We start from the raw sequence: 71,771 nt of genomic DNA, 5'->3' as shown, positions 1-71,771 counted from the left end.
TACTAAAAATACAAAAATTAGCCGGGCGTGGTGGCATGCGCTTGTAATCCCAGCTACTCGGGAGGCTGAGGCAGGAGAATTGCTTGAACCCGGGAGGTGGAGGTTGCAGTGAGCCAAGATCGCAGCATTGCACTACAGCCTGGGAAAAAAGAGCAAACTCCGTCTCAAAAAAAAAAAAAAAAATTATTGGGCATTTTCTATGTGCTAGGTATGACAATGGCCATCGTCCTAAGTCATCCCTGAAGCACATATTGATTGGGGACCTTACTATGTGCTAGGCACTGCATGTGTCACTTAATGACGGAGAGAGGTTCTGGAAAACATACGTTGTGAGGGGTTACTGTGTGATCACCGTGAAGTGTACTTACAGAGCCCTAGATGGTAAAGCCTGCTATGCGCCTGAAATAGAGGGTGTAGCCTATTGCTCCTAGGCTGCAAACCTGTACAGTATGTTACCGTATGAAGCACTGCAGGCAATTGTAATACCATGGTAAGCGTTTGTGTATTAAAACGCATCTGGCCAGGTGTGGTGGCTCCTACCTGTAATCTCTTTGAGAGGGCCGAGGCAGGAGGATTGCTTCCAGGAGTTCAAGATGAGTTTGGGCAACACAGTGAGATCTCCATTTCTACAAAAAAATCGAAAGTTAGCTGGGTGTGGTGGCACGTACCTGTAGTCCCAGCTACTCAGGAGGCTGAGGCAGGAAGTTCGCTTGAGCCTGGGAGGTTCAAGGCTGCAGTGTACTGTGATTGTGTCACTGCACTCCAGCCTGGGTCACAGAGCAAGACCTTGTCTCAAAAAATAAAAACAAATAAAAAATCTAGCCATAGAAAGGGTGCAGTGAAAATACAGTATTACAGTCTCCTGAGACCACCGTGGTAGATGTGGCCTGCATTGACCAAAACGTTCTGTGACGCATGGACAATGGCGATTCAGTCTTTCCTGGTCCCCTCAGCAAGCCTCTGCCCAGCGGTCTCTGGTCCCTGGTGCCCTGCCAGGCGCTGAGCACCCAGCCTGGAACTGAGGAGGTCCTGCTGTCAGGGAAAGCGTTAACACACCAACAAGCAAATAAACAACTCAGGCAGGGCCGAAGTTAGGAAGACAATAAAACCGGGAACTCGAGTACCGTGTGCTTGCCAGCCAAGGAGGGCCCTCGCCTCTCCCAGGAGGCGACAGTTAGGCGGAGACCTGGAGGAGAGGAAGACGGATGGCCATCGGATACCTTTGGAAAGAGCTTTCCTAGTGGAGGGAACCAGCCCAGGTGGGAACAGGCTTGGTGTGTCTGCAGTTCCCGAAAGCAGCCAGATGGCTGGAGCAGAGCTAGCAAGGAGAGGGGCAGATTGGGGCCAGGTGGCACCAGACCGTGCAGACCAGGGTTTGGGGTCTGTTCTAATGGGGTGGTAAGTCACGCTGAGCTATGAATAGGATTGTGATGCATTTCCGGCTGGACATGGTGGCTCATAATCCCAGCACCTGGGAGGCCGAATTGGCTGGATCACCTGAGGTCAGGAGTTCGTGACCAGCCTGACCAATATGGTGACACCCTTTCTCTACTAAAAATACAAAAATTAGCCGGGTGTGGTGGTATGTGCCTGTAGTTCCAGCTACTCAGGAGGCTGAGGCAAGATACTCGCTTGAACCCAGGGGGCAGAGGTTGCAGTGAGCTGAGATTGTGCCACTGCACTCCAGCCTGGGCAAATGAGCGAGACCTTGTCAACAAAAATAAATAAATAAATAAATAAGCGTTTCCCAGATTGTTCCTAGTTTGGGGGAAAGCTACTTAGCTAAAGATATGCATCTAGGCTGGAGACAGTAAGTCGTACTTGAAGCTGATGCTTTATACTTATTTATTTTTTGAGATGGAGTCTCTCTCTGTCACCCAGGCTGGAGTGCAATGGTGTGATCTCGGCTCACTGCAACCTCCGCCTCCCCGGTTCAAGTGATTCTCTTGCCTCAGCCTCCCGAGTAGCTGGGATTACAGGCATGTGTCACCATGCTGGGATAATTTTATGTTTTTAATAGAGACAGGGTTTCACTATGTTGGCCAGGCTGGTCTCGAACTCCTGACCTCAGGTGGTCTGCCCGCCTTAACCTCCCAAAGTGCTGGGATTACAGGTGTGAACCACTGCACTGAGCCTCCTTTTTTCTTTTTTTGGAGGCGGAGTCTTGCTCTGTCACTCAAGCTGGAGTGCAGTGGCAGGTTCTTGGCTCACTGCAACCTTCGTCTTCTGGGTTTAAGTGATTCTGCGGCCTCAGCCTCCTGAGTAGCTGGGACTACAGGCGTGTGCCACCACAACTGGCTAATGTTTATATTTTTAGTAGAGATGAGGTTTCACCACATTAGCCAGGCTGGTCTCAAACTCCTGACCTTGGGCAATTCACCCGCCTCGGCCTCCCAAAGTGCCAGGATAACAGGCATGAGACAACTTGCCTGGCCCCTTTTTTCTTTAAAAAATTATTTAAAAGTAAATATTTTTCCCCAAGTAATCCATTCTTAATGTAGGGAAAATAAAACTAGAAAAAATACAAATAATTAAAAAGAAAACTTAAAGTCACAAAGCATTTTTCATGTCCTTTTCATCCTCACTCATCCTGCAATTGCCAACTGCCAGCCCGTGTGGGTTTCCTATTCATTGCTCCTGCTTGGAGCAGCTTCTTCCAATGAAGATTCACTCTAATTAAAATGAAATGATTATTTGCATTGTTACTTCTCTAAAAAGCTGAATAGTTTAATGAAGGTATTCATGGAAATGCATTGTTTACTGAAATGAGATCAGTTGATAGGTCATGTTTTATAATGGATTTTCTGTATTAATATGTTGTGAATAATCTTTAAATGCCCATATTGTTCTATAGAGCTCTTTTATTTTTTTTTTGATGGAGTCTCGCTCTTTGACCGCAGCTGGAGTACAGTGATGTGATCTTGGCTCGCTTATAACCTCCACCTCCCGGGTTTAAGCAACTCTCCTGTCTCAGCCTACCAAGTGACTGGAATTACAGGTGTGCGCCACCACACCCAGCTAATTTTTGTATGGTATTTTTAGTAGAGACGAAGTTTCACCATATTGCTTGGGCTGGTCTGGAACTCCAGTGATCCACCCGTCCGAAGTACTGGGATGACAGGCGAGTCTCTTCCTGCCTATCTGATTATCTTTTAATACTGGAATTTCTGTGTCAAAGAATATGCCAAATTTTCAACTTTTGATGGACGTTGGCAAATTGTCTTCTGAAATGTTTACCATGTCTGCTGGTTTACACTTCAACCTTTTTGCTTTACTAAAACCTTTTTATTCCAAAAATATTGCACGTTAAGTATAGACAGTTTAGAGAATACAGATATGGAAACAAAGAGAATGTGGCCAGGCGCAGTGGCTCCCGCCTGTAATCCCAGCACTTTGGGAGGCTGAGGCAGGTGGATCACCTAAAGTCATGGGTTCAAGACCAGCCTGGCCAACATGGAGAAACCCCGTCTCTATAAGAAACACAAAAATTAGCCCAGTGTGGTGATGCATGCCTGTAATCCCAGCTACTCGGGAGGCTGAGGCAGGAAAACCGCTTAAACCCGGAAGGTGGAGGTCTCAGTGAGCCGAGATCACACCACTGTACTCCAGCCTGGGTGAAAGAAAGACAATAAAAGAACTGTGAGGAGGCTGCAATCCCAGCAATCTGTTTTGTAACTCTCACTTAGGTGAATTCTTCCTGTATTTTGTCTCTGCAGATACACTTGGAAGTTTGATTTGAACATGAGTCCCAGATTCACCTCTTACTAACTCTGTGGCCTTGGGCAAGTTACTTAATGTTTCTGGGTGTCTGTTTTCTCGTCTATAAACTGAAGATGATGGTAGAACCGCATCAAAGGTTGTCACAGGATGCATGGCATTTAGCCGGTGCCTGGCCTGTGACAAACTCTCAGGGCACTCTCCTGTGATGTTGTTTGGACCTAGCTTTCTTACTCCAGCAATATGTACAAACATCTTCCTTCTGTAGCAAGTGGACACTTCTAACTTCTAGCCCCAGTCTTTTTTTTGAGACAGAATTTCGCTCTTGTTGCCCAGGCTGGAGTGCAATGGCACGATCTCGGATCAGTGCAACCTCTGCCTCCTGGGTTCCAGCGATTCTCCTGCCTCCGCCTCCTGAGTAGCTGGGATTACAGGCATGCACCACCATGCCTGGCTAATTTTGAATTTTTTAATAGAGACGCGGTTTCTCCATGTTGGTCAGGCTGGTCTCGAACTCCCAACCTCAGGTGATCCACCTGCCTCGGTGTCCCAAAGTGCTGGGATTACAGGCATGAGACACTGCGCCCGGCTAACCTGTCTTTTATTTTCTATTTTATTTTATTTTTGAGATAGAGTCTTGCTCTGTTGTCCAGGCTGGAGTGCAGTGGCATGGTCTCAGCTCACTGAAATATCTACCTCCCAGGTTCAAGCCATTTTCCTACCTCGGCCTCCCAAGTAGCTGGAATTACAGGCACCTGCCACCACACTCGGCTAATTTTTTGTATTTTTAGTAGAGACGGGAGTTTCTCCATGTTGGCCAGGCTGGTCTCGAACTCCTGACCTCATGATCCACCCACCTTGGCCTTCGAAAGTGCTAGGATTACAGGCATGAGGCACCATGCCGGCCATTCTGTTCACATTTGCATCCTCTCTGCACCCCCAGCTTCCCTCTGCAAGCTTGAAATGTTTGTTCGTTCACTCTCCTGCTAATAAATAACATTTTTCTCAGATTTAGATGCAAAAAAGTTGATCCACAGGCCAAAGGGTTTACATAGATCATTCACCTTTCCTGTGACTTATTCTAAGAGGACAGGGACAAAGAATGCCAAAAACTGCTATGCCCATCACTAGATGCTTCCAACACATGTGTTAGGAAACAAACCTGTCTATAACGTCACATGCCTCTTTTTCTTGTGATTCTGAGGTGCGCATGAAACACATATATGTGGTTCTTATCTATGGAAAGGCAGGAGGGTAACCACAACTGTGCGTGCCCTCTCTCCCTCGGGGGCAGGATAATCGTGCCCCGACACACAGAGAGGGTGGGGCTCAAACGTGCACGCCTGCCTTTCTTTCCTAAAGCCATGCATCCAGCATATTTGTTTAGTCCTGTTCTGAAGGATGATGCAACATGACTCGGAAGGAAGTGGGCAGTTGCCTGGCCGCTGCGAGGTAAGGAATGTCACGTCGCTCAAATGCGCTTCGCATTCCCAGAAATATGCGGCGGCTGAAAGGGAGGAGGATGACTCAGCGTTCCCCTGACTTTCGACACATCCACCACAGAGCCCGGGCAGCGCTAAAGAGGGCAGGCTGGCCAACACAGCGCTCCCCGCCTGCCCTGGAGGCTGATTTGGCATTTGGGGTGCAGAGCCTGACAGAGTCAACCTGGTGTGACTTTTTTTTTCCAAGCTGGAATAATAGGGCCACATTCATGTGTTCTTAGGCAGCAGACGTCTGTAGAGGGGACTCAGAGGAGGAAATGAGGGTTGGGGGTGGCCTGCCCAAACTGTGCGAGCTTTCTGGTTCTACTGATTTGCTTTGCACAAGTGGGGGCCTTTGTCCTTAGAATAGGCTCTTTTTTTTTTGAGACAGAATCTCACTCTGTTGCCAGGCTAGAGTACAGTGGCACAATCTCGTCTCACTGCAAGCTCCGACTCCCGGGTTCAAGTGATTCTCCTGCCTCAGACTCCCGAGTAGCTGGGATTACAGGCATGTGCCACCACGCCCAGCTAATTTTTGTATTTTCAGTAGAGACAGGGTTTCACCATGTTGGCCAGGATGGTCTCGATCTCCTGACCTCCTGATCCACCCACCTCAGCCTCCCAAAGTGCTGGGATTACAGGCGTGAGCCACCGTGCCTGGCTTTTTTTTTTGAGACGGAGTCTTGCTTTGCAGTCCAGGCTGGAGTACAGTGGCATGATCATGACTCACTGCAGCCTCCCTCTCCCAGGTTCAAGCCATCCTCCTGCCTCAGCCTCCTGAGTAACTAGGATTACAGGCACCCACAACTATGCCTGGCTAATTTTAGGTATTTTTAGGAGTGATGAGGTTTCACCCTGTTGGCCAGGCTGGTCTCAAATTCCTGACCTCAGGTGATCTGCCTGCCTTGGCCTCCCAAAGTTCTGAGATCACAGGTGTGAGCCACTGGACACGGCACTCCCTTCTTTTTAAAGACTTTGGAGCGTTCATCTAACCCAGCTGTTCCTTTCAGGTCTTCACATTGCCTCCTTCATTCCCAAATTAAACCTTTTCCTAGTAGAAAGACCTGGAAAATTCTTTCAAGGGCAAGAATTTGGCAACTGTCCTTGAAGATGAAGCACCAGCTTTGCAGGGGCTTTAGGATGTTCCAGAGAGTAGCCACCTGTTCCTCCCCACCCACCTCCAGGCACTCAGTCATGGGGCTAACGAGCCTGAGATGGATCTAGCCACCAGCCAGCCCTGCAGAGGCACCAGCTTCTCAGAGGCCTCCTCCCAGCCACAGCCTCCATGCAGCCCAGCTGAGGAACCCCACCTGGCAATCACCTGAAGCAGTGCTGGGCTAGGGACACCCTAGGCGTTATTCCAAACTCATGTTTCCAAACATATCCGAACTTACCAGGATGAAAGAAAACTCCTAATTGCCCGGCTTGCTAATAAGAACCTCACAACCACCAAAGGCCAGGGAGTGCGACACTAGCTCTAAAGAACCCCTGAGATGCTCACCAAATGCAAATTCGTCTATGCAGAGGAGCCTGGTAGCTCCACATCCTGCCGAGAGTCAGTCTCAGCATCTCCCAAACTCACTATCGCTGAAACGTCTCTGCTCCAGGACTCAGTGCTTTTTGGGGACGTGGCAACCAAACTGATGAAGAGACCTGCTCCCTGCACCGCCGGCCTGGGTGCTGGGTGCATAAAGCCCCTGCAGGTGGTCACGAGGCAGTGGAGTGGAGCACCTGAGGCAGCGCACTCGGATGCTGCGCAGCCCTGGGCTGGCTCCAGCTCCTGGCTTCCTGGAGTGAGAGTCGGAGCATGGTATGCAGTCTCTTTCTCTGGGCTTCACGCTGCATCTGGAGAGTGGGAATGGTAACAGCACCTGACCATTTTGGTCAGGACAGAATATTATTATTATTTTTTTTTTTGAGACTGAGGCTCCTTCTGTCACCCAGGCTGGAGTGCAATGGTGTGATCTCAGCTCACTGCAACCTCCACCTCCTAGGTTCAAGCGATTCTCCTGCCTCAGCCTCCTGAGTAGCTGGGATTACAGGCATGCACCACCATGTCAGGCTATTTTTTGTGTTTTTAGTAGAGACAGAGTTTCACCACGTTGGCCAGGCTGATCTGGAACTTCTGACCTCACGATCTGCCTGCTTCAGCCTCCCACAGTGCTGGGATTACAGGTATGAGCCACCACACCTGGCCTCATGATTCTTGATAAATTATTTAACACCAAGGTCCCCTCCCCAGAATGTTCACTGCCAGGTGGTACTTTCACATGTGGGGTTCACCACCTGGTGGCTTCATGGCCTTGAGTCTTGCCCCACTGTGTCTCCAAGTGTTAAATCCGTCACTTCCACCAGACTGGGAGTGAGACACTCACTGAGTCTAGCAAAGAGCAGAGACCAGAGTCAAATTAAGAAAAAGAGACTCAGAAGTCACGGGAAGGAACATCTATGTTATCAGAAAAGCCAAATTCCACATAAATTCTCCTATTTACCAATGGAAGATTCAGAGGATGGCGGGGAGGCACTTGCAGACCCTTTCCCACATTGCTCAGCAGACTGCTCATCCTAAAGGGAAATCAACTCCAAGAAATGACACTGAGGCCGGGCGCTGTGGCTCATGCCTGTAATCCTAGCACTTTGGGAGGCCAAGGCAGGTGGATCACAAGGTCAAGAGTTCAAGACCAGCCTGGCCAAGATGGTGAACCCCATCTCTACTAAAAATACAAAAATTAGCCGCATGCGGTGGAGGGCACCTGTAATCAAAGCTACTTAGGAGGCTGAGACATAGAATTGCTTGAACCTGGGAGGTAGAGGTTGCAGTGAGCCGAGATCACACCATTGCACTCCAGCTTGGGCAACAGAGCGAGACTTCGTTAGAAAAAAAGAAAGAAAGAAATGACACTGGCCAGGCATGGTGGCTCACACTTGTAATCCCAGCACTTTGGGAGGCAGAAGCTGACTAATTGCTTGAGTCCAGGGGTTTCGAGACCAATCTGGGCAATAAAGTGAAATCCCATCTCTAGAAAAAATATAAAAATTAGCTGGGTGTGGTGGTGTGCACCTGTAGTCCCAGCTACCGAAGAAGCTGAGGTGGGGGACCACCTGGGCCCAGGAGGTCAAGGCTGCATTGAGCTGTGATAGCATCACTGCACTCCAGCCTGGGTGACAGACCCAGGTGAAGACCTTGTCTCAAAAAAAAGAAAAAAGAGAAAGAAAAAAATGATATTTTTCACCCTCTAACCTGAGAATTTCTTTCAGATACAAGTGAGTTAGAACACCCCCAAATTCCTCCGCCACCCAGGGCACGGGTGGTCAGGACTGGAGCGGCTTCCCCAGTGGAGGCTGTAGCCAAACATGAAGCTTGCATTCTTTTTTTCTTTCTTTTCTTTTCTTTCTTTTTTTCCTGATAGAGACAGGTTTTCACCATGTTGCTCAGGCTGGTTGCCAACTCCCGGGCTCAAGGGAACTGCCCACCTTGGCCTCCAGCGTGTTAGGATTACAGGCGTGGGCCACGGGCTCTGCCTGGAAGCTTGCGTTCTCCCTGTCTTTGAGTCTGTCACCTCTGGAGCCATCACAGGCATCCAAGAGACTGCTCACCTCTGGCCAGGCTTCTGGGGCCTATGGCCACTGTGGATGCACAGACCCTTGCCCTCAGAGGGGCCCACCCAGGGGGTTTAATCCTTTGCAGTTGCCCTCCTGGACTTCTTTTTTTTGAGACGGAATCTCACTCTGTCATCCAGGCTGGAGTGCAATGGTGTGATCTTGGCTCACTGCAACCTCCGCCTCTTGGGTTCAAGTGATTCTCCTGCCTCAGCCTCCTGAGTAGCTGGGACCACAGGCGTGTGCCACCACACCAGGCTAATTTCTGTATTTTAGTAGAGATGGGATTTCACCATGTTGGTCAGGCTGGTCTTGAACTCTTGACCTCAGGTGATCCACCCACCTTGGCCTCCCACAGTGCTGGGATTACAGGCGTGAGCCATGCACCTGGCCCCTCTTGGATTTCTTTTTTTTGAGACGGAGTTTCGCTCTTGTTACCCAGGCTGGAGTGCAATGGCGCGATCTTGGCTCACCGCAACCTCCGCCTCCTGGGTTCAGGCAATTCTCCTGCCTCAGCCTCCTGAGTAGCTGGGATTACAGTCACGCGCCACCGCGCCCAGCTAATTTTTTGTGTTTTTAGTAGAGACGGGGTTTCACCATGTTGACCAGGATGGTCTCGATCTCATGACCTCGTGATCTACCCGCCTCGGCCTCCCAAAGTGCTGGGATTACAGGCGTGAGTCACCGCGCCCAGCCCCCTCTTGGATTTCTTAACACTTTTCTTTCTGACATGGTGGTTTGTAAATGAAGTTCAGTAGGACAAGGGATCTGGTGGCAGTGGAGCAGTGGCTGGGCAGGGTGAGGGAGGTCAAGGACAGTTAGGATTTCAGGGTTGGGACTCAAGCACCTTGTCCCCAGGCACCTGAGTCTGCGAGACTCCCAGAGAGGTCTTTGAGAACCCCCTTGTCCCAGGGAGCACACCACTCAATTGCAAATAAAAACCACAGTTGACAGGTGAAGCGAGAGACCGTGGAGGAAAGGAAAAAGCGTTTCCAGCATTGTCGTGTTGCACGGGGCCTGGCAGTGACGTCGCTGGCTCTGCCTCTGGCCCCGATACGTCCTCCAGTATGTGGCCCTCACCTGGACTCACTTACCAGGCCAATGCGTTGGGATCCCGACTTTTAGAGTTTTGTGTGGGACAAAGCAGAGGACAAGCTTCCCTGTCACCCAGAGGCCACTTGGTGGAGTGAGCCGGAGGACTGGCTGGCTTGGGCTTTTGTAGTCACGGGTTGGCCACCAAAGTCCAAGGCCAACTGTCACCTGCTCCAAGTCTTGACATCCTCACATGCAAAAAGCGATGAGGCAACATGATTTTCAAGATGTTTTCTGGCTCTACAAATATCTTATGATTCCAAGTACACGATAAGGCTCATCTTCTGCTTGGGAAAAGCCAGTGCTGGAGAGAACACAGGGTCCTCCAGCTTCCTAATACCAGCCTGGAGAAAGGACATTCATTTGACAACGAAAATCTCTACAGCCAGGGGTGGTGGCTCACACCTAGAATCCCAACACTTTGGGAGGCCAAGGTGGGAGGATTGCTTGAGGCAGAGGTCAAGACCAGCCTGGGCAACATAGTGGGACTCCATCTCTACAAAAAATAGGCTGTTGGCTGGGTGAGGTGGCTTACGCCTGTGATCCCAGCACTTTGGGAGGCCAAGGCAGGCGGATCACAAGGTCAGGAGTGTGAGACCAGCCTGACCAACATGGTGATAGCCCGATTTCACTAAAAATACAAAAAAAATTAACAGGCCTGGTGGCACATGCCTGTAATCCCAGCTACTCGGGAGGCTGAGGCAGGAGAATTGCTTGAACCTGGGAGGCAGAGGTTGCGGTGAGCTGAGATTGCGCCACCGCCCTCTAGCCTGGGCGACAAGAACAAAAACTCCATCTCAAAAAAAATAAAAAAAGTTAGGCAGGCATGGTGGTGTGTGCTTGTAGTCCCTGATACGCAGGAGACTGAATGGGGGCATTGCTTAAGGCCGGGAGATAGAGGCCGCAGTGAGTAGTGATCGAACCGCTCCACTGCAGCCTGGGCGACAAAATAAGATCCCATCCCAAAGAAAGAGAAAATCTTAGAATGAATGGCAGTGGAAAACAACGCAAAGGTTCCTGTGTTTTGAGGTGCATTCTATGATCCAGATTGATCGCAGGAGAAATTTCACAGCGTCTCAGAGCCTAGGCTTGGTGGACAATGAGAGGGAGGTTAATAAATATTCCTTCTGTCATGGGGAGGGTAGAATAAAGAAGTCGATATATAAATCAGGAATATTTATAACTAATAAATCCTGCCAAAGCCCTTGCTGAGACAATGGGCCATAATTTTTGCTCTCTTTTAAAACTGCTATTATTGGGGGATAAATGAAAAACATGAGATGTAATTCAGGGTCGCCTCCTGCATTAGCTAGCGTCGTGTTGATGCAGAGCCCAACCTGGGATGCTGATAGCTGCACGAGGTTCACGCACACTGACCTTTTCGTCTTTTTTTTTTTTTAAAGACAGAGTGTCGCTCGTTTTGCCCAGACTGGAGTGTAGTGGTTCGATCTCTGCTCACTGCAAACCCCACCTCCCGGGTTCAAGTGATTCTCCTGCCTCAGCCTCCTGAGTAGCTGAAATTACAGGCACGAACCACCACACCCAGATAATTTTTGTGTTTTTAGTAGAGACGGGGTTTCACCATGTTGGTCAGGCTTGTCTCGAACACCTGACCTCATGATCTGCCCGCCTCGGCCTCCCAAAGTGCTGGGATTACAGGTGTGAGCCACCGCGCCCGGCCCTGGAAAAGGATTTTGATGCAATTGAGGATGTCAACATTTCCTCTGGTGCCCTCCAGTTGGATGAACGATCCTTCATGGCGAGGGTGTGGCAGAGGCTGCTTTGTCTTGTTTCATACCAGGGCCTGATGCTCTGAGATGACTCACTGGGCCCCACTGGGCAGAACTGTCTTTTAGGGTAGAGAAGAGTTGGGATTTGAGAAATTCTGTTGTTTCAGAATGTCAGGCTGGCCCAGGATAAGAGTAGAACAAAATAAAGGGGTATAATTGTGAAGGAAATTGACAAAAGGCTTTAAAGACTGTGTCATAACAACAGATGCAGGCGATGGTGAAAAGCACACAGAGTGGCTGGTGGGAAGGTAGTGAGTCATCTCAATTGATGTCAGCTACAGATGGACCGCCTGGTCCTACCCCGTACCCTTCTCACTGCAGCACCTGACTGGCCTTAAAAACAAACAAACAACAACAACAAAAGAAAAACCAGCCTGGGAACATGGTGAAACCCTGTCTCTACAAAAAAATACAAAAATTAGGCCAGGCATGGTGGGTGGTTCACGCCTGTAATCCCAGCACTTGGGGAGGCCGAGGTGGGTGGATCACCTAAGGTCGAGATTTTAAGACCAGCCTGGTCAACATGGCAAAACCCCGTCTCTACTAAAAATACAAAAATTAACCAGCACAGTGGCATGCGCCTGTAATTCCAGCTACTCGGGAGGCTGAGGTGGGAGAATTGCTTGAAACTGGGAGACAGAGGTTGCAGTGAGCCAAGACGAGGCTCATTTTCTGCTTGGGAAAACCCAGTGCTGGAGAGAACACAGGATCCCCCAGCTTCCTAACACCAGCCTGGGGAAAGGATGTTCATTTGACAACAAAAATCTCCAGGGCCAGGGGTGGTGGCTCATACCTAGAATCCCAACACTTTGGGAGGCCAAAGTGAGAGGATCACTTGAGGCCAGGAGTTCAAGACCAGCCTGGGCAAATAGTGGGACTCCATCTCTACAAAAATAGGCTTTTGCTCTAGCCTGGGCAACTAAGTGAGAATCTGTCTCAAATAAATAAATAAATACATAAATTTAAAAATTACCCAGGTGTGGTGATATATACCTGTAGTCCCAGCTACTCAGGAAGCTAAGAGGGCAGGATTGTTTGAACTCAGAGGCAGAGGTTGCAGTGAGTTGTGATCCAACAATTATACTCCAGCCTGGGTGACCCTGTCTCTCTCTCTCTTTCTCTCTCTCTCTCTCTCTCTCTCACACACACACACACACACACACACACACACACAGCCCTTAAAAAAAAAAATAAGAAAAAGAAAAGCCAGTGCGGTGGCTCATGCCTATAATCCCAGCACTTTGGGAGGCCAAAGTGGGTGGATCACCTGAGGAGTTTGAGACCAGCCTAACATAGTGAAACTCTACTAAAGATACAAAATTAGCGGGGCGTGGTGGTGGTGCATTCCTGTAGTCCCAGCTACTTGGCAGGCTGAGGCAGGAGAATTGCTTGAACCCAGGAGGTGGAGGTTGCAGCAGTGAGCCAAGATTGTGCCATTGCACTCCAGCCTGGGCAACAAGAGTGAAACTCCATCTCAAAAAAAGAAAGAAAGAAAGAAAGAAAAAACAGAAAAAGAAAAAGAAAAAAAGCACACCTCCATTACTGGTTCCTTTTTTTTTTTTTTTTTTTTTTGAGATAGAGTCTTGCCCTGTTGCCCAGGCTGGAGTGCAGTGGTACAATCTCAGCTCACTGCAACCTTCTCCTCCCAAGTTCAAGCTATCTCCTGCCTCAGCCTCCTCAGTAGCTGGGATTACAGGTGTGTGTCACCAGACTTGGCTAATTTTTGTATTTTTTAATAGAGATGGGGTTTCACCCTGTTGGCCAGGCTGGTCTTGAACTCCTGACTTCAAGTGATCCACCCACCTCGGCCTCCCAAAGTGCTGGGATTACAGGCGTGAGCCACTGTGCCCGGCACTGCTAATCCATTTCTTCAGACAGTGAAATAAGCCATGAAGATACTTCCTCCTTTAATCTGAGTGTTTGCCCACAGATCAGGAAGACAGAAGACAGAAGCTTCAACTTCAGTCTTCAGGAGTTTTCTCTAATTGTTACGCAGGTGCAGGAATCTGGGGGCAAATATTTGGTGTAGAGCAGGACGCTACTTTCTTCTCATCAAAGATGTGATTGGAAAAGGTCCCAGGGTTTGCTCGGCTGAGAAGGAGCTGCCAATTCCAGGATGAAACTTTTCCCACTTTTTTTATATTCATATATTGTGGGAAAGTGACTAAACCTTCCTGTCTATCAGTTTTCCCAAGTGCAAGATCATAAAAATTATTTTAACTCATTCTATAGAACTGTTGCGAGGAAAACACCACCTTGAGACCCACATGAGAAGCTGTTTACTCTGAGCTAAATGTCTCACAAATGCTTCAGATTGCCAGGACCCGGGGGAAGTCTGTTGTGTAAAGTTTCAGCCCCTAGGCCAGTCACCTGATTAGGATCTACTATCAGGGCATTCGCAAATGTCGTATTTGGGGCCCTTGTGAAATAAGAGCTTGAGGAAACCAGACCAGTGTGTCTTCATGCCAGAGCCAGAACTTTCTATAGGGTGGGGCTGAATAGGAGCCAAGCACTTCTGTCCCCTTCCTTGGCTCATGTCAGAAAGTGTTTTTATTTGGCTACATACACATTTTCTTTCTTCCCTTGGTCATGAATCAGGACATTTTATAGCTAAGAGGAGTTTTAGGGATATTATAGCTCTTTCTCATTTTACAGACAGAGCAAGTGGTTCTGTCTGGAGCCAAGTTGTTCCCAAGTTTCCTGACTCAGATGTTGGTTCAAAGAGTCGCTGAGGCTGGGCACATTGGCTCATGGCTGTAATCCAGCACTTTGGGAGGTTGAGGCGGGCAGATCACCTGAGGTTGGGAGTTCGAGACCAGCCTAGTCAACACGGTGAAACCCTGTCTCTACTAAAAATATAAAAAGTTGTGGTGCGCACCTGTAATCCCAGCTACCCGGGAGGCTGAGGCAGGAGAATGGCTTGAACCCGGCAGGCAGAGGTTGCAGTGAGCCAAGATCGCGCCACTGCACTGTAGTCTGGGCAACAGAGTGAGACACTGTCTCAAAAACAAAACAAAATAAGGGAGAAAGAGTCACTGAGCTCAACCCAGGAGCAGTCCTGAAGCTCTCTGATAGTCCCTGCTCACGGTACCCGACACAGGGCATGCTAGTACGAAGAGCTTTCCTCCTTGCACTGCGTGGAACTGTGTCTTTTTGCAGAAGGCACCTGGCTCGCCCAGGGTCAGCCCTAGAAGCTGAATGCCAACAGGCTGAGCTTGGGAAGGGATCCTCAGTCTGTGGCAAAGGTGGGAAGACAGCCGTGGTTGACAGAGTCCAGCCGCATGCACAGCGGTTTCTCATGTTGGTGCATCTCAGTCTTCAGCACAGTCTTCAGGAGGAGGCGTCTTCTTCCCATCCTCAACCAAGGCAAATGCGGCTGAGAAGTGTGAGCGGCTCCCCGGATGGATCCAGGCTTCCAGCCCAGATTCCGAGTCTCTAGGTCCTGCCCCTCCCCCGAGGTGGTATCAGAGAAACTGCTGTCCTGGGCAGGTGACCAAGGCAGGAACTCAGCCTCAGGGAGAAGTCCGGGACTGATTCCTGAAACTGGAGAAGTCGGAGACTCACTTGAACGAACTGAGCAAAAAGCCAGCTCGCAGACCTGGGGTGGAAGGGGGCTCAGAGCTAACTGCATGCTGACCCCAGGAGCTTTGAGCCCCAAATTCCCTGGTTCCACCTGCGCCCGCGGCAGGACATGTACCAGGCACCCCAGGCTTCCTTTCCAAGAGTTCAAGCCCAGCCTCTGTTACTTGCTGACTGATGTTCCCTGAACTAGAGTCTAAAAGCCCTCCTGACTTCAACTCCACAGTTAGGGCTGAGTCAGCTTCCTTCTAAACTCCTTTTAGCACAGAACAGCTGGTCACTGTGCCTGGTCACGTGGCCCCCAGCGCCCGATGAGCGGATTGACCTCATGGGTGGTCTAGGTAGGAGCAGGGCCACCAGACCACCTGGGGCTGAGTCCTACCTCCCTCGAATACTAGCCCTGTGACCTGGGCAGGTTACTAAACTTCTTTGCGCCTCAGTTTCCTCATCTGTAAGATGAGGGTAATAACAGGCGATAATAGTTCCCGTCTCAGAGTGTGGTTTGCAGGTTAAATGCGTTAGTTCACATAGAAGTTCACGGTGGCTCATGTCTGTAATCCCAGCACTTTGGGAGGCCGGGGCGGGCAGATCACCTATGTCAGGAGTTTGAGACCAGCCTGGCCAATATAGTGAAAGCCCGTCTCTACTAAAAATACAAAAAGTAATACAAATACTAAGACAGTGGCTGGCACAGAGGACGTGCTCGAGACTGGCCACTTATCTTTCATCTCTGCATACATCTGTCAAGGCACGGGGCAGAGCACCCTGGACAGGACCTCCCCAGGACCTTATGCCGGCAGGAGACATGCTATCTTCTGAGTCAGGTCTTTCCATTTTTGGACGGCTCTGACTAAGAGAATTCCTCCTGTGTTCCGCCAAAATCTACCTCCCACTCATTGGTCCCAGCTCTGCCAGAAGGCAAATGTCAAAAAAATAATCTTGAAAGAGAAGGAATAGAATGTAAATAATAGTGATAGAATCGGGTTGAGGAATGACAGCCTCCTCTGCAGCAGAAACTCCGGCAGCTCTCAGCCCAGAGCCGAGTCCAGGCTGCAGAGACCTCTCAGTTCCATTAGAAAATGCCAAGCTCTTACTTCTTCTTGGCTGCTTTTAGAAATGCATAAAACAGCTTCTCTCATCATTCTTTTCATACGTGCGGCCAGACTGGTATGAGATTGAGGGAAAAGTCACTCTGCTTGTGCAAAGGTGACGGTCGCAAGGGCTGTGGAGTGGTGACCTCGCCTGGCTCACTACGTGCCTTCCAGCCTGTAGTCACTGTGCATGGGGTGGGGAGCCGGCCAGGCGCACGTCCCACCTCCTGCTTACGGAACCTTTCTGACGTCACATGTAAAATCACAACCTGTGAGTCCCTTTCCTGCCGTCCCTGGCCTGGTTATTTGACACCAGGGCATGTTCTGTCTCATGAGAAGAATGCAGAGAACAAGATGGATTTGATGAAAACTTAGGGCTCCTGTGTTAGCTGCTTGGGGCTAGGAAGGAGTGGATGGGTCACACGGCACTCAGGTGCAAGAATTGTCACATTGTGCTTCTAAATCAAAGGCCATCTGGCTTTGGTGTCCTGCAGGACAAGGTGGGTGGCAGTGCCAGCCACTATTAGGTAGCTTTGCCCCTCCAACTCTTCATCCAAGAGACTGGAACGGAGGAAGGGGCCTTGTCTCTAGGGCATGTCTCCATTTCCCCAGTTTCTCGGCTGAGCATCTGGTCATCATGGGCCCTGAGGATTCCAGAGCCTTTCCAGAGCTCTCCAAGGACGTGGCCCCAGAAGGCCTAGATGTCCCCCTCAAGGTCAAGTGCTTACAAGTATCTGCAGCACCCCCTTCCCAGCAAGGGTGCTGTGTGCAGTGGGGCCCTCGTTCCATTCCCAGTGCCCCCTCCCCAAACCCGGCATACAAGCTCTTAGCCAGACCTGCCTTCTGCCACTTTGCCAGGGGATGGTGCAATTCATCTTCCACCAGGGGCCTAAAATAAAGAAGCTTCTTACCTCCCTGACCCCAAGGGGTGTGGGTAAGAAGCTCAGACCTTTCAAAGTCTGAGGGAGAGGGAGGGATGGGGAAAGGAGATGCTCAGTCTTCTCTGGGGCCTGGCCAGGGCAGAGCCACAGCAAAGAAACAAACACCCAAGATTCTCAGAGCTTCCCCGGAACCCTCACCCAGTGATGGCGTTTCATTCAAATTGTCGAGGACTGTCAAGATGCTTGGAAGTCAGTGTTACTATTCACCTTTGGGTCCCAGTGACAATCAAGATTATCCTGAGCCAGGCATGGCGGCTCAGGCCTATAGTCTCAGCACTTTAGGAGGCTGAGGCAAGAGGATTGCTTGAGCTCAGAAGTTTGAGACCAGCCTGGGCAACATGGTGAAACTCCCATCTCTACTAAAGGTACAAAAAATTAGCTAGGTCAGGTGGTGCACACCTGTGGTCCAAGCTACTCGGGAGACTCAGATTGGGAGGACGGCTTGAGCCCAGGAGGTGGAGTTTGCAGTGAGCGGAGATGGTGCCACTGCACTCCAGCCTGGGCAACACAGTGAGACCCCGATTCAGCAAAAAAAAATATTCCCCTGAGCATCACTTCCAGGCAGGCCAGTTCCACAGGGTCAAGGGACATCCCATGAAGTCAGCACTCCTGACCCTGGGGGACAGCCAGGCCTGTCGCCCCCACACTCCGTCTTCTGTAATATTGGGCAGAAGCAGGTCGGCCTTGGTTCCTTACAGCTCAGAAAGAAAAAATTGGTTTGATGGAGACACATTCTGTTTCCTGCGTTGGACTATCAGCTAGTGCCTATGCAAAGCCCTCCTCCCGTCCTTCATTCCTTGACCTCGGGCAGCTGAAAGAACTTGAGTCCCCCACAGGCTCCTGATCACCAGGGTGGCCTGGTCTGTCCCCAGGAACCCTCACTGCGTGACTCTACAAACCCCCACCTCCCGGGGCCTCTGGGCGCAGCAGGGTCGGGCTCACCTTCCTGCTCCTCTGGCCCCTTTGATCCAGGCCCTTCCTCCTCCCCACTCCCCACACACACATCCAGAGGTTCTGGCCTTGGCCCTGCTTCCCTGGGTCATCACCGCTCTGAGTTTACTGAGGGCCTGAACTCCCTCCTGAATCAACAAGGGACGCTGACTCACTGTGGGGAAGGCCGTCCTGGGCACCTGACCCTCTCCACCCCGAGTCCTTTCCCATCTGTCCTGCCTGCACACTCACAAGCTCTTCCCTGGGCCCCTCCAGACACCCTCTCCATTCCCCAGTCATAGAACTTATGGGAGACACAGGGCCCGGCTCTCCCACCATCGCAGACCCAAGCTGCTGGTGGTGGCCACTCTTTTTATTCACCTTCCATTTTCTGCCTAGCAAAACCCCCAGCTCCTGCCATGGCGGTCTCCCGCTTGGTCTCCGAGGACACTGTCCACTCTCTTCCTCAGAAAACTACACATAGCATCCAGCAACAGAGCCCTCAGCATGGGCCCTGAGCCTGCTCCGTCAGCTCTACGTGCTTTTTTTGTTTGTTTTGTTTTGTTTTTTTGAGATGGAGTCTCACTCTCTTGCCCAGGCTGGAGTGCTGTGGCATGATCTCGGCTCACTTCAACCTCCACATCTCGGGTTCAAGTGATTCTCTTAACTCAGCCTCCTGAGTAGCTGGGATTACAGGTGCCCGCCACCACGCCCAGCTAATTTTTGTGTTTTTAGTAGAGACTGGGCTTCACCATGTTGGTCGGGCTGGTCTCGAACTCCCAACCTCAGGTGATCCACCTGCCTCGGCCTCCCAAAGTGCTGAGATTACAGGTGTGAGCCGCCGCGCCCGGCCCAGCTCAACATGCTGCTGCTTCTCCACCATCTCTTCTTACTTCCAGTCTGGGGAAGGCCAAGATCACTTCCTCTCCTACATGCTCTGCCCTCCACCTTCTCAGATCCTTTTCTTTTTTTTTTTTTTAGAGATCGAGTTTTGCTCTTGTTGCCCAGGCAATGGTACAATCTTTGCTCACTGCAACCTTTGCCTGCTGGGTTCAAGCAATTCTCCTGCCTCAGCCTCCCAAGTAGTTGGGATTACAGGCATGTGCCATCACACCCAGCTAATTTTGTATTTTTAGTAGAGACATAATTTCACCATGTTGGTCAGGCTGGTCTCGAACTCCTCACCTCAGGTGATCCACCTACCTCAGCCTCCCAAAGTGCTGGGATTACAGGTGTGAGCTGCCGTGCTCAGCCTTGATTTTTGTATTTTTAGTAGAGAAGGGGGTTTCACCATATTGGCCAGGCTTGTCTCAAACTCCTGACCTCTAGTAATCTGCCTCCCTCAGCCTCCCAAAGTGCTGGGATTATAGGCGGAGCCACTGAGCCCTGCTCACAAGTCCTTTTCTTCTCTTCCAGCCTTATCAAAGTCATTGGAGGGAGGCATGAATCCTGTCCTGATCCCTCTCCATCTCCCAGGGTGCCTTGCAGATGTGTAGCAGCAGGAGTTCAATTGATACCTAATTGATTCATTGGTTTTTCCTGATTTCTGAGTAATTCAGTTATACCAAGAGAAATTCTCATGTTTACCTTGCGTTGATATTAGATAGGAATGAAAGGACAGGATTGGGACCCCAGGCTATTTAGGGTTCCTTCTTGGGCATGCCCTAAGGGCAGAGGCAACAGCCTTTCTGATCTCCCAGGAGGATCTCAGAATCCCAGGAAGTCAAGGCTCATTCTGGGTGGCTCCTATATTTTAATGTTTCCCAAAGAAAGGTTCTAAAAAGGAGGCCATTGCTTTCGGAATATACATTTATTTCTGCAAATGTTCCCAAACCCCAGCCTGGTGTAACATACACCCTCCTTGCATTCCCGGTTCCCAGCCCAAGACACGCATTTTTGATATCATAGCAAACAGCTATCGATTCTATTTCTAGTTGCTTTAAAAACAAGTCTCATGGTCGAGTCACTGTACAAACAAGGAAGGGCTGGGTGAATAAGCCTCCTTATGTCATCTTGAGTAAGGTCATCGTCGCTAAATGTCTCACAGCCCCCGATCCCATATATTTAGTTCCCTCTCTTGATATTTCATCATTTAAGCCCCTAAAGGAGAGAATGATGTAACGCCCAACACACGCCAGAGTCGCCTTTCAGAGAAGCAGCACCAAACATGGGCAGAATGCTGTGGGCAAGTTTGCTTAGGCAAATATTCAGGTATCTGTTGTCGCTCGAGTTTCCATCTGAGATGCAGGTGCCTCGATCTCTCCTTTCACAGAGATTTGGATCTATCTCTGCCGTCTGTTTGAAGTTTTGAGCTTCAAAGCACTCTTCGAGCCCACACAACACGTACGTGTTAGAGTCTCTATACCAATAGGGGATAGTCACCAAAGCATTGACGTCCTCCCAGAACTACAATAATATTATCAGGGACCACTCACTGTGAGCGGACTTAAAAAAACTATAATGTAAATTTCCTGTTATGATTTTAACCAGTTTCCTCTGGTCTGATTCTCAGGAGAGATGGTAAACAGTTCATCGTAGCTTTCTGAACAATGGTTGAGCTTCTCTGTAGGAACGTAACACGGCTGACCCTCCCTCTATAGGCCATCTGCATCGAGTTGTTTGTCCAGGTGCAATGCATTTTTCTTGTTAATTCACAAGTTCTTCTCTGGTCCCTTTCGAAATCAGGGCATCTACCGGCAACTCACGAAGCTAGGGGAGAGAAAAATGTCTTGGTCATAGAGGGGGGTTCAAACTATGATTTTAGGCTCATCAGACACTACTCTCTAAACCAGAGGTCCTCAAACTTTTTGGCACCAGGGACCAGTTTTGTGGAAGATAGTTTTTCTTTCTTTCTTTTTTTTGAGATGGAGTCTCGCTCTGTTGCCCAGGCTGGAGAGCAGTGGCACAGTCTCAGCTCACTGCAGCCTCTGTCTCCCAGGTTCAAGCAATTCTCCTGCCTCAGCCTCCTGAGTAGCTGGGATTACAGGTGCCCACTACCATGCCTGGCTAATTTTTTGTATTTTTAGTAGAGACAGCATTTCACCATGTTGGCCAGGCTGGTCTTGAACTCCTGACCTCGTGATCCACCCGCCTCCCAAAGGATTACAGGCATGAGCCATGGCACCCAGCTTTTTTTTTTTTTTTTTAGATGAAGTTTCACTCTTGTTGCCCAGGCTGGAGCGCAATGGCGCCATCTCATCTCACCACAACCTCTGCCTCCAGGTTCAAGCGATTCTCCTGTCTCAGCCTCCTGAATAGCTGCGATTATAGGCATGCGTCACCACGCAACCTCCACCTCCCGGGTTCAAGTGATTCTCCTGCCTCAGCCTCCTGAGTAGCTGGGACCACAGGCATGCATAACCACACCTGGCTAATTTTTGTATTTTTAGTAGAGATGGAGTTTCACCATGTTGGCCAGGCTGGTTTCGAACTCATGACCTCAAGTGATCAGCCTGCCTCAGCCTCCCAAAGTGCTGCGATTACAGATGTGAGCCATTGTGCCCAGCCTCCAGACTTTTTTTTTTTTTAATGAGAAGAAAAATTTTATTTCAAACACGCTCACTGTTGTTTATGCTACAGCAAAGGCTGCTTGTAACACAGTTTCACTTCAAATTGCACTGATGGACAAATTTGAAACTATTTAGCAATGTTCAATTTCTACTAAAGTGTAGATTAAATCTACCAATATGACAATTTTGACATTTATTTTGGACCTTACTTTACTAGCAGAAGTTAATTTTTTTTTTTTTTTTTTTTTTAGATAGAGTCTTGCTCTGTTGCCCAGGCTGGGGTGGTGTGATCTCGGCTCACTGCAACCTCGGCCTCCCGATTTTCTGCTGAAACGATTCTCTTGCTTCAGACTCCTGAGTGGCTGGAATTATAGGCGCATGCCAGCATGTCCAGCTAATTTTTGTATTTTTAGTAGAGACTGGGTTTCACCATGTTGGTCAGGCTGGTCTCCAACTCCTGACCTCAGGTGATCCACCCGCCTTGGCCTCACAAACTTCTGGGATTACAGGAGAGAGCCACCTACCACGCCTGGCCGAGGTTAAATTTTTATCACACAAAAAATGAGAATAATCTTAACAGTTTCTACTGAGGTAATGAGCTGTGAGATTTATTCCCCATTATTGCTTTGAAAATATACCCCTAGATTGCAAGAAAAATTCTGACGTCATCCCGATATATTAACTGACCACCAGCTTGATGGTCAGTCCTCTCTGGCTGACTCAAACCAGTGAAACGCCATGTTTCTCAACCCTTTGGCTAAAAGCAATATTTTCTTCTACTTCTGTGCACATAGAATTAGTGAGAACTGTTTCACCCACATCAGCCTTGACTGCACTAACCCTTCCTCCTGCAGCTAGAGATCCTGTGTTCCACGTGAGCACTTCCTTCTCAGACAGCTGTTGTCCATTTGCTGCCTTTTTATCTCTCCTGTGTGCACACCTAGAAGTCGTCCCAGTAGGAAATAGGTAATTTCGAGTTCTGTGAATGTACTAGTCCATTCTTGCACTGCTATAGAGAAATACCTGGCCGGGCATGGTGGCTCATGCCTGTAATCCCAGCACTTTGGGAGGCTGAGTCTGGGGGATCACCTGAGGTCACAAGTTCCAGACCAGCCTGGCCAACATGGTGAAAACCCCGTCTCTACTAAAAACACAAAAATTCGTTGGGCACACACCTGTAGTCCCAGCTACTTGGGAGGTTGAGGCATAAGAATCGCTTGAACCCAGGAGTCGGAGGTTGCTGTGAGCCAAGATCACACACTGCATTCCAGCCTGGGGGATAGAGTGATACTCTGTCTCAAAAAAAAAAAAAAAAAAAAGAAAGAAAGAAAGAAAAGAAAAGAAGAAATACCTGAGACTGGGTGATTTATAGAGAAAAGGGGTTTCATCGGCTCACCGTTCTGCAGTCAGGAAACTTAAATCATGGTGGAAGGCGAAGGGGGAACAGGCATGTCACATGGCTGGAGCAGAGGCAAGAGGGAGAGTGGGGAGGTGCTGCACACTTTTAAACAACCAGATCCTGTGAGAACTTTGTCATAAGAACAGTACAAAAGGCGGAAGTCAGCCCCCAGGATTCAATCACCTCCTCCAACATCTGAAATTGCAATTGAATCTGAGATTTCGTGGGTACAGAGATCCAAATCCTATCAGTGAAGATCTCAGGTAAAACTCCAGCTGCACTAAGTACCTGCCCCTCCATTAAGTCAGGTTAGCACAACGTTGGGTCAATTTTTGTGTCAACTACGATAAGACCCCTGGAGGTGCATACCGAAGGTCACTACGTTCTGCAAAAAGGGAAACAATTTTGGAAAAGATTGGCTCACACATGAGTTTTCCCTCACTACCTTTGGAACAATACCAGGTTTGACTTTCGTCTCCTGCCCAATTTTTTTTTTTTTTTTTTTTTTTTTTTGAGATGAAGTTTCACTCTTGTTGCCCAGGCTATAGTGCAGTGGTGCGATCTCAGCTCACTGCAAGCTCTGCCTCCTGGTTCAAGCGATTCTCCTGCCTCAGCCTCCCAAGTAGCTGGGATTATAAGCATGTGCCACCATGTCTGGCTAATTTTGCATTTTTAGTGGAGACAGGGTTTCTCCATGTACCTGAATGTCATGAAGAGAATGAATCCAAGCTGGAAAATATTCTTCAGGATATTATTCAGGAAAACTTTCCTAACCTAGTAAGGCAGGACAATACTCAACTCCAGGTAATACAGAGAACACCACAAAGATACTCCTCAAGTAGAGCAACCCCAAGACACATAATCATTAGATTGACCAGGGTTGAAATAAAAGAGAATATTCTAAGGGCAGCTAGAGAGAAAGGTCAGGTTACCCATAAAGGGAAGCCTATCAGACTCACAGCAGAGCTCTCAGCAGAAACCCTACAAACTAGAAGAGAGTGGGGGTCAATATTCAATATCCTCAAAGAAAAGAATTTTCAACCCAGAATCTCACATTCAGCCAAACTAAGCTTCATAAATGAAGGAAAAATAAAATTTTTTGTGAACAAGCAAGCACTCAGAGATTTCATCACCACCAGGCCTGCTTTACAAGAGCTTCTGAAAGAAGCACTACAAACAGAAAGGAACAACCAGTATCAGTCATCCCAAAAACTTACCAAAAGGTAAAGAGTATCTCCACAATGAAGAATCTATATCAACTAATGGGCAAAATAGCCAGCTAGCATTAAATAACAATATTAAACTCACAAATATCAATATTAATCCTAAATTTAAATGGATTAAATGCCCCAATCAAAGACACAGACAGGAAAATTGAATAAAAAGTCAAAACCCATCGGCACGCTGTATCCAGATCCATCTCATAAGCAAGGACACACAAAGACTCAAAACAAAGGATTGGAGGAAGACTCACCAATCAAATGGAGAGCAAAAAACAAAACAAAACAAAACAAAACAAAAAAAACCAGGAGTTGTAACTTTCATCTCTGACAAAATAGACTTTAATAGTAACAAAGACTAAAAGAAACAAAGAAGGACATTCCATAATGGTAAAAGGATCAATGCAACAACAGGAGTTAATGATTATAAATATATATGCACCCAATACAGGAGCACCCAGATACATAAGACAAGTTCTTGATGACTTTTAAAGAGACCTGGACTCCTGCACAATAATAGCGGGAGATTTTGACAGCACATTGTTAATATTCGAGGGATCAACGAGATAGAAAATTAACAGGGACATCTATGATTAGAACTCAGACTGAAACAAGTAAACTCAGTGAATATTTATAGAATTCTTCACTCCAGGTCCACAGAACATACATTTTTCTCAGTATCACATCACACCTATTTTGAAAATGACCACATAATTGGAAGTAAATCACTCTTCAGCATTTGCATAGCATTTCACAGACTTAAATGAAATATTGGTTGGCTGTTATTTTCTTCCCTTATTCCTTCCTGTCTCTGCTGTTAAGCACAATTATCGGCATAAAAGAGGTTTTTAATACCTATTTTTAGATTGCATTTCAGCCTGGGCAATAGAGCAAGACTCCTGTTCTCTCTCCCCCTTTCTCTTTCTCTTTCTTTCTTTCTTTCATAATAAATAAATAAATAAATAAATAAATAAAATAAAAGGCAAATCTTTTTATTTTATTTTATTTTTGAGACAGTCTCTCGAGATTCTGTTGCCCAGGCTGGAGTGCACTGGCATGATCTCGGCTCACTGCACTATCAGCCTCCTGGGTTCAAGTCATTCTCCTGCGTTGGCCTCTCAAGTAGCTGGGATTATAGGCACATGCCACCATGCCCGACTAACTTTTGCATTTTTAGTAGAAATGGGATTTCACCATGTTGGCCAGGCTGGTCTCGAGCTCCTGACTTCATGATCTACCCTCCTCAGCCTCCCAAAGTGCTGGGATTACAGACGTGAGCCACTGTGCCCAGCTGCAAATCTTTTTAAAAATCTCATTTTTGTCTAATAAAAATATGTTTCAGCTTTTTGTCTATGGCAACCAGATGTTCAGAAGTCCGAGGCTCAGGACAAAGTTCATCACCAGCTGTCAACGAAGAGCGGCATGTCAGTGCTGCCCCGCTCGGCGTAGTAGCTCAAAATATCACAGCCAGGACAGTCAACACATGCAACACCTCTGACTCACTTGAAGTTCCCCTGGGTCCCTGGCATGCGTGTAGGAGAGGCATCAGGTGTACTGCTTCCACAGGGCCTAGCACATTCTGGCCAAGGACAACTTGAGTCATCAGATTTATAAATGTTGGCCTCAGCCTACCCAAGATGGATTCTGTGGTTCTTCCCAGTTCATTTTTAAACTTGACAGTGTGAACTCCAGAAATAGCTTTCACAGCTGTGGATTTTCCATGAGCACACCCGGTTCATCACGGCTTGTCTGCTGAAAACTTCGTGTAAAAGTGGAGGCAGCGTGGTGGACTTCATCCACCGTGGGGAGGTCCTGGTGAGGAAGATGCCCCGAGTCACTCCGGCCTTGCGCCCTCACCGTCGCGCAGGGAGAGCTGGGTCGTTTGTTGTCGGTTCTTTTTTCTGTTAAGCAGCCAATACAATTTTCCAGGTCTCTGATATTTTGGTATGGCTGGGCCCAAGGCCTGTGGGGTGCCTACGGCTGGGGCAGCAGCTCCCTTTGGCTCTGACGACGGAGAGCTCCCACTTGCCCATTTGTTCCCAGTGCCTGGAAAATAACGTGGACTCACCGCCTGTCTTTAGATTGATCAATGTATGCGGGCCCCAAGCCCCAAATCTTCCTTAAGAAGTATGATTGATTGATTGATTGATTGATTGATTTAGATGGAGTCTTGCTCTGTCACCCAGGCTGGATGGAGTGTAGTGGCACAATCTTGGCTCACTGCAACCACTGCCTCCAGGGTTCAAGCCATTCTCGTGCCCCAGTCTCTTGAGTAGCTGGCATTACAGGCGAGCACCACCAGGCCCAGATGATTTTTGTATTTTCAGTAGAGACAGGGTTTCACTATATTGGCAAGGCTGGTCTCAAACTCCTGATCTCAGATGATCCGCCCACCTCAGCCTCTCAAAGTGCCCAGATTACAGGTGTGAGCCACTGCGCCCGGCCAGAAGTGTGGTTTCATTTAAAAGCTTTTTTTAGGGTGGGTGTGGTGGCTCATGCCTGTAATCCCGGCACTTTGGGAGGCCAAGGCAAGGGAATCACTTGAGGCCAGGAGTTCAACACCAGCCTGGGCAACATAGTGAGACCCAATCCCCCACCTCTACAAAAAATTAAAAAATTAGTCAAGCATTGTGGCTCATACCTGTAGTCCTAGCTACTTGGGGGCCGAGAACGGAGGATCGCTTGAGCCCAGAGGTTAAGGTTTCAGCAAACTATGATCGCAATACTGCACTCCAGCCTGGGTGACAGAGAGAGATCCTGGCTCTTTATTTTACTATCTTATTTTTTCTTTTTTAAAAGACAGGGTCTTGCCATGTTGCCCAGGCTGGTCTCGAACTCCTGGGCTCAGGTGATCCTCCTGTCTCAGTCTCCCAAAGTACTAGGATTATAGGAGTGAGCCACCATGCCCTGTCCAGACCCTTTTTCTAAATAAATAAATAGATAAAAGTCTTTTTCACACCTCCATAGACATGGAGCATATACATTTCGCATATAAAAATCCTTCTATGAAAAACCCTTCACGTTATTGAAAAAGTACTCAAGATACCTCTTAGTCTCAGTCTGCCGCCAGGCTGGAGTGCAGTGGCTCGATCTCAGCTCACTGCAACCTCCGCCTCCCAGGTTCAAGCGATTCTCCTGCCTCAGCTTTCCGAGTAGCTGGGACTACAGGCGTCTGCCAACATGCCCGGCTAATTTTTGTATTTTTAGTAGAGACGGGGTTTCACCGTGTTGGCCAGGATGGTCTCGATCTCTTGACCTTGTGATCCACCCACCTTGGCCTCCCAAAGTGCTGGGATTACAGGTGTGAGCCACAACACCTGGCCAGTCAGCTCTTTTATTGATGAAACTATTCTGGTTCATTTAACTATTGACTAGAAAAATCCTCCATTTTTATAATTACTTCTTACTGTGTCCAGTATCTAGAGGTCATTGCCAGCCCCTACTGGAAAGCATTTCCTGAATGTTTGATTGACACAAAATACAGAGGAAGATTTACCTTCCCAAGGTAATTTTGGAAATGTTGGATTTTTGTTTTTTAGGCCAACCGGTGCTTGGCTTGTGGTCATCCTAATCCCATGCTCTTTGCCTTCTGACCTTAGATCTATCTCATATTCATTACTTTTTTTTTTTTTTTGAGACAGACTCTCACTCTGTTGCCCAGGCTGGAGGTCAGTAGTGCGAACTTGGCTCACTGCAGCCTCTGCCTCCTGGATTCAAGCGATCCTCCCGCCTCGGCCTCCCTAGTAGCTGGGATTACAGGTTTGTGCCACCACGCCCAGCTAATTTTTGTATTTTTACTAGAGATGAGGTTTCACCATGTTGGCCAGGATGGTCTCGAACTCCTGATCTCAAGTGATCCACCAGCCTCAGTCCCAAAGTGCTGGGATTATAGGCACGAGTCACCACACCCAGCCTGAATGATTACTTTTTCTTCTATAACTACTGTTTTGTAATTCTCTACTGAATTTTATAATTTTTTTTTTTTTTTGAGGTGGAGTCTCACTCTGTCTCCCAGGCTGGAGTGCAGTGGTGCCATCTTGGTTCACTATAACCTATGCCTCCTGAGTTCAAGCGATTCTCCTACCCCAGCCTCTCGAGTAGCTGGGATTACAGACACATGCCACCACAACCAGCTAATTTTGCAGTTTTAGTAGAGATGAGGTTTCACCGTGTTGGCCAGGCTGGTCTTGAACTCCTGACCTCAGGTAATCCTCCCGCCTCAGCCTCCCAAAGGGCTACGATTACAGGTATAAGCCACTGTGCCAGGCCAAATTTTATAATTTTTAAGGTACCTTTTTTTTTTTTTTTTTTGAGACAGATTCTCACTCTGTCACCCAGGCTGGAGTGCAGTGGCATGATTTCACCTCACTGTAACCTCCACCTCCCGGGTTCAAGTGATTCTTCTTCCTCAGCTTCCAGAGTAGCTGGGATTACAGTGTACGCCACCATGCCCAGCTAATTTTTGTATTTTTGGTAGAGATGGGGTTTTACCATGTTGGCCAGGCTGTTCACAAACTCCTGATCTCAAGTGATCTGCCTGCCTCGGCCTCCCAAAGTTCTGGGATTACAGGAGTGAGCCACTGAGCCCGGCCTGTAAACATTCCTTTAATGTTGTAACTGCCTATAAGATTGATATGGACCGGCCTGGTGGCTCACACCAGTAATCTAACACTTTGGGAAGCCGAGACGGGAGGATCACCTGAGGTCAGGAGTTCAAGATCAGCCTGGCCAACATGGTGAAACCCCATCTCTACTAAAAATACAAAAATTAGCTGGGCATGGTGGCGCACAACTGTAATCCCAGCTATTAGAGAGGCTGAGGCAGGAGAATCACTTGAACCTGGGAGGTGGAGGTTGCAGTGAGCCGAGATCACACCATTGCACTCCAGCCTGGGCAACAAGAGCAAGACTCCGTCTCAAAAAAAAAAAAAGGTTTTATATAATGTTATAAATATCAATCAGTTAAACGATTCCGCAATTGGAATTATGATATAATTTAATTTCTCTTATCCTGCCTTATCAATTATTTACATTTTATGAACCTTTGTTGGCACAATGTCCTTCTTAAAGTTATCTCGCTAATACACTCTCACTATTCATATTCTCTATTTATTTACTTTGGAATGTTTTTAATAGTTGTTAAATAATTGTTAAATAAATTATTAATCTCTCACCATCAGTTACTGCAGCATTTTTTTCCCTCACAATTATAATGATCTATTTATTCTTCAGCTGAATGACAGAATTTTCATTTTATTTTTTCAGAGACAAGGTCTCACTTTGTCACCCAGGTTGGAGTGCAGTGGCGTGATCGCGGCTCACTGCAGCCTCGACTTCCTGGGCCCAGGCGGCCCTCCCAGCTCAGCCTCCTGAGTGGCTGGAACTATGGGCACACACCACCATGTCCAGCTATAAAATATTGTTTTAGTAGAGACAGAGTCTCACACTGTTGCCCAGGCTGGCGTCAGCCACTGCACCTAGCCCTCACTTTTTTCTTATTTTCTGAGACAGAGTCTTGCTCTGTCACCCAGACTGGAGTGCAATGGTGCAATCTCAGCTCACTGCAACCTCTGCCTCACAGGTTTAAGTGATTCCCTGCCTCAGCCTTCCAAGTAGCTGGGATTACAGGCACCCACCACCATGCTTGGCTATTTTTTTGTATTTTTAGTAGAGATAGGGTTTCACCATGCTGGCCAGGCTGGTCTCGAACTCCTGACCTCAGGTGATCCTGACTGGCAGAATTTCAAGATAAGAGCAGACAGAAGATATTTTCTTCGAGGAGCGTCTACAATACTTACCTATATTTTGAAAGGGAATATACCTATATTAACACAATATCCTAATTATTATTCTTATTTATGATCCTGACATTAAGTTGACTACAGTGGTGACTTCTGCATTCACACGCACAAGTTCAAAGAAGCCAGAAACGGTGCTGAGGCCGGCACCTGGCTCCCTCCCCAAAGTCAGAGGAAATTTTGGCCAGATACTAGGGGTGAAGGTAAACTGTGGCACAAGCCTATCTAGCCTAAGAGCATGGACTATGGGGCTGGTTGGCCTGGGTTTGAATCCTCGTTCTGTCACTTACTGACTGTGTGGCCTTGGACGGGTTACTCTTTGTGCCTGTCTCCTGGTCCATAAAGTGGAGGTGATAAAGCACCTAGATCACTGGGTTGTGGTGAGAATTCTATGCGATAATATTTGCCGTGTGCCTATCTCATGTAAGTACAAGTGTGTAAATGTATGAGGCTGCTATTTTTAATTATTATTCATTTGTTACTGTGAAACTTAACTCATGACTCATGGCTTTTTTTTTTTTAGACAGAGTCTCGCTCTGTTGCCCAGGCCAATGTGCAGTGGGTGATCACAGCTCACTGCAGCCTTGATCCCCTGTGCTCAAGCAATCCTTCTGCCTCAGTCTCCTGAGTAGCTGGGACTACAGGCATGAACTACTACCCCTGGCGAATTTCCTATTTTTATTCTGTAGAGATGGGATCTGACATGATTTGCTTGTGTCTCCACCCAAATCTCATCTTGAATTCTAGTTCCCATAATCCCCACGTGTTGTGGGAGGGATGGGAGGTAATTTAATCATGGGGATGGCTGCCCCGGAGCTGCCATTCTCGTGATAGTGCGTGAGTTCTCACGAGAGCTGATGGTTTTATAAGGGGCTTTTCCCTTTTTGCTCAGCACTTCTTGCTGCTGCCATGTGAAGGACGTATTTGCTTCCCCTTCCACCATGATTGTAAGTTTCCTGAGGCCTCCTCAGCCACGCTGAACTGTGAGTTAATTAAATCTTTTTCCTTTATGAATTACCCAGTCTCAGGTATGTCTTTATTAGCAGTGTGAGAACAGACGAAGGCAGGGTCTCACTATGTTGCCCAGACTGATCTTGAACTCTTTTAAGTGATCCTCCTGTCTCGGCCTCCCACAGTGCTGGAATTTCAGTTGTGAGCCACTGTGTCTGGCCAGAAAATTTCATAATAATATAAATAACATCAACAACAAACAAGAATATAAATAACAGTTAATCGTAATTGGATATCATGCTTTATTTTATATGTGAGTTTTTAATTATCCAAGCACATTTTTTTTTTTTTTTGAGATGGAGTCTCACTCTGTCACCCAGGCTGGAGTGCAGTGGCTCGATCTCAGCCCACTCCAACCTCTGCCTCCCGGGTTCAAGCGATTCTCCTGCTTCAGCCTCCCAAGTAGTTGGGTCTACAGGCAGGTGCCACCATGCCCGGCTAATTTTTTGTATTTTTAGTAGAGGCGGGGTTTCACCATGTTGGCCAAGGCTGGTCTCAATCTCCTGACCATGTGATCTGCCTGCCTCCGCCTTCCAAAGTGCTGGGATTACAGGCGTGAGCCACCGCAACCGTCTCATCCAAGCACATTAAAAATAAAACTTTTAATTATGAAAATTGTCAAACATACACAAAAGTAGAAAGATCAGCATCAGGAGCCCTGGCGTGCCCACCTCACCTTCTGTGATGACCAATATTTTGCTTACTCATTGCACCAAGCACATTCAGTCCAAACCCCTGGAGTCACTAGTCACATGACAGGCAGGGCAGCACAGAGTCAGCCATTCCACAAAATCACCCGTCTCCAGGTGTGGCAGCTTTTAACTCTCTCTGAGAGGTGGACAAAGGGCTTAGGAATTTAGCCCCCAGTACAAATGCTTACACAGAAGAATCTTTCACATTTTTAATTCAGATTGTATTTTAACTCTTGGTATTATGAGAGGTACAGATCACGTCAGTTGCTTTTGGTCTTAGCTGTGCTCACAGTGTTGAATACTTGTGTGGCCAACAGATTGAGTAGAAAACCTCTGAAGTTGAGAGGTTTTCTGAAATTGAGCTCGAAAACCTCTGAAGTCAAAAGCCCAAGGTCAGATTCTTAACAAGGACCTTGTCTTGCCACATCAATATATTCAACTACTAAGACAGTCACACTCTCAGGCCCAGAGAATTGGGCCTGGCAGTGCCCTTCAAGCTCTGTTATATCATGGCCTTCATAGAAAGTGCAATATTTGGCCGGGTGCAGTGATTCACACCTGTAGTTCCAGCACTTTGGGAGGCCAAGGTGGGTGGATCACCTGAGGTCAGGAATTCAAGAACAGCCTGGCCAACATGGTGAAACCCCATTTCTACTAAAAATACAAAAAATTAGTTGGAAGTGGTGGTGGGCTCCTGTAATCCCAGCTACTTGGGAGGCCAAGGGAGGAGAATTGTTTGAACCCAGGAGACAGAGGTTGCAGTGAGCTGAGATTGCACCACTGCACTCCAGCCTAGGTGACAAGAGCGAAACTCCGTCTAAAAAAAAAAGGCCAGGTGCAGTGACTCATGCCTGTAATCACAGCACTCTGGGAGATGGAGGGGGGAGGATCACAAAGTCAGGAGTTTGAGACCAGCCTGGCCAGCATGGTGAAACCCCATCTTTACTAAAAATACAAAAAATTAGCCAGGCATGGTGACATGTACTTGTAAGCTCAGCTACTCTGCAGGCTGAGGCAGGAGAATTGCTTGAACCTGGGAGGCAGAGGTTGCAGTGAGCCGAGATTGCACTCTAGCCTGCATGATGGGGCGAGACTCCATCTCAGAAAAAAAAAGTGCAATGTTTTGGGACAGACGCTCCACCGGGGTAAGCAGATGAGGATGTTCACAGCCAGGTACCTGGGATCAGCACCCTCTTCATCTGTTTGAAGCCCATATGCCCTGCATGCTGGCTGAGAAGCCCTAGACTGAGGCAGGCGCTTCATATAGACCAACTCTTTTCATCCTTACAACTACCACACAGAGAAGGCTCCCAGTGTTCTCTCTTCATGATGGAAGACATTGAGAGACAGAGAAGTGAAGCAGCTTGCCCAAGATCACACAGCCGGAAACGGTCAGTCATCACTAGTCCAAGATTCTGGGTACCTACCTCCCCACCATTAGCCTCTCTAATAAACCTTTCCAGATTATCCCATGATTTCCAACTTAGTCAAACCATACCATGCATTTAAAAACTCAAGTTCAGGCCAGGTGTGTTGACTCATGCCTGTAATCCCAGCACTTTGGGAGGCCGAGGTGGGTGGATCACCTGAGGTCAGGAGTTCAAGGCCAGCCTGCCAACATGGTGAAACCCCATCTCTACTAAAAATACAAAAAATTAGCGAGGCATGGTGGCGTGCACTTATAATCCCAGCTACTCAGGAGGCTGAGGCAGGAGAATCGTTTGAACCCGGGAGGCAGAGGTTGCTGTGAGCTGCGATTGTGCCACTGCACTCCAGCCTAGGGAACAAGAGTGAAACTCTGCCTCAAACAAACAAACAAACCAACCCTCAAGTTCATGGCCGAGTTTTCCACCTTGTTATTTGCACACTTCCTCTATCTAATCTTTCCTTTTTAGATTTCAAACTGCTGGAGAGTTTGAAATCTAAATAAATTTGACCAAAACAAATGCGAAACACAGAGTAATGCTCAAATACCTTTGGCTAAAATGACCAGTCACATGACACCTGTTTGCCTCTATTCCTGTAGACTCTCAGAATGTTTGAAGATGATATAAACGGGGGGAAAGTAATGAGACCCTGTTTTATCAGATATGATTGGTCGCCAAAGTCCAGAAAAGAGGATACTGCTAAGTTTCTCATCTACACGAGATGCAGACATTGAATGGTTTAGCTTTCTTGTGCTTTTTTTACTCTCACACACTGGGAACGCCTTACTCTTTCTGGCCCCATTTCACATCTGTGTTTTGATCTCTGTGAATTCTCAAGAATGCAATGATATTACCCGAGTCACAGTTGAATGACCCTAAAACAAATAAGTAAACAAAAAGCTTCAGAAAGCTCACACACTTGTTATTACCTGAAATTGATGTGGGTATAGACTGACATCACCACCAATGCAGAATAGGCTGATGAAAAGCAGCATTCCTTGTTTTGCAAAGTTTTTGCCAGCCAGAACACAACACAAACCTCTCTCTGGGTTGGATGAATCACCTAAGTCAGGAAACAAAGTGATTTTAACGAGTAATAATCACAATGCCTTATCTTACTTGTAATATTTACCAAGTGTTCTTGATACCACCAAGGCCACAGTTCTAGAAAGAGGAGGGAGAGCCGACCTGGGAACATTCATTCAGTCCCTGCTATGTGCCACGTGCTTCCATCCACATGGTAAAAAAATCTCAGGCAGGAGTGAATTCTCAATTTCAAGATAAAGATACAGAGTCACCGAGATAAGGAATTTTCTCCAAATCATGCAGCTAGAGAATGGGGCACTGGAGCCCATGCTTTCTCTCCCCCATGCTGCCTCTTGGAGTTTCCCAAGAAAAGCTTTGAGAAATCATGAGAATTCACTAATTTCCCAAAGATTTCACTTTACCCCATACTTAACCAAAAAATAACATTTTCTCAAGATCCAAAACTGTTAACTTTATTGAAGAAGAGTAGTCAAGAGAACCAACATACTGGAATTGACACATCACGTGCTTTGATTACTAGAAAATATACATGATCTTGACACACTTTCCAGTATACTCCCCCAGGGAGATGTTGGAAACTGACATATCACAATGTTCATCGTCCCCCAAAATATAAATGGGTCTAACTCATGAGTTAAGAGGCAGACATTGACAACCTTGGGTAAACCCTGTTAGGGAGACATCTAAAGCAAAAGGGCGTGGAAAAGTTGAAAGCAAAAGGCGGGGAAAAGACAGCAAAAAAATATTAAACAAAAGAGAACTGGCATAACCACATCAGTATGACACACACACAAGGACTCTAAGACAGAAAAGGTTCCTATACAAAAATGAAATTTTCATGTTACCAAGAAGATATAATAATTCTAAATGTATGTGCATCTAATAAAAATGTCTCATACCATATACATTAAAAGCAACAGAGGCCAGGCATGGTGGCTCACACCTGTAATACCAGCGCAAGGGAGGCAGATCACCTGAGGTCAGGAGTTTGAGACCAGCCTGGCCAATATGGTGAAACCCTGTCTCCACTAAAAATACAAAAAAATTAGCTGGGCATGGTGGCAGGCACTTGTAATCCCAGCTACTCAGGAGCCTGAAGCAGGAGAATTGCTTGAACTGGAGAGGCAGAGGTTGCAGTGAGCTGAGATCGCACCATTGCACTCCAGCCTGGGTGCCAGAGCAAGACTGCATCTCAAAAAAAAAAAAAAAAAAAAAAATCAATAAACATATTTGAACAATTTGTTTAACAATTTTGATGTAATGAACATATATAAAACCCTAAAAGCAATTATTAGAGAATGTCCATACTTTTTAAGAACTCATAAAATGGCTACAAAAATTAATCAGATCTGAGGTCAGAAGGCATATCTCAACAAATTTCAAAAAATTAGTATCACAACCATCACGTTCTTTAAACAAAATGTGATTAAGTAGAAGTAAATAGCAAAAAGATAAATTATGACGTTCTTTTTCTTTTCTTGAGATGGAGTCTCGCTGTGTGCCCAAGCTGGAGTGAAGTGGTGCAATCTTGGCTCGCTGCAACCTCCAAATCTCCGGTTCAAGCAATTCTCCTGCCTCAGCCTCCCAAGTAGCTAGGATTACAGGCGCCCTCTACCACACCCAGTTAATTTTTGTATTTTAGTAGAGACGAGGTTTCACCATGTTGGCCTGGCTGGTCTTGAACTCCTGACCTCGTCATCCACCCGCCTTGGCCTCCCAAAGTGCTGGGATTACAGGTGTGAGCCACTGCGCCTGGCCCTATAAAGTTCTTGTGTATTGAAATTTAAAAACAGAATTCTAAATAGTTCATGGCTCAAATAATAAAAATTTAGAAATACTCAAAACAAGAATTTAAAAAATATTATTTAGAACTAGCATAGTGAAAGCTGCACTCAGAAGGAAATGCATAGTTTTAAATACATATATTTGGAAATAATACAGTTTGAAAAGTAACAAGCTGACTTCAACTAACAAAGGTACAGGCGGAAAACATAAATCCAAAGAAAGGAAAGGGAGAAGGTAATAAAAAAAGAGCAGGTAATTAATAGGGGGAATAATATCATACAGTAGATAGAATCAAGAAAGCTATATGCTGGCCCTTTGAAAAGTCTAATAAAATAGACCTATCTCTGGTACTATATTGATCAAGAAAAAAGAAAAGACATAAATATTTAACTACAAACCCAGCAGAAGGTATGTGACTACAAATACAGCAGAAATTTTAAAAATAAGAGAATAAACAGTTTTATGATGATATATTTGAAAATTAGATAAAATAGACAAATTTCTAGAAAAATATAATTATGCTGACTCGAGAAGAAATAGAAAGTTGGATAGTCCACAATTATTAAAGAAATCGAAATAGTATTAAAAATCTTGCCACAACAAAACACAGGCTCTGAGAGTTTTACAGGTGAATTGCTCAAAACTTCCATGAGACAAATATTCCAATCTAACAAAAATTCTTCCAGCACACACAAAGAAAGAGAACACTCTCCAACTCATTCTATGAGCTCAGTATAATTTTAATTTAAAAACTAGACAAGATCAGTAAGAGAAAAATCATAAACCAAGCTCATTCACAAACATAGGTCCAAAGTCTTTTTAACTATTAGCAAAATAGATCTAGCCATGTTTTAAAAAGATAATGTCATATTACTCCTGGAATGCAAGGATGGATTGATATAAAATCTACGTATGTCATGAAGAATTAACTTTACTCAAAGACAGATCTGGTATTTGTCTCACCACCTGGAAGTTAACCTCTAAACCCTTGAAATTTCCTGAGTAATAGGAGGGCCTTTGTTACTCATGGTGGGCTTTTTTGGCCACACCTGCTAGTTTATGCTAATGAGGTGACTCACAGTGGACCCTTTGGACCACACCATATAGTTTATGCTAATGAAATCATTCAGAGTGGAGGCTGACCATGCCAGAAAGTCCAACCATGTGATTAGAGGGTTAGGGCTCTGGGCCACTGAAAGCCAGATCTTGGCAGGGAGAGAGGAGGTGTGCACATCGTTAGAGATTGAGATCAGCCACATGGGCAGCAGCTCAATCATTCATGCCTATATAATGAAGCCTCAATCAAAATGCTGGACACCAAAGTTTAGGTGGGTGTCCTGGGTTGGCAATGCCCTGCATGTTGTCACACACTGATGCAAAGAGAGGATTGCATCCCTGAGAACACAAAAGCTTTCTGTTTGAAAACCTCCCAATTCCAGATTCTTCCCTTTGCACCTATTTCTTCTGTGGGCTGGTTCTCTTTCTATCCTTTTGCTATACTAACACTGTAATAGTAAGTATAGCATTTTCCTGAGTTTTGTGCATCGTTCTAGTCTGAATCCTGAGTTCTTGTCTGAACCTGAGGGAGTTCAGACTCCAGAATTTGTACCTGGTTGGTCTGAGAATGGCCCTGAGGACCCCTGAACTGATGATGTCAAAATTCTTGGGCTGACTTGGTAGTCTGGAGGACTGTGCCTGCCCTTAATCTCTAATTTAAGTAACTCCGGGCAGTCATTCACCACAGCAACAGACTGAGAATTCAATACATTCAATAAATCAACAGATTTAATCATCTCAATAGATGCAGAAAAGAGTGTTGACAAAATTTCCTACTCATTTTAATTAAGAAACCCACAAAAAACTTCAGTAGACTAAAAGAAAACTTTAACCTGATAAAGAGAATATACACAAACAACAACATAAATTAAATTAAGTTAATTTATTATTTATTTTTTGAGACAAAGTTTCCCTCCTTTTACCCAGACTGGAGTACAGCGGCACAATCTTTGCTTACTGCAACCTTCGCCTACCGGATTCAAGAGATTCTCTTGTCTCAGCCTCCTGAGTAGCTGGGACTACAAGCATGAGCCACCATGCTCAGCTAATTTTGTATTTTAAGTAGAGATGCGGTTTCACCATGTTGGCCAGGCTGGTCTCGAACTCCTGACCTCAGGTAATCTGTTTGCCTCAGCCTCCCAAAGTGCTGGGATTACAGGTGTAAGCCACTACACCCAGTCAGCAACATGAATTTTAAAACATCTGAATGTTCCCTTTAAGATTAAGATGCAAGACAAGAATGCTACTATATAGCTGCTGTTCCCAAAATATACTGGCATTCAAGATAATAACAAGAAAAATAAATTCCAAACATAAAGATTAGAAAGGAAGAAACAAGACAGTTGTTATTTGTAGATGATATGACTTTCTTTATACAAAACCAAAAGAATGTGTAGATATATTATTTAAAACAGAATGATAGTTCAGAAAGATGGCTGCCTGTAAGGGCCACAGGAAAACATCAGTTGCCAAGTAATAACGTAGATGAAACCTGGAAACAAGACGCAAAGCGGGGGGAAAAGTCCTAGAATACGCCAACACGATGCCGTTTCCGTAGGGCTCAAAAGCAAGCAAAACTAAGCAATAAACAAGCATGCATTTGAGGAAAAACTTTCTTTATACACTCATTTTTAAAACGATGTTCACAAAAAGGATATTCACCATAATATGGTCCTTAAAAGTCTTGAGGCCAGGTTTGGTGGCATACACCTGTAATCCCAGAACTTTGGGAGGCTAAGGTGGGAGGATTGCTTGAGCCAGAGAGGTCAGGGCTGTAGCATGCAGTGAGCCACCATCACACCACTGCACTCCAGCCTGATCACACCACTGCACTCCAGCCTGATCACACCACTGCACTCCAGCCTGATCACACCACTGCACTCTAGTCTGGGTGAGCCACGATCACACCACTGCACTCCAGCCTGGGTGAGCCATGATCACACCACTGCACTCTAGTCTGGGTGAGCCACGATCACACCACTGCACTCCAGCCTGGGTGAGGTGAAGAGTTTGAGACCAGCCTGGCCAACATGGTGAAACTCCATCTCTACTCAAAATATAAAAATCAGCTGGGCATAGCCGGGCACAGTGGCTCATGCCTGTAATCCCAGCACTTTGGGAGGCCAAGGTGGGTGAATCACGAGGTCAGGAGTTTGAGACCAGCCTGGTGAAGTTGGTGAAACCCCCTCTCTACTAAAAATTTAAAAAAAAAAAAAATTAGCTGGGCATAGTGGCACACACCTGTAGTCCCAGCTACTCGGGAGGCTGAGTCAGAAGAATTGCCTGAACCCGGGAGGTGGAGGTTGCAGTGAGCTGAGATCGTGCCACTGCACTCCAGCCTGGGTGACAGAGCAAGACTCCAATTCAAAAGAAGAAAAAAAGGAAGGAAGGAAGGAAAGAGCGAGCTCAATTCTGGACAGCCCCATGCCCACCTGCATGACAGAGTACTCTCAATGGCCAGGCAGTGTCCTGAGGCCTTCACTTGACCTTCCCATGTTATCACAGTTTTACAGGTGACCGTGCAGAGGCTAACTTCAGCACAGTGTCTGTCGCTGGCAGACAGTGGGGCAGGGATATTTGGGAAGAAGCTTCCTGAGTCCCAACCGTCCGCCCCTGGACCATCACTTTACGCTGCCATTGCTGGAGAGCTTTAAGTGAGGACAGTGCTGGGTGTCCGACTCCAAGCCCCTGCCCCGCTCCCGCAGGGGTGGAAGCCCTGGCTGGGCCCCAGCATCTCCTGATAGCTACTCTGGGCCTCCTCCTGGCCTGCCTGGATCCCACTTCTTAGAACAAAGGTGAGACTGGCCACCTGCTTGTTTGTACTCAGGACGAACTGTGTACACAGCCTGGTCCAGAAAACCTCCTACGCTCCCTGCAGCTTGCCTGTCCTGTGTCCCCAGGAGGCCGACGGGAGGGGAGCTGGTCTCTGTCCTGGAGCTGCCCCTGCCCTGGCCGCATTTCTGGATCAATGCCCAGTGACCAGAGGCCTGACGGTGCCACTGACCCACACGTTGGTGCCTCTTCCCCGAGGGGCTTAGATGTGGATGTTTTAAGGAAGGGAACAGCCTCCCCCCACCGCAACTTTTTTGATGAGGTTGAATTTAAACAGGATAAAACTTTGGCCCTTGTCACTTTTTTTTAAATGTTTTTAATTAAATCGCCTGGGTCACTGACACCCTGGGGAGACTAGGAAAGGCAGCCTTGCGTTTGTTAATGATACACCATCTGTTTGTTCACACTGTGTGGTCACATGATCTTTGCTCTGCAGAACGTCCTGTCTCACTGGCCTAAACCAGTTTGCGGCTGACATGCTCAGGATGAATGCCAGAAAATCTCTCTCTTTTTCTTTTTCTTTGTCTCTCTCTGTCTCCCCTTTCCTTTTTCCTTCTCTCTTTCTTTCTCTTATCCATTTTAAGACTCGCTGTTAAAGCTAAACTTGTTGGCAGAATTTGTATTAACTGTTTATGGCACTTCATCACCGGGTCCCACTGCAGTATTGCAGCCTCCAGGAAGTTGTCCTTAGCTCAGACAAATGGGGGAAATTTCAGGGTCAGGGGAAAGTCCATGACAGCAGGCCTTTGAGGGCAGCACCGCCCCAACACGGCGCTGGGGGAAGCGCGGACCCCCCAGGGCAGTGGAGGGTGAAGCCAGGGAGCCCCTTCTGACCCATCGCCAGTGGTCTCGTTGTGCCTCGTTTACTTTACCCAAACAATTCAAGACCATTGATTGACTCATCTCACATAATTGATTAAATCCATGAAGAGTGCCGCATCCTAGGTTTTTTTTTGTTTTGTTGTTGTTGTTATTGTTTGAGACAGAGTCTTGATCTGTCTCCCAGGTTGGAGTGCAGTGGCAAGATCTCAGCTCGCTGCAACCTCCACCTCCTGGGTTCAAGCAATTGTCCTGCCTCAGCCTCCTGAATAGCTGGGATTACAGGCGTGCGCCAGCACATCTGGCTAATTTTTTTGCATTTTTAGTAGAGATGGGGTTTCACCATGTTAGCTAGGATGGTCTCGATCTCCTGATCTCATGATCCTCCCGCCTCCGCCTCCCGAAGTGCTGGGATTACAGGCATGAGCCACGGCGCCGGGCGCATCTTAGATATTTTTAAGAGCTGAAAATTTTATTCGTTTTCGTGAAAATGGGGCCACAAAAGAAAAATAACAGAGGCCCAGATGTTGACCCTCTGGTGGAAAATGCCATGGCTAATTGAACCTCTCTCTCTCATGACTGAGCCTGGAATCCATGTGGCAGAAGATGAACGGCTGTGAAAGATGATTTAGAAAACGTTCAGAAGTCCAGCAACTCCAAGGTATTGGGGTGCCCTCAGACATTCTCAGCATAGCTTGTCTCTGAGAAACCAGTCCTTAGTCATTGCTTCATGAATAAGGTGACCAGTCACCACGGGAAGGGAGTGTGTCTTGTGAGTGGCCTTCTGAAAGGACAGGAGGTGACTGGAGCCACAGAGGAAGCTGTGGTTGTGGTCCCAGGAGATGGCTGAGCCACCAGGCTGGGGACACTCACACACGCAGGTCTCCGCATGGCAGGCGCTGGTTGCACGTGACACCATGCGCACGTGGACCTGTCTCTTCCAGTGACTGGAAGCCCCAGGGCCGCCCTGTTCTTCCCTTCTGTCAGATTTCACTTTCTGGTTGTAATTTGGGAAGGGGTTGTCCACATATTATCTGTCTGATTCCGTCACTTTTTTTTTAGACAGTCTCACTGTATCTTCACTCCGTACAAGTCATGACCATTGACTCACCTCACGTGACAATTAGATTAAGTCCATGAAGAGTGCCGCATCCTACCCATTTTTAAGAGTTGTAAGTTTCATTCTTTTTTATGAAAACTGGGCCTCAAAAGAAAAAATAACAGACGCCCAGATGATGACCCTCTGGTAGAAAACTCCAGTCCTAGGCTAGAGTACAGTGGTACCATCAGGACTCAGTGCAGCCTCTGCCTCCCGGGTTCAAGCGATTCTCCTGCCTCAGCCTCCCGAGTAGCTGGGACTACAGGTGCCTGCCACCACATCGGCTAATTTTTATTTTTGTATTTTTAGTAGAGACAGTGTTTCACCATGTTGGCCACACTGGTCTTGAACGCCTGACCTTAGGTAATCCACACACCTCGGCCTCCCAAAGTGCTGAGATTACAGGCGTGAGCCACACACACAGCCGATTCCATCACTTACTTGAGACTCTGATAAAGTTTAAGGTTTGTGGGTGCATTTGTGGGTGCATGTGTGTGTTTACACCGGCGGAGACTTTTTCTCTTTTTAGGGGAACCGGCCCACGTGGATGATTCATCTCTAGGTGTTTCACACTCTGGGCTTATGAAATTCTTTTCCAATCAGCAAAGAACTAATGGCCCAGAACTTTATCAACTTCTGATAGGAGTTTGCAGCCCATAAAACCCAGCTCAGCACACTCCCCGCAGAGAAAACATCTGCACCTGGGCTTCTTGGCCCAGAAGAAGGTGATGTAGTCACTTCAGAGTAAAGTGTAGCCATTGTTTGTCCTCTGCCTCTGTCTTGGTCGGGATGGACCGCCTGCAGGGGCCCTTACTGGGATATTGTTTCTCTGATTTATCTTTTACCTTCAAGTAAAAAGCAATAAGCAATGCTAATTACAGTATTTTCCTGAAATTCAGTCCACACCTTAATGCTGAAACCATTCTGGTAAATTAACTCATACTGGTACTAAAATAATCCGTGTCATTATTTCTAAAGAATGAGATTAATGAAAGTTGCAGAAAACAGTGTGATCTCCAGCAATAAAGGGATGTGGAGGGCTTTTTTATTTTATATGTATAAATAATGACTTGAATAGAGATGGGGTTTCACCATGTTTCCCAGGCTTGTCTCGAACTCCTGGACTCAAGTAATCCACCCACCTCAGCCTCCCAAAGTGCTGGGATTACAGTCATGAGCCACCATGCCCAGGTGTGGAGTGCTTTTCAATCTCTAGTCTGGCTTCATGGGTGAGCACTTGGTCATGTATAAGACAGACAGGGTGACACCGTCACCCCCATCCCAAAGGTAGCTCCTTGGACAAGAACATAATTCACTCTGAGAGGCCTTGGCCATTGCTGCACTGGAGCTGTGCTAGAAACACACCAGCTGTCTTTTTCTTCTTGTGCACCAGAATTGGACAATCGCGTGATCCAAAAAGAGCAGGGATATTTTACCGCTGGATTCATTTCAAAGAAGCATTAAACACAGAGTGAGAAATCCAAATTCACCCAAGAACTATAATAAAGTGCTCAATAATGGAATATCTCCCTGGAGAGGGAGGCTGAGTAATGATTACTCTCGAAGCAGTTTTACTCCTGGAACTAAAACCGAGTGGGAATGTCATCTTTGCAAGTAGCCATCTCAGTTAAAGCTTTCCAGGGGGTGGCAGGTACCTGCCTCTGGTTGTTCCCGGCCCCCTCCCTTCCTCCACCCTCTGTCTACCCATCCCCTCGTCCTCAGGTCCTGGGTCAACCCCGCCCCCTGCAGCAGTCACTCCAGCTCCTGTCCTGAGTGAACTCCCATAGAACTGTTGGTCAGACAGGCTAGATCAGGCATGGGCCCACACAACCTCCAAGATCCATAGGGTCTGCCCAATATGATCCAGAAGGTTCTCATTGGCAGGGTCATCCAGGCAGAGGGAGACATGATCTGCCATACACTCCCACGGCCACTGCAGCATAGGGAAGAAAACAGGACAAAAAATGCACTCTGGCTCTTAGAGCTTTGTATTAGTCTGTTCTCACACTGCTATTAAAAAATTGCCCAAGACTGGGTAATTTATAAAGGACAGAGGTTTAATCGACTCACAGTTCTGCATGGCTGGAGAGTCCTCAGGAAACTTACAGTCGTGGCGGAAGGTGAGGTGAAGCTGGCACCTTCTTTACAAGGTGGCAGATGGGAGGACAGAGCAGGGGAAATTGCCATCATAAAACCATCAGATGACATGAGAACTCCCTCACTGTCATGAGAACACACAGGGGAACCCGCCCCCATCATCCAGCCACCTCCCGCCAGGTCCCTCCCTTGACACCTGGGGATTACGATTCCAGATGAGATTTGGGTGGGGACACAGGGCCGAATCATAGCAAGCTTCCACCCAAAGCGACAGACATCACTGGACTCAGATTGCATTGGTCAGAGTAAGTCACGTGGCCACCCCAACCGTAAAAGGAGTGGGGAGTGCAATCCTATGGAAACTTAGAAGAGAAGAACCCTGGTTAGGCACAGTGGCTCATGCCCGTAATCCCCAGCAGGCTTTGAGAGGCCGACGCAGGAGGATCGCTTGAGGCGAGGAGTTTGAGACCAGCCTGGGCAACACAGCGAGACCTCGCCTCTACAAAATAAAAAAATTAGCCACATGGGGTGGCACATGGGTGGCACATGCCTGTAGTCTTACCTTTCTACTCAGTAGGCTGAAGCAAGGGAATCACTGGAGCCCAGGAGTTCGAGGCTGCACTGAGCCACGATTGTGCCACTGCACTTGAGCCTGGGCAACGGAGCAAAGGACCCTGCCAAAGAAAAAAAAAAGGCCATGACAATTTGTTAATGAACTCTAATGACTACCACAGGCTCCATCACATGCCATGCTGTCATTTTAGGAACGACAGCATCCAAACATCATCACGAGGGAGCTCTCCAGGCTAGAGGAAGAGGGGGCCTGCGTGGCCAGCCGGGGTGGTTGAGTGGACGCTGGCATTCAAAGGGATGACTGACGAAAAGTAGAAACAACCCAAATGTCTGTGAACTGAGGAACAGACAGACAAAATGTGGCCGGGCGCGGTGGCTCACGCCTGTAATCCCCGCACTTTGGGAGACCGAGGCAGGTGGATCATGAGGTCAGGAGATCGAGACCATCCTGGTCAACATGGTGAAACCCCGTCTCTACTAAAAATACAAAAAATTAGCTGGGCATGGTGGCACATGCCTGTAATCCCAGCTACTCAGGAGGCTGAGGCAGGAGAATTCCCTGAACCCGGGAGGTGGAGGTTGCAGTGAGCCGAGATCACGCCATTGCACTCCAGCCTGGGTAACGAGCAAAACTCCGTCTCAAAAAAAAAAAAAAAGACAAAATGCAGCATATCTAAACAATGCAATCTCACTCAACAAGAAAATGCCGCGCTGATACATGCTATCACATGGGTGAACATTGAAACGTGACGCTGAGTGAATTAGTCACGAAAGACTACATATTGTGTCATTCCACGTACGCGACATGTCCAGGATACGCAGATCTACAGAGGCAGGGAGTAGATTAGTGGTTGAGCAAAGCTAGTGTGGTGGGTGGGGGTGAGGTTATAGAGAGGGACTGTCAAGGGACACGAGAGTTTCTCTCGGGGATGATGAAAATCTAAACTTTTTGTCGTAACAGTTGCACAACTCTGAATGTGCTAAGCACCACTGAGTTTTATGCTTTAAATGGTGAATGTTATGGCATGTGAATTATATCTCAAAGATGTTTAGAAGCCAATCAACTGAATAAGTTATCACTGATCAGAAAAGGTGAAATCATTTGTGATCATCTTCTCTAAAGACAATTTCCATGTTATCTATAATAGATATGGGCCAGGAATTGAAAAATGATTCCAGTTTTTTCTTGAAAAAAACAAAGAAAATGCAGAGTTTGTGCAGAGGTAATATGTCGGTAGGAAGATAGATTAGCATCAGTTCTGTGGAAAGCAATTAGGTGTATATATATACATATGTATCAATAATCCAAAATGTTAATGCGACTTTGTGTCTATGACATTTCAAATGCCCCGTGATGTACACACGCTGTTTCATACCATGACAAAAGTAAACAGTTTCAAATGGAAAAGAATCAAAGGGGTGGCTAAGGCCGAGGCAGCTTGTTCAGTTCTACACAATGACTTCTTTCTCATTCACAGTCATGCCTCTGGTGCCTGGCACGGTGTTGGGCACAAGTAGGTGCTCAAACAATGACAATAATGATAAGTAGTGATGATAAATTAAAAATAATAAACACTGCTCGAATAGACAGAGTCTCACTCTGTCGCCAGGCTGGGGTGCAATGGTGTCATCTTGGCTCACTGCAACCTCTGCCTCCCTGGTTCAAGTAATTTTCCTGCCTTAGCCTCCCAAGGAGCTGGGATTACAGGCATGAGCCACCATGACCAGCTAATTTTTGTATTTTTAGTAGAGACGGGGTTTCACCATGTTGGCTATGATGGTCTCGATCTCCTGACCTTGTGATCTGCCCGCCTTGGCCTCCCAAAATGCTGGGATTATAGACGTGAGCCACCGTGCCCAGCCGCTCGCTTCCTGCAGTCTTGTGATGTAAGTTGTGTGCCTCTAACTTACTGCAACCTCCACCTCCCAGGTTCAAGTGATTCTTCTGCCTCAGCCTCCCAAGTAGCTGGGATTACAGGCGCCCACCACCATGCCGAGCTAATTTTTTGTGTTTTTAGCAGAGACGGAGTTTCACCATGTTGGCCAGGCCGGTCTCGAACTCCTGACCTCAGGTGATCCACCTGCCTCAGCCTCCCAAAGTGCTGGGGTTACAGACGTGAGCCACCGTGCCTGGCCCCTATATCTTAAGCTTTCCGAAAAGATAGAGTATTTTCCAAGTAGTCTGTCTTATCCTTCTGTGTCTCATTAATTTAACAAACATGTCCTGTGCTCAGCACAAGACTTCTCATAGGGAGATGAAAAAAAAAAAGAACCCAATTGCTGTTCCCTATAGACTGTAGGGGTAAAAATAGAACATTTTGTCTCGGATGAACTCTAGGGGTAAAAACATAAGCAACATGAACGCTATAGTCCAATGTAAGAGAACATTCACAAAACAATGGAAATGCAAGTGGGAATGTAAAGGGAACCAAGAAACTTTTCCCCAAGGAAATGAGATTTCATCTGGGCCTTCAGGAGAAGGCAGCTAATAGGCAGAAAAGGGAAAGCCAGGCACTGGCAGTAAAGGAACTAGGTGAGAAAAGCATAAACTGGAAAGTGACTTTTTTCCTCTGGGGTGGAGAAGAGCAGGGATGGCCTAACTTAAAGGGCCGGAGAGTAAATATTTTAGACTTTGTAGGCCACATATGAACTCTATCGCATATCTTGGGTGGGGGTGTGCGTGTGTGTGTGTGTGTGTGTGTGTGTGTGTTTTAAAACCCTTTTAAAATGTAAAACCGTTCTTAGCTCAAAGGCCATACAAAAATAAAAACAAGCTGAGATACACCCTCTAGGATGGCTATAATTAAAAAGGCAGATAATAATAAATGTTGGCGAGGATGTGGATAAATGGGAACCCTCATACACTGCTGGCGGGAATAGAAAATGGAGCAGCCGCTGTGAAAAACCGTCTGGCAGTTCCTCAAAAAGTTAAACCTAGTGTTACGTTAACCCAGTCCCCAGCAGTTCCACTTCGGGGTATGTATACATCCAAGAGAACTGAAAACACACGTCACACAAAGATCTGTACCTGAATGTTCACAGCAGAATATGCAGAAGAGCCCAAAAGTGGAAGCCACCCAAAGGTTCGCCAGCTGATGAATGAACGGATGAGTACGATGTGGTCTACCCATAGGCGGAAGATTATTCAGCCATAAAAAGAGATGAAGTTCTGATACATGCTACGGTACGGATGAATCTTGAAAACACTCTGCTGAGTGAGAGAAACCAAGCACAAGAGACCACAATTGTATGATTCCATCTATGAGAATGTCCACAGCAGGCAAATCTGCAGAGTGAGAAAGTGGGTCAGCGGTTGCCTCGGGCTGGATGGCTGCAGGATGTGGAGGGCGGCTGCCGGTGGGTACAGCGTTTCCTTGAGGGGTGATGAGTCTATCTGCAATTTGATAGTGATGAAGGTTGCACAGCTCCATGAATATACTAGAAGCCACTGAATTACACACTTCAAAAGCATAACAAAATAGAATAAAAGTGTGGACCAGGCATGGTGGCTCATGCTTCTAATCCCAGCACTTTGGGAAGCCAAGGCAGGAGAATCACTTGAGCCCAGGAGTTTGAGACCAGCCTGGGCAATATGGCAAAATCCCATCTCTACAAAAAAAAAAAAAAAGCTGGGTGTTGTAGCCTTTGCCTGTAGTCCCAGCTACCTAGGAGGCTGAGGTGGGAGGATCCCTTGAGGCTGAGGCTGTAGTGAGCTATGATTGCACCAATGTGCTCCAGCCTGGGCAGCAGAGTAAGATCCTGTCTCAAAAAAAAAAAAAAAAAAAGTGTGAATTCTATGACATATAAATTATATCTCAATTTTTTAACTTTTTGGGTTTTTTTTTCTTAAACAGGCCAAGAGCCATCATTGCAAGCCCTGGGTTAATGACAGGAGCCCCAGGAGGGACGGCGCCATGGGGACTCCACGGCCTTGGAGGTCATGCTAAGGGACTTTGACTTGGTCCTTTGGGCAATGGTAAGGGGACATCAAACCTCTAAGCATAAAAAAAAAAAAGATACATTTTCAATAAAATTTTAATTGTTTATGTTAAAAAGAATTTAGAATAAAGAGTACTGTTTTATGATTTAAAAAAAAAGGTCTCACCGTGGAAGAAACGTCATCACAAATGCTTTTATGGAAGGCTGGAGGCAGGAAGAACAGCCAGGTGGCTGTCGTAATATCACAGGAGGGGCAGGAAAGCTTGGACTTGGGCACCAGCAGAGGGAGGGACAGGGGAAGGTCTGGTGCTGTTCAGGTGGAAGAATCAGTCAACTTGGTGAGTCACTAGTCGAGAGTGTAAGGGAAAGAGAGAAGGCCCAGATGGGTTCTAGGTGAGCGACCGGGTGCACACTGATGCCTGGGCCCAGGAACCCGAGGGGCAGGCTTCTGCCTAGAACAAGGAGGATAATGACAGCACGTCTCACTACAGAGCGACTCTGAGGCTCCCGCGGGACGTGCAGGTGGAGCTCAGCATTACCAGGCATTGGGGAGCTAGGTAGGAAGAGGAGCCCAGGAGAGGAGAGAGACTGGGTCTGGAGATACAGATCTGGGAGCAATCAGCGCATAGGTCAAGCAGAACCATGAGACCACCCAGGGAGAGCAGAAACAGCAGACTGTAGAGGGCTAGAGGGGACACCCTGGGAAGACCCATCTCTAAGGGGCAAGGAAAGGGAAAAGGAGAAATGGGGGCAGGAGTAAGTGGCAACGGTCGCAGAGCCAGAAGAGAACCCAGGGGAGAGAGGGCTCGAGGAGGGGAGTGTCAGATATCACAGGGACGTCAGGCAGGAGGGGACCAAGAAGGAGCCATGGGCTTTAGAGATGAGAGGCCACCCCCAAACCTGAGTCCCCCACCACAGGGCCTGAGAAGTGAACGGGAGGTGGAGGCAGAGCCCAGCAGTGGCAGATGCTGCTTTCAAGCCACTGAGCAGCAGGAGGAAGGAGAAGCCGGCAGGTGACGTGAGCCGGAGCCGGGTGGTGGGATGGAGGATGGGCGCCATCCTTGTTAGGACAGAAGATGTCACCAGCTGTTTGTAAGCTGAGGCGGAAACACTAATAAGGATGATCAAATGGAAGCAACTCCATCTTTCAAACGAGGAGAAGGAATCAAAGGCGAGAGGTGTAGGCTGGGCGCGGCAGCTCATGCCTGTAATCCCAACAGTTTGGGAGGCCAAGGTGGATGGATCACCTACAGTCAGGAGTTCGAGACCAGCCTGGCCAACATGGTGAAAACCCATCTTTACTAAAAATACAAAAATTAGTGGCCATGGTGGTGGGTGCCTGTAATCCCAGCTACTCGGGAGGCTGAGGCAGGAGAATCACTTGAACCTGGGATATGGAGGCTGCAGTGAGCTGAGATTGCACTATTGCACTCCAGCCTGGGCAACAAGAGCAAAACTCAGTCTCAAAAAGAAAAAAAAGGCAAGAGGTGTAGAGCATTGCCCCAGGTCTGGCGAAGAAGGAAGGGCACGTGGGTCTGGCTGTTCCAAAGTGCGTGCTTCTTCTTTCTCTTGCCTGTGGAGAGAAAACACAGGCCCAGAGGAAGCAGGAGGGGAGGGTCAGAGATCTAATGGCCAATATTATGGGGGGCTTCCTCTCAGATGGCAGTGTAAGTGCCTCTACCTTGGATTCAAGTTAAAAGGGTTGGAACGTGTGATTACACACATACCTCTGTATCAGGTGTGAATTTTAAAAGAATCACCGACTTGGAAGTGGGAAACACAGTCTTTGGGGTGGTTCGTTCTCTATGTCAGCCTGGCCAGCTGCAGCTCCCAGTTATTTAATCACACATGAATCGAGCATTGCTTTGAAGTATTTGGTGGAGGTAGGTCACAGCTACAACCAATTAGTTTGAAATAGCAGAGGTTTTCCTGAATAATGTGGGTGGGCCTGGTGCAATGAGTTGGGAGGTCTTAAGAGCAAAAACTGCCTCTAGACTTCAGCATCTGTGATCACCGTGGGCCAGGACAGCGGGAGAAAAGTAGGGAGCTCGTGTTTATTGGGTACAGAGTTTCAGTTGGGGAAGACGAAAAAGTTCTGAAGATGGATGATCAAATGGAAGCAACCCCATCACCTTGGTCAGTCCCCAAGATGCCAAGTCCACCTCCCCGAATCCAGACTCCACTTGGGATAAAGAAAGAAGGAGCAGGCGATGATTGACAACAATGTGGGGGTTCTTAATGCCGCCAAACATTAGATTTGAAAATGATGAAAATTGTAAACTTTACATGATGTATATTTTATCACTGCTGCGGTCAGAATGTTTGTGTGCCCTGCAAAACTCATCTGTTGAAATTCTAACCCCCAAGGGGATGGTTTTATGAGGTGGGGCCTTTGTGGGGTGATTGCATCATGAGGATGGAGCCCTCATGAACGGATCAGTGGTCTTACCAAAGAGACCCAGGGAAGCGCATTGGCCCTCCTACCATATGAGGATGCAGTGAGAAGGTGCCACCATGAGCCAGAACGTGGGCCCTCCCCACCTCTGCCTTCTCCTTGGACTTCTCGGCCTCCAGAACTGAAAGAAATAAATTTCCATTGTTTATAAGCCTCCCAGTTTATGGCATTTTGTTATAACAGCCTGGATGGACTAAGACCACTATTAAAAACCCAAAACAAATGGGACAGGCACATTGGCTCATGCCTATAATCCCTGCACTTTGGGAGGCCGAGGAGGGACGGTCACTTGAGCTCGGAAGTCTGAGACCAGCCTGGGCAATATGGTGAAAGTCTGTCTCTATGAAAAATACAAAAAAATTAGCCAAGCATGGTGGCTTTCGCCTGAAACCCAGCTACTCAGGAGGCTGAGGTGGGAGAATCACCCGAGGCCAGGGAGTCAAGGCTGCAGTGAGCTGTGACTGTGCCCACTGCACTCCAGCCTGGGCAACAGGCGCAAGACCCAGTCTCCAAAAAAAAAAAAAAAAAAACCCAAACCACCAAAACAAAAAACCTGCAGCATCAACTCCTACCTGAGTTTCCAGCCTGCTGGCCTGTCCCACAGATTCAGACCACACAGTCCCTACGATCACATGAGCCCATTCCTCAAAGGACGTCTCTTAATAAATAGAGCCTGTTGGTTCTGTTTCTCTGGAGAACTCTGGCTGACACAGTCATGTTGTCTATTTCTTTTCTTTTTCTTTTTTTGAGACGGAGTTTCACTCTTGTTGCCCAGGCTGGAGTGCAATGGTGTGATCTCTGCTCACTGCAACTTCCACCTCCTGGATTCAAGCGATTCTCCTGCCTTAGCCTCCCAAATAGCTGGGATTACAGGCATCTGCCACCACGCCCAGCTAATTTTTGTATTTTTAGTACAGACAGGGTTTCTTCTTGTTGGTCAGGCTGGTCTCGAACTCCTGACCTCAGGTGATCCACCCGCCTCTGCCTCCCAAAATGCTGGGATTACAGGTATGAGACACTGCGCCCGATGTCTATTTCTTTATAATTGGACTCATGACTCTGTTGCCATTATCCTTTGGTAACAGAAAACCTCATATAATCAACATCGGTTGGACAACTGGTTTACATTCCACCAACGTGCAAGAACCAGGCAGTCTGCTTGGCTGCCGCAGGCTGGGTCTCATGTAGAGTGTCTTGGTGAGAACTCATAGGTCCCAGGGTCTGGTCAATGTACATTCAGAAACTTTTCTTCTTCTTCCCCTCCTTCTCCTTCTTCTTCTCCTCCTTCTTCTCCTCCTTCTCCTTCTTCTTCTTCTTTTTTTTTTTTTAGATATGGGGTTTCGTTATGTTGCCCAGGCTGGTTTGAACTCCTGGCCTCAAGTGATCCTCCTGCCTCAGCCTTCCAAAGTGCTGGGATTACAGGCATGAGCCACCACACCCAGCCCAGAACTTCTTCCTAGATGGATTCACATTACTATAACTCACATAAAACAAAATTATTAAAACAGAAAAAATATAAGAATGTAATTGCCAAGTGAACTGATTTTTTTTTTTTTTTTTTTTTTTTGAGATAGAGTCTCACTCTGTTGCCCAGGCTGGAGTGCTGTGGCACGATCTCAGCTCACCACAACCCCCACCTCCTGGGTTCAAGCAATTCTCCTGCCTCAGCCTCCTGAGTAGCTGGGATTACAGGTGCCTGCCACCACGCACGGCAAAATTTTGTATTTTTAGTAAAGACAGGGTTTTGCCGTGTTGGCCAGACTAGTCTTAAACTCCTGGCCTCAAGTGATCCACCTGTGGTCCTAGCAACTGGCGAGGCTGAGGTGAGAGGATGGCCAGAGCCCAGGAGGTTGAGGCTGCAGTGTGTTGATTGCACCACAGCCCTCCAGCCTGGGCAACAGAGCGAGACCCTGTTGCCCAGGCTGGAGACAAAAGCCAAAAAAGAGTGACCAAAAAGAGGAGCACCCCATGGCTCCTTTTCCCTTGGAGAAGGGGATTGCATTGCTCTGCTGTGCGCCGACTCCTCCCCCTCCTCCACCTCCAAACCACATTCCGAGAGGCGGGGACTGAAACCAATTGTTCCAGCCTGGGATTGGGCAAACGTGGGCCCTGTACCTTCAGCTCCGGTTCTTCAGGGATTTCCAGGAACCACAAAGCAGACGTAGAGTGGAACACAAAAGAAACTACTCATGAGTTAATTATGTGTAAATCTCATTGCAAAATCCACATTGTCTTAAACAGTTTTAAACTTCCCGAACATAGTAATTTCCACTGGGGAATGCCAGGGTGGGCTCTTTAAAGATGGAGCGAGGGCCCTTGGATGCTTCTCAGGATGAATCAGAAATCTCAAGATGCAGATTTCTCCAAGGAAATGTCTTCCTAGGACTAGGATCAGAAAAACGGGGTGGTTTTCCCCTTTCTAATAAGTATTGTATTATGTAATAACTGTTTTCCCTTTTTTATTCTGTTTTCCTTTTTAAAACATTATTATTTCATAAACATTTCTAGTTTTCAATAAATACCTTTTCAAATTTCTGACTGTATATGTGGCCTACAGCTTTCTTTTTAAAAGTACACCTTCTTCCAAGATATAGTACAAAGAAATGGCCTCCTTCTTCATCTAAGAGAAGATTTTCAAAATCTAGATCTCAACGAGCAAAATTTATTTTTATTTTTAGAGAAAAATGCAATATTTATTTTCATTTCTGACCACAGAATTTTCTAGTATTTCACATGAACTTAGGTTTCATAAGATGTGATTTGTGTTTATCTGCTGCGCTTTGCCCAGGGCTCTCTGTCTTAAGATAGAGCGAGCTGTTCCAATAATAACTCCCTGAACACCTGAACACGGAGTCCATCCACGCTGCAGACCGTCCCGTGAGTGCTACCTTAGCTGCCGCGGAGGCGCCCGGCAAAAGCAGCCGCGCATCCGTCATTCCTGACAGCTCAGACCGCGAGCTGCCGGGAGATGCTCATGAACAAGTTCTTTGTCCTCAGCAGATGAAGAAAGTCCAGGCGTTCGTTGACTCTAGAGCTACAGGTCAGAAAGGGGTTTCAGCATCGGAGTCTGCAACCCTTGTATAAAAGAGCACAAAGTCAGTGATGGAGAATTAAGCTCTTTGAAAGCTGATTTGTCTGGGCGCAGTGGCTTACACCTGCAAATCCAGCACTTTGGGAGGCTGAGGCAGGAGCATCGCTTGAGCCCAGGTTAATGCTGCAGTGAGCCCTGATCGCATCACTGCACTCCAGCCCAGGCAATAGTGTGAGACCCTATCTCAAAAAAGAAAAAAGAAAAAAAGGAGACTGATTAATTAGCCTTAAGATCAGCTAAACTAGCGTCATCTTTACCACCCCTTAGTTGCAAAAAATGTTTCAAACCAAATGGCCCCTAGTGAGTGCTCTCCTCAACCAAGCAAGTAAAGGCACCCACCAGCAATGTCAACCCAGGCCACAGAGCATGAAGCCTGGTGTCTTAGAAGCAGGAATCTGCCGGCACAATTATCGCCATGTGTCTCTGTCTGCTCTGGACACCCAGTGCTTAGCCCAAGGGCAAGTGTTAGAAGATTCTCTTTTACACTGACTTGCAGAACGCTTTCATGGTGATTGTTTTGGGTGGCGGAGGGGAGGGTGTTGAGAGGGTCAGGGGATCAGAATTTCCTCATCCTTTTAACTATAAAAGATCTATAATGTTGCATGTGTCTCTCTGCTCCTAGTTCAGCTGGTGTCATCCAAAATGGGGCTTTCTGCATGACTGCTTAGAAACCAGCAAGTCCAAACAGGAGATGTCTTCTCAAGAGGTAGGCAGGTTGTGTGAGCAGGACGGCACTGGGCTCGCTGCTTGAAGACGGCCATGTCATCTCCTCCTTTGGGGTAGTGTCTCCAACATGATGACCAATGCCCCTGAATTCGGCCTGACCCAGGGCAGTAATTGTGTGCTAGGAGCAGGGTCAGGTATATCAATTAACTGCCATTAGTGCGAGTCCTAGAGCCAGCTCTGGTGTTTAGGAGCCACGCGCCCATGAGCAAACCACTGACATTTGCCGGAGCCTCTTCAGCTGTAAAGGACAGAGACTCCCTGACCTTCAAAGTCCCCTCAATTCTAATATGTGTGGTTTCATGGTTTCCTTTGCTAATGTGAGAAAAGGAACAAACTACTTATGCAGTGATTTTGAACGCAGCCCCCCCCCCTTTTTTTTTTTGAGACCGAGTCTCACTTTGTCACCCAGGCTGGAATGCAGTGGGTGATCTCGGCTCACCGCAACCTCCGCCTTCCAAGTTCATGAGATTCTCCAGCCTCAGCCTCCCAAGTGGCTGGGATTACAGGCACGTGCCACCATGCCTGGCTAATTGTTTTGTTTAGTAGAAATGGGGTTTCGCCATGTTGGCCAGGCTGGTCTTGAACGCCTGACCTCAAACAATCCACCTGCCTCGGTCTCCCAAAATGCTGGGATTACAGGCATAAGCCACTGTGCCTGGCCTGAAAGCAGCCCTTTAAAGGAAAAATGAACAAGTCAGGCGTACAGAAGCAGACAAAACGCATCTGGCCCAGCCCTGACTCAACTTTAAAGTTGAGGGGCAAATAGGTTTTCCTAAAATGAAACCATAAGCACCGATCCTGAAGAAGGACCCTGCGTCCTCCCCTCTGTACCATACAGATCTGTCCTGATGAGCTGCAGCGTAGCATCACGCCCTCCTGGGTTTTTAAAATCTGGGTTGATACGAAACGTAATGTGTAGAACTTCTAGGGACAGCCCAGTCAGGCTTGTCACCCATTGTGCTATTTGTCCCTTAGGAATAAAAAGTGGCCAAATGCGGTGGCTCACACCTATAATCCCAGCACTTTGGGAGGCTGAGGCGGGAGGATGGATCCCTTGAGCTCAGGAGTTCAAAACCAGCCTGGGCAACCTGGTGAAACCCCATCCCTACAAGAAAAAAATACAAAAATTAGCTGGGTATGGTGGTGGGTGCCTGTAGTCCCAGCTGCTCAGGTGGGCGAGGTAGAAGGATTGCTTGAGCCTGGGAGGTGGGGGTTGCAGTGAGCAGAGATTGTGTCACTGCACTACAGCCTGCGTAACAGAAAGAGACCCTGTCTCAAAAACAAACAACAAAACCACACACACACACACAAACTGTGGGACAAATTCATCTCAGAGTTGGCCTGTCTCTCCTGAAAAACAGGTCTGTTCCTTCCCATGGACAACGCGTCCTATGTAACTCATCCCTGCTTTGATCTGCTCCTTAGAGAGTTCAGAACGAAAGGTCTGTTTTTAGTACTTTATCGCCACCAAGTTCCTGACTTAAACTGTACTTACCACTTCATTCCTATTTTAAAGGTTTTTGGTTTTACGAAGGTACTGATGTTTTAAATGGATCTTTTTATTTAGTTGAGCAGTTTCAGGTTTATAGGGAAATGGAGCAGAAAACACAGAGCTCTCATTGGCCCTCCTCTCCCTGTAGACACTTCCTCCTGTCATTAACATCTTTTTTTTTTTTCTTTTTTTGACACAGAGTGTCGCTCTGTTGCCCGGGCTGGAGTACATGGCACAATCTCGGCTCACTGCAGCCTCCACTGCCCGGGTTTAAGCAATTCTCCTGCCTCAATCTCCCAAGTAGCAAGGACTACAGGCAACACCACACCCAGCTAATTTTTGTATTTTTAGTAGAGATGGGGTTTCACCATGTTGGCCAGGCTGTTCTTGAACTCCTAACCTCAAGTGATCCACCAATCTCAGCCTCCCACAGCCAGGATTACAGGCGTGAGCCACCGCGCCCCGCTGTCATCTTAAATGAGGGTGTACACTCGTTACAAGTGCTGAGCCTACGCTGATTTCTTACTACCAAGCCACCGTTTACATCAGGATTCTCTCCCTCTATTACACATTCTATGGGTTTGATAAATGTATAAAGACATGGACCCACCATTACAGTGTTGTACCGAACAATAGATTCGCTGCCCTGAAACTCCTGCGCTCCACTGATGATCGTCTCTCCCCTCTCCCCCACTCCCCAGTCCCTGGCAACCACCAGTCTTTTTTGCTGTCTCTATCATTTTGCTTTCTCCAGAATGTCATGTGGTTGAAATCATACAGTGTCTTGCCTTTTCAGACGGACTCGTTCACCCAGCAGTATGTTTCAGGTTCCTCCATGGCTTTTTGTGGCTTGATAACTCTTTTCTTTTCCCCATTTTTTGAAAATAGAAACAGGTCTCAGTAGCTGGGACCATAGGCACACGACATCATGCCTAGCTAATTTTTTTTTTTTTTTTTTTTTGTAGAGACAGGTGTCGCATTATGTTGCCCAGGCTGGTCTTGAACTCCTGGGCTCAAGTGATGATCCGCCTGCCTCGGCCTCCAAAAGTGCTGAATTACAGGTGTGAGCCACGACGCCCGGCCTCATTTCTTTTTATCACTGGATAATACTCCTTTGTCTGCGGGTGCCACCGTCTGTTTATTCATTCACTTACTGAAAAACAGCTTGGTTGCTTCTGATTTGGGGCAATTATGAATAAAACTACTAGTTTTACTGATTTTCATCATTATTATTTTACTGTATGCTACTTCAAAGTCCTTTTGGCAGTATCTGGGAGTATAAATTGGTATTGAAATATAATTTAAAAATTGCTTACATTATAGAGTATCTATTTTTTTTAAACCTGCCGATTAGAATCAAGTTTAAACCAGGGGCGGTGGCTCTCACCTGTAATGCCAGCACTTCGGGATGCCGAAGCAGGCGGATCATTTGAGGTCAGGAGTTCAAGACCAGCCTAGCCAATAGGGTGAAATCCCGTCTCTACTAAAAACAGAAAAATTTGCCAGGCGTGATGGCGCGCACCTGTGGTCCCCGCTACTCAGGAGCCTGAGGCATGAGAATTGCTTGATCCAGGGAAGTGGAGGTTGCAGTGAGCTGAGATCACTCCACTGCACTCCAGCCTGGGTGACAAAGCGAGACTCCATCTCACACACACAGAAAAAGAATCAAGTTTAGCCGAGATTTGGCTTAAAGAACTGAGAACTGAAGCTGGGCTGTGTCTGTGTCACACACAGCGTTAAGGGACCGGCATATCCCTTGTGCATTCTGAACGCGGTGGTGTGGATCAAGCATCATTGTGTTAGGTAAAAAGCTCAGCAGTGTTTACCTCAAGATGCACAAAAATTGGCCACGGTGGTGGCTTATGTCTATAATCTCAACACTTTGGGAGCCCAAGGCAGGTGGATTGCTTGAGCCCAAGAGTTCAAGACCAGCCTGGGCAACATGGTGAGACCTCCTCTCTATTTAATTTTTAAAAATAGAAAGAAAGAAAAAGATGCACAAAAATTAGACAAGCCAACACTCTCTTTCATCCTGTCTGAAATCTAGCACCAATTCCCTTTTCTCAGAAATTAGCAGACAGAATTGCACTTTCTGCTATCAATGACACTAAGAATTCCTGGTATGTAACTGATCATTTTATTGTTGATGATATATTCCAGTTACACAGTTAGAGTGTGAATAGCTGGGTTATGTTTCAGAAATACAAAGGCACAGATGATCTTCACGGGGCATATAATGAGTGAAGCTAGCCTTCTCCAAATCTGAGCAAGAGTCAGGTACTGAATATGGGGCAAAATTTCTAAAATGTGTAACAAAGTGAAACATACATTTTAAATTTGTGGGTTTTGGGGGGTCAATTAGTGTTAAAGATTTGTCACAAGGCACCGGGTGCAGCGGCTCACGCCTGTAATCCCAGCACTTTAGGAGGCTGAGGCGGGCGGATCACCTGAGGTCAGGAGTTCAAGACCAGCCTGACCAATATGGAGAAACCCCATCTCTACTAAAAATACAAAATTAGCCGGGCATGGTGGTGCATGCTTGTAATTCCAGCTACTCTGGAGGCTGAGGCAGGAGAATCTCTTGAAACCAGGAGACGGAGGTTGCAGTGAGCCGAGATCACGCCATTGCACTCCAGCCTGGGCAACGAGAGCAAAACTCCATCTCAAAAAAAAAAAAAAAGATTTGTTACAAAGCAAAATTCAAGCAAAAGAACAATCTTTTTCCTCTTCCCCACCCAATTCTCCTGGGTACTTTCAAGTCTTAGCACATTCTTTTGATAGTTACTTTTTAATTTTATTTTAAGTTCTGGGACACATGTGCAGGATGTGCGGGTTTGTTACACAGGTAAAGGTGTGCCATTGTGGTTTGCTGCACCTGTCAACCTGTCACCTAGGTATCAAGCCTAGCAAGCCTAGCATGCATTAGCTATTTATCCTGATGCTCTCCCTCCCACCACCATTATTTTCCTTTTGTGTAGTTACTCCACTGTCTTGATTAATCTATTTTAGACATCATCTACTATCTTCCTATCAGAGGATTTTTTTTTTTTAAGATAGAGTCTCACTCTGTCGCCCAGGCTGGAGTGCAGTGGCACCATCTTGGATCACTGCAACCTCTACCTCCGAGGTTCAAGAGATTCTCCTGCCTCAGCCTCCTGAGTAGCTGGGATTACAGGCACACACCACCACGTCCGGCTAATTATTCTTTTTTTCTTAGTAGAGATGGGGTTTCACCATGTTGGCCAGGGTGGTCTCCAACTCCTAATCTCAAGTGATCCTCCTGCCTTGGCCTCCCTAAGTGCTGGAATTATAGGCGTAAGCCACCGCACCCAGCCCCTATCAGAGGATTTGTGCTCCTGTCCCCATCCCATCTTTCTAATGCAGTTACATTATTTTCGGTTACATAGGCATTCAATATTTATACTATTAGGCTGTGTAAATATTATTTACTGCCTCTACAACTTTTTTTTTTTTGAGATCGAGTCTGATTCTATTGCCCAGGCTGGAGTGCAATGGCACAATCTCAGCTCACTGCAACCTCTGCCTCCCGGGTTCAAGTGATTCTCCTGCCTCAGCCTCCTGAGTAGCTGGGATTACAGGTGTGCATCACCATGCCCAGGTAACTTTTGTATTTTTAGTAGAGATCGAGTTTCACCATGTTGGTCAGGCTGGTCTCGAACTCCTGACCTCGTGATCCGCCCGCCTCGGCCTCCCAAAGTGCTGGGATTACAGGTGAGCCGCCGCGCCCGGCCTTCTACAACTTTCTGTTTGTCCCAAAGTTAGTAGTTGCCTTATATTTGAATTTACTTAGTTTTATTTGGACCTGTCTCCCCCAGTCCTTGACAGCCTGTCGTTCCACATGGTTAAACTCATCCGACCATCACTCTGCCCACTTGTGTCTTCAGGACATTCCTTCCTGGAGCCCTGGGCCACTGCCCTGGATCAGCTCTCTGTTCCCTTAGCTGCCGCACAAGTTTGTCCTTGGACTTCCCTTCACCACTGCACCATCACCCTGGAAATGCCCTGCACTCACTGTCGAAGCCCTTGTTTCTGGGATTTCCTGCCTGCCTTGTTCTTGGTTATTCTTGGATACTCCCTCATCCTGATGGGCCACATCTCCCAGTTGCTTCCTGAGAAAACATGCAAAGCTAATTGAGAGATGAGTGCTGGAGTCAGAGAGACGGAGATCAAAACATCAGCTCCCGGACTGCTGCGGCTGTTTGGAGAAGGTGGCTTCTTATCTCCTGGCCAAGGGCGCATGCTCTCACCGCACCCTAGAATTAAGCTCACCCACTCAGCCCGGCCGGAAACGGCAGGCTCTCCAGACGGGTGAGAGCGGACGGGAGCACCTGAGCGCCTGCTCTCTGAAGGCCAGCAGCACCCAAAGGACAGAGAGGGAAGGGCGGAGGAACGGGGCCAGTTTCTTTCCCCCCAAACTCTGCAATCAGATAAGTCTTGGTGGCGGGGTCAGGGGTGGTTATGGGGGGTAGGCCTGGGCCTCAGGTGATCAGTGCAGCCCAGGGAATAAATGTGTTGTGCTCTGAGAAGTGAGTGGGCAACATCTAATTTGCTCTTCATAAAAATCCTACTGTTGGCCAGGCAGGGTGGCTCATGCCTGTAATCCCAGCACTTTGGGAGGCTGAGGCGGGCAGATCACGAGGTCAGGAGTTTGAGAACAGCCTGGGCAACACAGTGAAACCCCATCTCTGCTAAAATACAAAAAATTAGCCGGGCATAGTGGCGGATGCCTATAATCCCAGCTACTCAGGAGGCTGAGGCAGGAGAATCGCTTGAACCCGGGAGGTGGAGGTTGCAGTGAGCCACTGCACTCCAGCCTGAAAAAAAATATCCTGCTGTTTCCAGCCCCAGCCCACCCTGGCCTTCCCACGGACAACAGCCACTCCAATGCCTGAGCATCCCAGGTGAGATGCTCACTTCCTGGGCCACCTCGCTTCCTGGGCCACCTCGCTTCCATCAGCGCCATCTTCATGGCCCTTAGCCCAGTTAAACAAACCTCTTCCAGTGTGATCTAGGATTGACTTCGTGTTTTCCCTCTTGTTCTTCATGCATGGAGAGGCTTTCCAAGACATAAGGGGAGAAACAGGTATTATCTGCCAATCTCAAAACCAAACCCAGGCAAGGTCAAATTAAATGGCTTCTTTTACCAAGAGTTTAAGAACAAAACTCTTTAGGCCAGACACAGTGGCTCACCCCTGTCATCCCAGCACTTTGGGAGGCCAAGGTGGGCTGATTGCTTGAGGTCAGGAGTTTGAGACCAGCCTGGGTAACAGGGCAAAAACCCATCTCTACAAAAAATACAAAAATTAGCCAGGTGTGGTGGCACATTCCCACAGTCCTAGCTACTTGGGAGGCTGAGGTGGGAGGATCACTTGAGCCCAGGAGGTTGAGGCTGCAGTGAGCCGAGATAGCACCACTTCACTTTAACCTGGGCAACACAGCAAGACCCTGTCTCAAAAGCAACAACAAAAGAAACTTTTTAGAAATGACCCAGAGAGATGACAAATGATCTACTTCTCTGAAAACATTTGTTGTTTTGAAAAAGAGTCACAGATAAAGTGTCGCAGGTGTCCCGAGCAAGGCACAAGGCCACCGAGGAGACCGCCTTCAGCCCACGTGGCAGGTGGGATGCAGATCTGCGTGCAGGGGCCTGGGGACACCATTCCTTCCGGAACCTCTGTGCATGATACAATGTAATCTAGCTCATTACCATAACTTCCCAGAATACCCCTTCACACAGCACCACGCGGGATGTGCTCCCATCCTCCCCATGTGGCCGGGAGTCCTGATTCTGACACGCACATGCAGCTATGATCCTGGCCAAGGTATCTAGCCTCTCCAAGCCTCGGTTGTACCATCTCTAAAACAGATGTGCTATTATCTAGGCTGCGTGTCTCCCGGAGTTAATAGGAGGCAGCAGTGCGATCACTCCTGAGCGGGTGTTTGTGAACTGGAAGGTGCTAATCAGAGGTGTCACCATTATAATCATAGGCCCAATCCTCATTCCTTCGAGCCAAACAGACAAACTCAGCTATTTGCTGGCTTCCCCTTACAGCACTGTCTCCTTCCTGCAGGCCCCACACCCTCCCAAGAGTTAATTCACATACAGTTACCAGGGTAAGGAGAAAAACACAAAGCCAAACATGAAATAACTTATATGTTTAAACTTGTGGTACAGCTAAATTCTTATAGTCTGGCAAGGAAGCGTTCAGGGAAGCATGTACTAGATTTAAATGAGAAAGGAACTCGGGGAAAGCACACTGTATTCGTCTGCTCGGCCTGACCACAGTCCGGGTGGCTTCAACAACAGAAATTTATTGTCTCACAGTCCTGGAGGCTGGAGATAGAGGGCAAGGTGCCAGCAGGAGGAGGGCAGTCTCCCTGGGGTGCAGATGGCTGCCTTCTTGCTGTGCCCTCATGTGGCCTTTACTTAGGGCACAAGTACCCCTAGTGTCTCTTTCTTTTTCTTTTTTTCAAGACAGAGTCTTACTCTGTCACCCAGGCTGGAGTGCAGTGGTGCCATCTCGGCTCCCTGCAACCTTCATCTCCCCAGTTGAAGCGATCCTCCCACCTCAGGCTCCCGAATAGCTGGGACTACAGGCACAAGCCACCATGCCCAGCTAATTTTGTTGTTGTTGTAGAGGTGGGGTTTTGCCATGTTGCCCAGGCTAGTCTGGAACCCATAGGCTCAAGTGATCCTTCTGCCTCGGCCTCCCAAAGTGCTGGGATGACAGGCATGACCCACCGCGCCAGACCAAACCAGCCTTCTGAAGAGCTTAATTCTCCGTCACTGACTTTGTGCTCTTTTATGCAAAGGTTGCAGATGCTGGTGCTGAAACCCTTTTCTGACCCATAGCTCTAGAGTCAACAAATGCCTGGATGTTCTTCATCGCCTGAAGACAAAGAACTTGTTCATGAGCATCTCCCGGCAGCTCGTCTCTTCCTGCTTCTAAGGACATTGGTTCCACTGGATCAGGTCCCCACACAAATGAGGACCCCCCACTCAGTTAGCCTTAATTACCTTCTTAAAGGCCTTATCTCCAAATACAATCGAACTGGGGGTTAGGGCTCCCACCTATGAATCTGGGGACAGAGAGGAACACAGTTCCATCCAACACACACACACACACACACACACACACACACACACACACACACGCTTCCCTCCTCCCTCCCTCTTCCCTCAGGATTCTCCCTGAGCCCAGTCAGCGGTGCCTTCTGTGTGCACCTGCACAGCTGCGTCTCTGGATTCAGCATCTCCAGGGGCTGAGGGCTTCCACGTGGTGAGCCAGAGCAAAGGGTACACAGCATAAAGCAATCGCAGGGCAATGGGAGACAGAAAAGAACTTGAATGCAGTAAAACCCAGAGGGTGGAAGACGCCATCCTCACTCATGTGGGAGCCAGAAAAGGAGATCTCATGGGGACGGAGACTGGATTGATGGTTACCAGAAGCTGGGAAAGGGGAGGAGGGGAGATGATTGAACAGAGGTTGGTACAAACGTGGGTAGAAAAACACAGATTGAAGGAATATGTTCTGTGGTTTGATAGCGCCCTGGGGTGACTACAGTTAACAATAATGTGCCCCAGAGTTCAAAATAGTGACAAGAGGGGCATGGGATTGTTCCCAACATAAAGAAAACATAATGTTTGAGATGACAGACATCCCCGTTACCCTGATTTGATCATTATACATTGTATACATGCATCAAAGTATCATGTGTACGTATAAAATATGTATAATAGTAATAATTATTACTATTTTTTGAAGGAGAGTCTCGCTGTCACTCAGGCTGGAGCGCAGTGGCGTGATCTCAGCTACTGCAACCTCTGCCTCCCAGATTCAAGCGATTCTCTAGCCTCAGCCTCTGGAGTAGCTGGGATTACAGGCGTGTACCACCATGCCCTGCTCATTTTTGTATTTTTAACAGAGGTGGGGTTTCACCATGTTGGTCAGGCTGGTCTCAAACTCCTAACCTCAAGTGATCTTCCCACCTCCAGCTCCCAGAGTGCTGGGATTACAGGTGTGAGCCACCGTGCCTGGCCTAAAATATGTATGATTATTATCAGTTTAAAAAAAGACCTTACTCTTTGTGCTAGATACACTTGTAGGTACTGGTGATAGAAAAATGAAGACCTCATCCTTCCCTTGGAAAAAAAAAAAAAAGCAAGAAACCAAGTCTCTTAGGGAAAAGAGAACCCTGCCAGGAGCACGCAAGAGGCGAGTGCCCCGGCGGCTGCCTGTCACAGGAGCTCAGTCTAGACCAGAAGGAGACAGATGGGAACTCACAGAAGGAAGGCTACAGATTGAGGCCAGGCTGGTCCCACTGGCTCAGCAGGGCTCTCTAGACTCTGGGTCACCAATAAGAACTGTCACCTAAAAGCTTCAATATCTGCTCTGCGCGCGTCAACTCTCTCGGATGTAGTTTGAACCCCTGTACACTTTCAACCATTATCCTGAAGGATGGCTGCCCTAGAGACAATAATTCTGGAAGCATTTTCCATTGACAGCCCACAGGAGAAGGACTATGGAAAGACTGCATTTCTGAATCTGAAACCACTAGAAGATTTACATGTCCACATGTCGGCGGTGAGGTCAGAGACTCCGCCACCACAGAATTCAAAGTTCTTTGCGGTTTGACATAATAGCTACCTATTAAGTTTGCCTTCTGCATGACCTGAGCAACTGCCATTTAGAAAAGGGAAAGCTATCATCCATCATGTGTCTTTATAAAGAACTTCTTTAAACTTTATCTTATGAAGCTGTTTTCGTAATTATTTGGCTTAGCTCGGATTCCAGAGCACTGTACGAGATGTACAAATGGAATAAAATTGCCATCGTTTAGATCAGGCCAAAGATAACTTCCCAACTAAGAAGAATTAAAGGTTTTTTTTTTTTTCCCTTGAAAATAACATAAATCATAAGGAAATAAGCCCAAATTTAAGAATTACTTTATTTATTTATTTATTTTACTGAGACACCGTCTGGCTCTGTTGCCCAGGCTGGAGTGCAGTGGTACAATCACAGCTCACTGCAACCTTGACCTCCTGGGTTCAACCGATCCTCCCACCTCAGCCTCCCGCATAGCTGGGACTACAGGCGTGCACCACCAAGCCCAGCTATTTTTTTTATTTTTGGAAAGACGGGATTTCACCATATTGGCCAGGCTGGTCTCAAACTCCTGATCTCACTCAGGTGATCCACCCTACTTGGCCTCCCAAAGTGCTGGGATTATAGGCGTGAGCCACTGCGCCCAGCTATTTATTTATTTTTTAAAATGGAGTCTTGCTCTGTCATCCAGGCTGGAGTGCAATGGTGCAGTCTCGGCTCACTGCAACCTCTGCCTCCCAGGTTCAAGTGATTCTCCAGCCTCAGCCTCAGCCTCCTGAGTAACTGGGATTACAGGCATGTGCCACCATACCCGGCCTAAAGTGGATATGTTAGCTGGCCGTGGTGCCACCCGAACAAAATTGGGCTTCTGACCATTAGGCAAAGGAGAGCATGATTACCAAGTGGGCAAGTGGCCATGTCTCCCACATGGGAGGGTCAAGAGCAGCGACCCCGGGGGATTCCTGGCCTCAAGACTAACTTGTCACAAGAGAGGCAGAGCCGGGGAGAGCCCACTAATTATGACTGTGTGGCTGCGTCCACACCAGACACTTCAGGGAGGTCAAGGTTCTGGTAGACCCATACGTAGAACCTGGGGCAGGGCTGAGACCACGGAAAAGAGACTGTCAGAGAGTCAGCTTAGAGCAGCACAGAGGAAGAAGCACATGGCCCCGGGCACAAGACTCCCAAATCTGTTCTAGAAGGCAATGTGGCAACTCCTATCAACAGCTCTGCTCAAAGGCGATCTTGGAATTCTAAAGAGACCGCCTGGTAGTTCCCGCTCCTCTGGGGAGCGGGATCTCTGGGGCTGCTCCTGGCGACTCGACTTTCCCCCCATGTTTTGAGTCCCCCTCACCTACCACGTACAGCCTTTTGTGCCTTCATTGGCCACTGCTGGCTTTAGTGGCAGCTCCAGATTTTCCAAGTCAAGGGCCAGACGGGCCGCCTTCTGGCACAGAGTGAGGCAAAGAAACACAGCGACGTTGCACGCAGCGTTTGCGCAGCAAGAGGCTGTCATTTTCCGATTGGGGTTCATTTTTGTTGGTTCTTTTGGGGGATGTAGTGTGTGGCAGAGGCTGAAGCCCTGTCCCCACACCCTCCCCTACGTTGCAATTGGTCAGTTTCTACTGCAGCGACGACGACGACGAAAACCCAATTTACATAAAAATACTTATTTCGACTTTATCACATTTAAGGAGAGACACGTGCTTAATTTACTTTTACTTAATTACATCAGGAAAAGTATGATTCCGCAGTGAATTTTAAGTGACATATTTTGTGACAAATGTAAATTCAAAGTACATTTTACGGCATCAAAAAAGAAAGATAAAACTGGTTTTATTCTATTTATTTGTTTTATGTTTGTTTGTTTTTGTTTGAGATGGAGTCTCACTCTGTTGCCCAGGCTGGAGTGCGATGGTGCGATCTCAGCTCACTGCAACCTCTGCCTCCCAGCTTCAAGTGAGTCTTACGCCTCAGCCTCCCAAGTAGCCGGGATTACAGGTGCGCCACCATGCCTAGCTAATTTTTGTATTTTTAGTAGAGTTGGGGTTTTACCACGTTGGCCAGGCTGGTCTCGAACTCCTGACCTCAAGTGATCCACCTGCCTCCGCCTCCCAAAGTGCTGGGATGACAGGCGTGAGCTACCATGCCCAGCCACAAAAACTGGTTTTATAAATTATTTGGAAGTTTTTGCATATCATAGCTTTTAAACACTAAATTTTTTAAAACTGAGGTTTTTTAAAATATATATAAATCCCACATTTTACTTCTAAATGGCAAGTGAAGAGAGGAGATGTCAGGCTTCTAGCTGTAAGCACGCTCAGCATATAACACATCATGGTTGTGGATAATCTGTATTCCTAAAGAACAACAAGCAAAATTGGGCGTCATTGTCATTATATTTTTAGTTTTTAATTTTCTTGTTTCTTTCTTTGTAACTTTTGTTTTTCTTTTATGGGGGTCTCACTGCATTGTCCAGGCCGGTCTTGAACCTCTGAGATCAAGAGATCCTTCCGCCTCGGGCCCCCAAATTGCTGAATTACAAGTGTGAGCCACCACACCTGGCCTGGATAAGTCTAGTTTTGATGAGAAGAAAACAGGTAAGAAACCTGAGAAGGGCTGGGTGCTGAGGCTCATGCCTGTAATCCCAGCACTTTGGGAGGCCAAGGCGGGCAGATCACTTGAGTCCAGGAGATCGAGACCAGCCTGGGCAACATGGCGTGACCCGCTCATCTCTACAAAAAGTTAGCTAGGCATGGTGACGTGTGCCTGTGGTCCCAGCTTCTCAGGAGGCTGAGGTGGGAGGATCGCCTGAATCCAGGAGGTGGAGATTGCAAGCGAGCTGAAATGTGCCACTGCACTCCAGCCTGGGTGACAGAGTAAGACCCTGTCTCAAACAAAAGCAAACAAACCAACCAACCCAGGAAAACTCATGTTACAGCCAACTCGTAGAAATGTTATTCTCTTCTCCTCGGCGCCCTTTCTTTTCACCATCAGTGTTCCTGAAGTTGCCTTTCATCAGAGATTCATTATGTGTGTACATTTATAAATGAAAATGATTCCACATGTCCATGAGCTTCCATAGGGGTGAGCTATGGACCTGAGGACAGACGTAAGGACTCCAGGCTGAGCATCTCTCTGAGGCTCCCAAAGTGTTTAATAATCGTTAATAAATAGAAGTGGAAACAGACGCTTTTCTTCCTCTAATGAGATGACCGCTCTGGCCCTCCATGACAAACTCCATTTCCTCCCAAATCCCTTTCCCTGACCTCGCAGATCCCCACACAGAGGGACCATCCCTTAGCTGACTGGCTCGCCGGTCCCTAATGCCAGTCAGATGTCCTGAACAAGGAAAGCCATGATTGCTGCGACCAGAGAGAATCAGTCCGTCACTCTGTCCCTCGGCCAGGATGAACTCGGCCTGTCATCTCCAGAGAGCTGGTAAATCGGCAGCTGAGGAAACATACAGTTCTGTGTTTCAAAATGCAAATGACCACAGTTCCCTGACCCCTGGTGTCCACTGACACATTCCCGACCAATGACTATAAATCTGCTCTTGGAATGTGGTAAGTTGAGAAATTAAACACAAATACCCCAATCTGATAACCTTCCTCTGGCCTTTCACAGTATTGTTTATAGAACTGCATTTTAGAAAATGAATTCCTTTATGTTCAAGGTTTTAGGGCTTTTGTCTTCTAAGCCCAGAAACTGCAAACGTTTTCATGATAAGAGAAAGCTGGCGCTCTTCCTTCTACTTAAATTACAGACAGTCGTCTGAGTTACCTGCCGCTGTGGATGTGTGTTGGGTTTCAGCTGCTTTCTAGCCATTCTTCCATCCTTAGAGCATCTGAATTTCCTTTTATGGAACTGCCTCATCCCCTTTGAGGGAATCCGATGAAATCTCAAGTCCAAGCACCTGCTTCCCAGTGAGAGGGCGGAGCTGCTAGCGTTCTGAAACTACATGATTTCCACCCATTTTCAAACTCAGCGCCTCAACCTGACATCTGTTGAATGAGTCCAAGAGAGCCTTCCAATACATTCCCTTTTGCTTCCATTAGACTCTAACTGGTGATCCTAGTGCAGAGGGGAGGCGCCCGCCCCCATCAGCCTCAATCTGCTTCCTGAGAGCTCTGTCTTATCTCTAATACATATTCTTCTGTCAAAACACCAGAGGATCTGCCAATCGGGGTTTTGAAATCAAACTCGGTGGAGCTCTGGCCTGGAGATGTGTTCTCACTGATCCTTGAGGGCTTTTCAAAAATATTTTAATTGTTTTATTATTTATTTATTTTTGAGATAGGGTCTCACTGTGTAGCCCAGGTTAGAGTGCAGTGGCATGATCCTAGCTTACCACAGCCTCGACCTCCTGGACCTCAAGTGATCCTCCCACCTCAGCCTCCCGAGTAGCTGGGACTACAGGTGCACGCCACCATGCCTGGCTAATTTTTGTATTTTTTTGTAGAGATGGGGTTTTGCTATGTTGCCAAGGCTGGTGTTGAACTCGTGGGCTCAAGCAGTGCTCTCACCTCAACCTCCCAAGTTGCTGGGATTATAGACTCGAGCCACTGCACCTGGCCTTCAGTGAAAATCTTAAAGGATTAATGTAAAAATCACATGGTGGGATCGTGATCCTCCCATCAAACTCTGTATCAAACATTCATCCTAAAGCTCATCAGTTCAGAGTTAGAGAGCAAACAACCTCAGATAAAGAGGCTTTCCAAAACACTGGGAATTTAGGCAGACATGGGACTTGGGGAAACTGAGGCACCCAGTCTGACTTCTCTTCCCTGAGTTTGGTCCAATAAACAGGAGAGTTCAGTGTTGATAAAAATTCTCTCGAACAAAAGTCATGGATTGCTAGAGCAAGTTCTTCTTCAACTGTGACAATGAGACCAGGCTATACAAGTTCAAGGGCAGAACAAAAATCACGGACAATGTTAATCAGCTGCATTAGGGAATCCATGGAGAGGCCACTGTGGGTCCCTGGAAGCTACACTGAAATGTGTGTCATCTGCTTCCACCCTGGTGAGAGGGGACCCGCTTCCACAAGTTTCCATGTCCTCTATTACATGGAGACCCCAAAATCATCGTACAGTGAGAGGAGAGACATGGTTCCCTCCTGCTGCACGCTCACCCAGCTGAAACTCTGCAGTGGGTATCCAGAGTGAGACAGGCGCCACCAGGTGTGGAAGATTGAGCAAGCTGAAAGGAGAAACACTGAGCTGGCTGTTGCCAAGGTAGATGCAGAGCACGCATGCCATGAGGCCGGGGGGTGGTGGAAGAATTTTAACAGTGGGATTTATGCAGTTTCCCTAGATGGGAGGGTTCCCGTGCAGTGGTTAGGTTAAGGAAGCTGAAGAAAGTCCAGGTAGCCCACTGACCGTGCCCTGGCTTCTCCCAACCACATAGGACCTGGGGATGACTTGGGGTCCGAAGGGAGTTAAAAAACTAAGGAACCTCAGGCCGGGTGCAGCGGCTCCAGCACTTTGGGAGGCTATAATCCCAGCACTTTGGGAGGCTATAATCCCAGCATTTTGGGAGGCCTAGGAGGGCTGATCCCTTGAGTTCAGGAGTTGGATACCAGCCTGGCCAACATAGCAAAACTCCATCTCTAAAAAAAAACTATAAAAAGGAGCTGGGCATGGTGGCACGATCCTGTAATGTCGGCTACTCAGGAGGCTTAGGTGGGAGGATCAGGTGACCCCAGGAGGCAGAGGTTGTAGCGAACTGAGACCACACCACTGCATTCCAGCCTGGGCAATAGAAAGAGACCCTGTCTCAAAACAAAACAAAAAGCTAATAAAGCAAAACAGAAAAAACAAAACCTTGAACCTTATCAAGTCACATTATATCAGGAGCATAGAACTGGCCAGATTCCGGATATGGGGAATTTCTGCAGGGTCAACAGCCCAGGTACATCAACAAACAATGTCATGGGAAAAGATGGAGCCGGAAGTGTTGCAGATTAAGAGACGTGACAGTCAGCGGCAACCTAGGACTCTGGTTTGGCTCTGCATCTGGACAAATCAACAGTAAAAATCCATGATTGAGAAAGCAGGGACCGGGTCTGAAAGGATGGTGGTAGCTGGGACTACATCACTGTGGTGAAGCTGGAGCTAGATTTCCCCACATCCCTCTCTGTGGCGTTCTGGGTTACGAGGTGGCTCAGAGGCATTGTCATGGGACTGGGGAGGCTGTGTGAAGCACCAGCCATGACTCTCCGAAGTTCTTAGACTTGTTACATGACAGACGCACACACAGGTATCAACGAAGGCCGGCTTGTCCGCCTCTCCCGCCCTTATCCACTCCTGCCTGACCACCAACGCTGCTGACCAGCAGCGGCCCTGAGCCAGCCTCCAGGTGCTTGGCTGGGGTCCGCTCTGGCTGGAGCAGTTATTAAAGGGTTTTTGTTCATCGCATTAGTTTCATCGTGGTTTTGTGTTACACCGGGGGCAGGACATTCCCATTTGGTGTAGGGACACACGGAAGCATTTATGGGTGACATTATGTCATTTCTAGGGTTTGCTTTAAAATACTTCGAAACAAAAGAGGCTGGAGAGTGGAGACTAAACAGAACAACATTGCAAAATGGTCATGATCGTTAGAGTTGGAAGATGGGCTCATTGTTCTGTTCGCTGGGGTGGAGGGAGCTAAGGAAATGGAACGGACCCTGAAGACGCCCCCTCCTCCGCTCCAGACCAACACTAGGCAAAGTCGCAGGCAAAATTGCGTAACTGGAAAGTTCTTCAATTCTTCTCGAGGATGTGGGTTAAGGGAGGGAGGGAAAACTTAAGAGTGGTAAGGGGCTGATGAATAGACACACACCACAGAAGAAAAAAAGAAAAGGAATGCAAGC

General features: G+C 47.4%; 1 long non-coding RNA gene and 2 pseudogenes across 1 annotated transcript; 1 reads left to right on the top strand and 2 right to left on the bottom strand.

Moving 5' to 3' along the window:
* Window positions 1–20,867: 20,867 nt before the first annotated feature.
* LOC105731717 (eukaryotic translation initiation factor 2 subunit 3, Y-linked-like) lies at window positions 20,868–23,616 on the bottom strand (annotated as a pseudogene).
* A 2,045-nt stretch (window positions 23,617–25,661) lies between these two features.
* On the bottom strand, window positions 25,662–26,382 carry LOC135269487 (eukaryotic translation initiation factor 2 subunit 3, X-linked-like; annotated as a pseudogene).
* Window positions 26,383–41,393: 15,011 nt separating this feature from the next.
* On the top strand, window positions 41,394–48,613 carry LOC110568070 (uncharacterized). Its single transcript, XR_002478395.2, has 3 exons — window positions 41,394–41,477; window positions 41,879–41,988; window positions 48,440–48,613. It is a non-coding gene; the product is annotated as an uncharacterized LOC110568070 (long non-coding RNA).
* The last annotated feature ends 23,158 nt before the right edge of the window (window positions 48,614–71,771 follow it).

This window comes from Aotus nancymaae, unplaced genomic scaffold (assembly GCF_030222135.1).
Source record: "Aotus nancymaae isolate 86718 unplaced genomic scaffold, 86718_ANA_hifiasm-v0.15.2.pri h1tg000053l, whole genome shotgun sequence".
NCBI lineage: Eukaryota > Metazoa > Chordata > Mammalia > Primates > Aotidae > Aotus > Aotus nancymaae.
This window is presented reverse-complemented; position numbering and strand designations above follow the sequence as displayed.